Here is a 72,089-nt window from a genome sequence, read left to right as displayed (position 1 = left end):
ACTGTTGTGCTTGGGCAGAAAATGCCCAAGTTATTAACGCTGTTGGAAAGGTAGATACGGGGATCACGCAGTGACAGTAAAATACCTGTCAAGGAGACGTACACATTTTAATTGGCATTCTAGAAATGCTGCTGGAGGAGGTTCAACATTCCAAAGGTCAAATGTGGAGGAGAAGGTGGCACAGTTCTGTCTGGGAGAGCTGTGTGTTAAATTGCATAATAAGTGTACGTGAAGAGCTTGGGAAGTGACTTTCACACATTTTAAATCTGTCACTCATGTACGCTTTGAAAAGCATACAGTTTATTAAATGTAAATTTGAATTTATTTTTTATTCGTTCATGGGATGTGGGCGTCGGCGCCAAGGCCAGCATTTATTGCCCATCCCTAATTGCTCTTGAGAAGGTGGTGGTGAGTTGCCTTCTTGAACCGCTGCAGTCTGTGTGGTGAAGGTACTCCCACAGTGCTGTTAGGGAGGGAGTTCCAGGATTTTGACCCAGTGACGATAAAGGAAAGGCGATATACTTCCAAGTCAGGATGGTGTGTGACTTGGAGGGGAACTTGGAGGTGGTGGTGCTCCCATGCGCCTGCTGCCCTTGTCCTTCTAGGTGGTAGAGGTCGTGTGTTTGGGAGGTGCTGCCGAAGAAGCCTTGGCGAGTTGCTGCAGTGCATCTTGTAGATGGTACACACTGCAGCCACGGTATGCCAGTGGTGGAGGGAGTGGATGTTTAAGGTGGTGGATGGGGTGCCAATCAAGTGGGCTGCTTTGTCCTGGATGGTGTCGAGCTTCTTGAGTGTTGTTGGAGCTGCACTCATCCAGGCAAGTGGAGAGTATTCCATCACTCTCCTGACTTGTGTCTTGTAGATGGTGGAAAGGCTTTGGGGAGTCAGGAGGTGAGACACTCGCCGCAGAATAACTAGCCTCTGACCTGCTCTTTTTGCCACAGTATTTATGTGGCTGGTCCAGTTAAGTTTCTGGTCAATGGTCACCCCCAGGACGTTGATGGTGGTAGTTTCGTTGATGGTAATGCCATTGAATGTCAAGGGGCGGTGGTTAGACTCTCGTTTGTTAGAGATAGTCATTGCCTGGCACTTCTGTGGCGTGAACGTTACCTGCCACTTATCAACCCAAGCCTCAACGTCGTCCAGGTCTTGTTGCATGCGGGCATGGACTGCTTCATTATCTGAGGAGTTGTGAATGGCACTGAACACTGTGCAGTCATCAGCAAACATCCCCATTTCTGACCTTATGTTGGAGGGAAGGTCATTGTTGAAGCAGCTGAAGATGGTTGGGCCTAGAACACTGCCCTGAGGAACTCCTGCAGCGATGTCCTGGGGCTGTGATGAATGACCTCCAACCACCACAACCATCTTCCTTTGTGCTAGGTATGACTCCAGCTAGTGGAGAGTTTCCCCCCCCGACTCCCATTGACTTCAGTTTTACTAGGGCTCGGTCAAATGCTGCCTTGATGTCAAGGGCAGTCACTCTCACCTCACCTCTAGAATTCAGCTCCTTTGTCCATGTTTGGACCAAGGCTATAATGAGGTCTGGAGCCGAGTGGTCTTGGCGGAACCCAAACTGGGCATCAGTGAGCAGATTATTGGTGAGTAAGTGCCACTTGATAGCACTGTCGATGACAACTTCCATCACTTTGTTGATGATTGAGAGTAGACTGATGGGGCGGTAATTTTCCGGATTGGATTTGTCCTGCTTTTTGTGGACAGGACATAACTTGGGCAGTTTTCCACATTGTCGGATAGATGCCAGTGTTGTAGCTGTACTGGAACAGCTTGGCTAGAGGATTGGCTAGTTCTGGAGCACAAGTCTTCAGCACAACAACCGGGATGTTGTCGGGGCCCACAGCCTTTGCCGTATCCAGTGCGTATCATGGAGCCTCCTCCTCCCGTTAGTTGTTTAATGGACAACATCACTCACGACTGGATGTGGCAGGACTGCAGAACTTTGATCTGATCACTTAGCCCTGTCTATAGCATGCTGCTTACGCTTTTTAGCATACATGTAGTCCTGTGTGGCAGCTTCCCCAGGTTGGCACCTCATTAAATTAAATTATTGAATTAAAATAGTCCATCGGATCTCGAACACATTGGCCATGATTTCGCCGACTGAGGCGGGTCCGGGGTCGGTGTCGCGGTCCCAGCTCGCTGCCTACTGCAGCCCGCTCTCTCCAAGTGATTTTACATTAATAGGGCTTGTTAAGCCCCCCCCTGCGAGGTTCCCGGCCAATTAATAGGAAGCAGGCCGGTTTCCTTAAAGGGGACATGTCCAAATTAATTTTGACAGTTTTCCTTTTTGTACTTTCTTATCTAATTTCATATAGATCGTTATAAACACCATTCTAGATAAGAATACCAGCCTATGGTATGCAGTACTTTAAGAAACTTTGGAGATGACTACACAACTTTGTATTTTGTTACTGGTCTCCATTTGTTTGAAAGCTCCAATTTTATTTTCAACTTGGTGCATTGATTGCTCTACTTGAAGCAAAAAGGGTCAACAATATAATATTTATTGGACACTGTCGCTTAAAGGGCTAATAATGCTATGGAAATAACAAGAAGTTTTCAATGTATTGCATTCTGGTTTCTATTTACTGAGCTAAAAGTACCTCAGGCATTGCCATTCAATTATGGCCAGTCAGAATCTATGCATTCTGTCTGTCAGGTACTGCATCCTCCTCTTAGGTTCATCATTACTTTTTTATTGGCATTTAGCTATTGAATGAGCTATTTGAGTACGGCTTAATTTTGTGCGCACCTTATAGTGTTCGAGGGCTATTAAGATGAATTTCAATTTGGTTCCTAAACCATCATTGCTCAACATAGGAATCAGTCATTGAAAATGTTATGCTAATATTTGTTTCATGATTCTCCCATCTAATTATGCCACTAATTGGCTTTTAATCACACTGTCATTAGGCATCAGTATTTGTATGCAGCACCAATCAGAAATTTTCAATGGCTGGTGAATACGCCATGTGCAGATTTATCGCTAAGAAAATGCTTACGGCCAAAACTAAAGCTGCATTCTCACTAATGCCAATGTCAGAATCTAGATCTATCTTTTATTTACGAACAACCAAAAAATACCTATTTACTAAAGCTATCTGATGACTTTATAGAAGCAATGGATAAACAGTTAACAATGCATCAAAATGATTTATTCCTAATTAATAGTCAATTGTGTCATTATGGCACTATTATTGTCGGTCAATGTGCCTTTCTGTATTAACATGGTTGTTGGTTCACCAATCAGATTGCTTTCTTTTTGGCGCCAGCTCACATAATTCGGATTTAGGCAGCTATGGTATGGACTATGCAAGTACAGTTGAATGATTTCCTGTTCCTGTGCGCATTCTGCACACATGTGATGGCACAATCAGAAGAATGTGTCAAAGGTGTTTGAACATTTGCATTGTCCTCCTTTTCGCTTAGTCCCGACAGCTGGGTGGGATAGAGATAGATTTCATTAATCAAACGACTCACAATACTGCAGCCATGGGTAAGTGTTTCCATTGTGGCCTCAAAATTGTCATATTTAGAAGTGCACGGAGTACCTAGTAAGCAACATGAAGTATCCCAGGAAGTGTAAATACTCTGATCTAGTCCTGTACTTTGAAAATATAAAGGGGTAGATTATTGTGTTCAGCATCTGGGTGGTAATCTGAGTAGTAATTGCCCACCCCTTATAGAACCCTCCTGAAATCAATGGAATGCATTAGGTGGGCTCAATAAAGGGCGGCCAATCTGCTCTGCCAGCTTACCACACAGGCGGTAAACATGAAAATCTACCCCAAAGTATCTCACCTAGGAGTTTAATTTTCCAAGAAAGTTACTGAGCAAACCCCTACATACAATCTAAAGGTTGAAACTTGGGGCTCATTTCTTATTCTTGGAAGTCAGTGACTGCAGCAATGAGCAATGATTCAATTCTAGCTATAGTTTCTGCACTTCCTAACTGGACAATCAATTATTTAAGGTCAAGATTTGCTTTTTGAGCGCCTCAGTTTGATATTTCTGCCATTTAAAACACAGTAGGGAAGCCTTAACTTTGCAGCATTACATCATACCCTTCAATTAGATCCTAAATGTGACTACCTATAGGAACATAGGAACAGGAGTAAGCCATTTAGCCCCTCGAGCCTGTTCCACCATTCAATAAGATCATGGCTGGTCTGTGACCTAACTCCATATACCCGCCTTTGTCCCATATCCTTTATTACCTTTAGTTAACAAAAATCTATCAATCTCGGATTTAAAATTAACAATTGACCTAGCATCAATTGCCATTTGTGGAAAAGAGTTCCAAATTTCTACCACCCTTTATTTGTAGAAGTGTTTCCTAACTTCACTCCTGAAAGGTCTGGCTCTAATTTTTAGACTATGCCCCCTAGTCCTAGACTCCCCAACCAGCGGAAATAGTTTCTCTCTATTTACCTTATCTGTTCCCCTTAATATCTTGAAAACTTCGATCAAATCATCCCTTAACCGTCTAAATTCCAGGAAATACAATCCTAGTTTGTGTAATCTGTCCTCATAATTTAGCCCCTGGAGTCCAGGTATCATTTTGGTAAACCTACGCTGCACCCTCCAAGGCCAAAATATCCTTCCTAAGGTGTGGTGCCCAGAACTGCTCACAGTACTCCAAGTGTGGGCTAACCAGGGCTTTGTATAGCTGCAGCATAACTTCTAGCCCCTTGTATTCTAGTTCTCTAGATATAAAGGCCAGCATTCCATTAGCTTTTTTTATTATTTTCTGTACCTGTTCATGACATGTTAATGATCTATGTACCTGGACCCCCAAGACTCTTTGGACCTCCACTGTTTTTAGCTTATCACCATTTAGAAAGTACCCTGTTTTATCCTTTTTAGGTCCAAAGGGGATGACCTCACGTTTGCGTACATTAAAATCCATTTGACACAGTTTTGCCCATTCACTTAATCTATCAATATCTCTGTAATTTTATGCTTTCATCTACACTGTCTACAATGCCGCCTAGTTTTGTGTCATCGACAAATCTGGATATGTGGCTTTCTATCCCATCATCTAAGTTGTTAATAAATACTGTGAATAGTTGAGGCCCCAACACAGATCCCTGCAGGACACCACTAGTCACATCCTGCCAATTAGAATACCTGCCCATTATCCCTACTCTCTGTCTCCTGCCGCTCAGCCAATTTCCTAACCAGGTCAATAATTTGCCTTCAGTTCCATGGGCTTCAACCTTAGTTAACAGTCTCCTATGAGTGACTTTATCAAATGCCTTCTAACACCCATAGACATTCCCCTGTCCACTACTTTAGTCACCTCTTCAAAAATTTCAGTCGGGTTCGTCAGGCATGATCCATCTTTCACAAATCCATGCTAGATCTCTCTGATCAGCTGAAAATATTCAAGGTGTTCAGTCATCCTATCCTTAATCATAGACTCTAATGATTTCCCGACAACAGATGTTAGGCTAACTGGTCTATAATTCCCTGGTTTCCACTTCTCACCATTCTCAAAAAGTGGAGTGATATGTACAATTTTCCAGTCTAAAGGAACGGTTCCTGAATCGAGAGAACTTTGGAAGCTTACAGTTAAGGCATCTGCAATTTGCTAATCTACTTCCTTTAAAACCCTGGGATGGAAACCATCTGGTCCTGGGTTTTTGTCACTTTTTAGTGCCATTATTTTCTTCATTACTGTTATTTTGCTTACGTTAATTTTGTTGAGTCCCTGTCCCTGATTCAATATTAGTTTCCTTGAGATTTCCAGCATGCTATCGTCTTTCTCTACTGTAAATACTGATGCAACGTAATTATTCAGCACGTCTGCCATTTCCTTATTATCATTGACAATATGATGCAGTCAATGAATATAGATCACTTTAAAGCATTGCTCACTAGAAGACAAGTGGTTATTTATTAGGACACCTTTAGCTGTTTATGTTCAAAATTGTAACCCAAACTAGAACTGAAAATACTTAACAGGACCTTCGGCATCTGAAAAGACAAGAGATTAATGTTAATGAGACTGTTCATCAGAACATGCTGCAATAAACTGAAATGGGAAGTTAAAGGGAATAATTCCAGTATGGTGGACTGTGATTCGCTGCAGACCAAGAGTTTAACCTGTTCCTTCTAAGGTTTCACAGCATTGAGTCAGAAATGGTAATACAATAGATAAGTGCAGTGTAAATGCATGTGGGCAGGACCAACACTTTACACGGAACATAACTGAAATCCGTTGAGAGAGAAAAGGATCTTGGTGTTATAATTTATAATTCTCTAAAGGTTCATGACCAAGGTTGTGAAGCCATAGCCAAAGCAAATAAGCTATTAGGTTGTAATAACAGGACTAGTTGATTTACAACAAAGCACCCCATTGTGTCCTTGTGCAAGACCTTGGTTAGACCATATTTAGAATACTGCATCCCCTTAATTGTCTTTTCTGAGGCCGATGTCTTGTGGATTATATTATTTGCGTTCTGAAGTGAAGTAAGTGATATCTTACTAATATACAGTACAGTCACAGTTTTACCATAGATTATTAACCTTAAAGTATATTATTCCCATTCACTGCACAAAATTGTAGGTCTTGCTCGTAGGAAACAAAGCGTTCACCAGTGGAAGCTAAACTTTGCCATGAATATGAATAAAAATAATTGGGAGAGGGCCTGAATCATAACAATTTGGTCCAACTAGCTTATCTACCACAGAAACCATTATGTTGGTTCCCCTCATTCCCACTTACACAATTTAACTGCATTCTGAACAATTCCAGAGTTTTTCCCAGAATACATTTCTAGGCATTGATCACACTTTGCATGAAGAAGTGCTTCATGACATGGATGCTGAACCTTTCTTTTACCGGTTTATGCATATTCCCGTATCCAGAAGTCATCTAGCCTACTTTTCTAATCTGACATTAGGGATCAGCCTTGCAACAGTTCACCACACTACCTCTGGGGCATAAATTTTCACATTGGGGGTTATTTTGGTAAAAGGTGAAAACAGACGCTAAATGGGTGCAGCGCTAATAAGACATGCCTGTTTGAAAGTCTGGCATTGGCCCGCAATTTTGGGGCTAATTGATGATTACCATAATTTAAATGTGCCTGGAGGCATTAAAACAGACACCTGCAGGTTTAGCACTCAAGCGCTGTTTCTAAGCAATTTTTGTGGAGCTGTATATGTAGCCTCCAGGCACCCACTTTCACTGAAGGTGTGGAGTGCGCTGGCTGACATACAACGGAACATTTCAGGTTGGCTCAGCGATCAAGTGAGAAGGCACACAGGTTCTTGCACGTGGCCTGGAGGTCCTGGTGGAGGAGCTCCAGAGGAGGAGGGATGCCCTGTACCCGTAGGGGAGGGGGGGAAGGAGCCCACCTCGCCCTCCTTTCCCTCTCTCCTGTAGCAGCTGGTGCTGCTCTGCCTGGCCTCATGTTCTCCTCCCATTCCTCCTGCAGATCAAGGGGGACCCCTAGCAAGATGCCCATGACCAAGCACTCCCTTCTCCTGGTGACTCCTAGAAGGTGTCTAATAAGGTAGAGTAGCTCAGCACTCACTCACTTTAGGTGAAGTATTCAGAGAATTTCCAGAATAAATGTTGCTAGTGTTGGTGAAGTCTTGACAAAGTGCCCCAGAATGTCACCTGATGTGTCTCAAAAGTCCTCTTCACAGCTCCAGCAGTAATTGAACAGTGAAAGCTGAGCGTAGCTTTAAGTTACACGTGAAATCCTCAGCAACGACTTGTTAACTCCTGTTCAGCTGGTTGCTGTTAGGAGAAGTCGTTAATTGAAGCACCAAAATGCCATGCAGCCTCTTTAATGAGCTCTAGCAGGGAATTTAATTACAAATCAGACTCTTCATGATCTTCCAGGTGGCCGTTCCTAGCCCGCGCTTCAACTCATTTACCAATATAGCGTCATGCGCTAAACGCGGGCTAAACCAGCCTTGCAACTCAAGACCCCATCTTGGCCACCTAGGTGGCTCTTTAGCACCTAAAGTATCCGGGGAAAATCGCCCCCTTTGTGTCTTGGTGACCAGACTTCATCCAGTGTTCAAGGGCTGGCCTAATCAGAATACCATAAAACTTCAACATAATACCATCGGATTTTTACTATTCAGTTTTGGCATTTTTCCTCATTGAATCTGAGGAGTGTTGCAGCAAAAGAACAAAGCATTTGGTCCATCAAGCTGATGTTTTCTCCACATGAGCCATCTCGTCCAATCACACTCACCAACTTGCTCCCAGGCTCTTTAATGTTCCTCAAAGTATCAAACCTCGCTCAACATTCTGTTGGGCAGAATATTGGGACAGTTTTCGCTCGTGACTAAAAAATGGCATGAATCCATAATTTAGGGTAGATCCAAACAATTTAAGTAAAATACTATTTGACTATTACAATACAGCAGGTTTGGACTAAGGTTAAGCACATTTGCATTGGGAAAGTGAGCATCGTGGTCACTGATCATCATGAAATGGACGATACAACATTTTACATTGCACCAATGGGCATTTTTTAAAATTCGTTCCTGTGATGTGGGCGTCATTGGCAAGGCCAGCATTTATTGCCCATCCCTAAGATTAGGATGTGGAGGAAAGAGTGATACAGTAAGGGAGGCTGATTAGAGTTAGCGCAGCATAAGCTCGAGGAACAGCACCTCATCTTTTGATTAGGCACTCTACAGCCCTCTGGGCTCCACATAAAGTTCAACAATTTCAGATCATAACCTCGGCCCTTATCATATATTTTTTTTAATCCACACTTTTGTTTGGCCTTTTTTCTTCCCTCCCACATGGCAGCTGTCCTTCATTCTTTCAGGGCCATTCACACTTCATCCAGAGCCATCCTTTGTTCCTTGAATATCTCTTAATGTCTCTCAATGTCTCTTAATGTCTCTTAATCCCTCCTGCTTTCTAGCCTGTCGCTGACCTTCCCTTTTGTTCTTTCACCCCCTCCCCCTTTTCCCAGCCCCTACTTGCTTTAAAATCTATCCCCTTTCCTGTTTTTTTCCAGTTCTGACAAAAGGTCTTCGACCTGAAATGTTAAATCTGTTTCTCTCTCCATGGATGTTGCCTGGCGTGTTGAGTTTTTCCAGCGTTTTCTGTTGTTATTTCTGATTAGAGTTAGACCTGCTATGTACCTGTTCTATAAACCCCAATTCAATTATCTGTGAATCAGACACTTCAGGTTCACCAGGTAGCTAAGGACTGAGCTGTATCAATGTTCATCCCCAAAAGGACCTCATTAACTTCAGCAGCTTTGCATGTGGCTGTATAATTGACAGCGACAATCAATTTTGGGTGCAATAGAGTCATTTCAGGCTGACCACCAGACAGAGGGTCATTTAGGCACAGCACAGTTGACTGCTGCACTGGTCCAGAAGGCTGGTCATTGATGGATTTAGCCAATATATCTAGAAAGCTGCCAGGCTGCAATAGTTTTCCCTAGATGTGATAGATAGTATCCACTTGACTCCATCCTGAATTCTGCAATAATTAGTCTGTTATTTCATTCTTGATATCACAATTGAACTAGGTCAAACAAGAGTCTCTATCACAACAACAACAATTTGTATTTATTTAGTGCCTTTAACGTAGTAAAATGTCTCAAGGCGCTTCACAGGAGTGTTATTAGAACATAAGAACATAAGGAGTTGGCCATTCGGCACTTCGATCCTGCTCCGCCATTCAATAAGATTATGGCTGATCTTCTACCTCAACTCAATTTTCCTGCACTATCCCCATATCCCTTGATTCCCTTAATATCCACAAATCTATCAATCTCTGCCGTGAATATACTCAACGACTGAACATCCACAGCCCTCTGGGGTAGAAAATTTCAAAGGTTCACCAGCCTCTGAGTGAAGAAATTTCTCCTCATCTCAGTCCTAAATGGCCGACCCCTTATTCTGAGACTGTGACCCCTGGTTCTAGACTCTCCAGCCAGGGGAAACATCATCCCTGCATCTATCCTGTCAAGCTCTGTAAGAATTTTGTATGTTTCAATGAGATCACCTCTCATTCTTCTAAACTCTAGAGAATATAGGCCTAGCTACTCAATCTCTCCTCATAGGACAATCCCCCCATCCCAAGAATCAGTCTGGTGAACCTTTATTGCACTCCCTCTATGGCAAGTATATTCTTCCTTAGGTAAAGAGACCAAAACTGTACACAATACTCCAGCTGTGGTCTCACCAAGACCCTATATAATTGCAGTAAGACATTGTGGTAAACCACTGTTATTATTGTTCACCGTTGTTGTTGTTGTTGCACACTGTTGTATCTATGCATGCTTCAGCTGGCTCCGCCCCTGGCTCCACCCACATGCCCAGGTATAAAGGTGACTGCTCTGCAGCCCCCTGCCTTCTTGGAAACCAGTCAACCACGAGAGGCATGCTCTGTTCTTTGTTAATAAAAGCCTTTTAGTTACTCTCCTAACTCTCCGTCTTTTACGAGTAATTAATAGCGCATCAATTTTATTAACAAAAACAAAATGTCGGCACCAAACGCTGAGCAGCAGGCGCTGCAGCAAATGACAGCACCAAACGCTGAGCAGCAGGCGCTGCTGCATGCCCTCAGACCAACATGCCTGGACCTAGACCCTCAAGAGGCGGGTTCATCCACCAAGTTCGCACAATGGCTGCGTTGCTTCGAAGCTTACCTGGAAGCCTCAGCCGTGACACTAGATGGAAACAAACTAAAAATCCTGGCCTCCAAGGTGGGTCACCAAGTCTACACGCTCATCCAGGACGCGACTACCTACGCGGCGGCTATCGATCTGCTAAAAGGACAATACACACGCCCGGTAAATACGGTTTATGCCAGACACCTCCTGAGATCCCGCAAACAGCAGTCCGGGGAATCGGTGGAGGCATTCCTACGGGCACTACAGATGCTCAGCCGAGCCTGCGATTGTAAAGAGGTATCGGCCGCGACACACACGGAGGGACTTATCCGAGATGCTTTCGTTGCGGGCCTCAAGTCCGACTACTCCCGGCAGAGACCGCTGGAGAAGGGCGAAATCGACCTGAAGAAGGCAGTGTCCCTCGCGCTCTCGCTAGACGCGGCCCACCGGAATATGGACGCATTCTCCCCAAACCGCTCCGCACCATGGACGCCGCAACCTTGGGTCATGGGACCGGCACCAACTGCTGCAGCGATGTCCAAGGACCCGAAATGTTACTTTTGTGGCCAGGCAAAACACCCCAGAGCACGCTGCCCGGCGAAAAACGCTACCTGCTCTGGCTGCGAGAAGAAAGGACACTACGTCAGTGCCTGCAAAGGTAAAACCGCTAACGCCAGCAGCGCCGCGTGTGAACCGTGGGGGCAGCCATCTTGTTCGCCATCTTGGACACCTCCAGCCGCGTGGGGATCGGGATCATGGGCGCAGCCATTTTGTCCGCCATCTTGGACGCCTCCAACTCCAATCGCGGGTGGCCTGGACTCAACCACCGCCTCGTCTGACGACCACAGCGACTCGCTCGACCATACGCTGGCCTCCGTGACGCTGGACCAATCTCTCCCTCACCAACTGTCCAGGTCCATGATGGACATTACGGTAAACGGCCGCGCCACTACCTGCCTTTTCGACAGCGGGAGCACGGAGAGCTTTATCCACCCCGACACGGTGCGCAGTTACTCTCTCCCGGTCCTGCCAACGCGCCATCGGATCTCTATGGCTTCCAAATCCCATTCAGCAGACGTCGGTGGCTACTGTGTAGTGACCCTTTCAGTAAGGGGCACAGAATACAAAAATTTTAAACTTCTTGTCCTGCCCCATCTCTGCGCTGCCGTTCTACTGGGGTTGGATTTTCAGTGCCACCTTAAAAGTGTCACATTAGCGTACGGCGGACCCCTCCCCCCACTCACAGTCTGCAGCCAGCAGCTTTTAAATCACCCGCCGCGCACCATTTGCAGCCTCTCCACGCTTAAAGTGTCCCCCCCCGCCCTTGTTCGCTAACCTCACCCGCGACTGTAAGCCCATCGCTACCAAAAGCAGGCGGTACAGTGCCGGGGATAGGAGCTTCATTAAATCCGAAGTAGCAAGACTCCTGAAGGAAGGGATTATTGAGGGTAGCACTAGCCCATGGCGAGCACAAGTGGTGGTAGTGAAGACTGGCGAAAAACAGCGCCTAGTTATTGACTACAGCCAGACGATCAATCGCTACACCCAGTTAGATGCATACCCACTCCCCCGCATATCTGACATGGTCAATCAGATAGCACAATACCGGGTGTTCTCGACGATTGATCTGAAGTCGGCATACCACCAGCTCCCCATCAGGGCTGATGACCGCCAGTACACAGTTTTTGAGGCTGACGGTCGCCTCTACCACTTCCTCCAAGTCCCCTTCGGCGTCACCAACGGGGTTTCGGTCTTCCAAAGGGAGATGGACCGAATGGTTGACCAGAACGCGACGGTTTGGAAGGCCGTCCTCTTAAACTTAAAATCTAAGGGCCTTCCGACCTCTCGCTGGCAGGAGGTCCTCCCTGCGGCGCTCCACTCCATTTGGTCACTGCTTTGTACGGCCACCAATGCCACCCCCCATGAAAAAATGTTCACGTTCCCCAGGAAGTCCACATCGGGGACCTCGCTACCGACATGGCTGACGTCTCCAGGACCCGTCCTACTGCGGAAGCACGTGAGGTCCCATAAAACGGACCCCCTGGTCGAGAGGGTGAGCCTCCTCCACGCCAACCCCCAGTATGCTTATGTGTCGGACCCGGACGGGCGGGAGGACACAGTCTCCATACGAGACCTCGCACCTTCGGGTGCCCCTGAAACACTACCATTGCCATCCACCACTACCCACAACCCAACCCCTGTAGACGGCATGCCGCAGCCCCAGGACCACCCAACCACTCAATGAGACGCCAGATTCAACGTTGGATGCTGCACCATCACCGCCGCCACCACGACGATCAGGACGGCATACAAGGCCACCTGATAGACTTACTTACACGAACTTTTAGTACACTTCACCCCGCCGGACTCAATTTTAAACAAGGGGTGAATGTGGTAAACCACTGTGATTGTTGTTCACCATTGTTGTTGTTGTTGCACACTGTTGTATCTATGCATGCCTCAGCTGGCTCCGCCCCTGGCTCCACCCACATGCCCAGGTATAAAGGTGACTGCTCTGCAGCCCCCTGCCTTCTTGGAAACCAGTCAACCACGAGAGGCATGCTCTGTTCTTTGTTAATAAAAGCCTTTTAGTTACTCTCCTAACTCTCCGTCTTTTACGAGTAATTAATAGCGCATCAGACATCTTTACTCTTATACTCAAATCCTTTTGTAATAAAGACCAATATACCATTTGCTTTTTCTAATTGCTTGCTGTACCTGCATATTAACTTTCAGCGATTCATGTACAAGAACACCCAGGTCCCTCTGAACACCAACATTTCCCAATCTCTCACCATTTAAAAAATACACTGCATTTCTATTTTTCCTACCAAAGTGGATAACTTCACATTTCTCCACATTATAGTCCATTTGCCATGTTCTTGCCCACTCACTTAGCTTGTCTATATCCCCTTGAAGCCTCTTTGCATCCTCCTCACAACTTACATTCCCACCCAGCTTTGTATCATCAGCAAACTTGGATATATTACTTTTAGTCCCCTCATCCAAATCATTGATATAGATTGTAAATAGCTGAGACCCAAGCATTAATCCTTGTGGTACCCCACTAGTTACAGCCTGCCAACCCGAAAATGACCCATTTATTCCTACTCTCTGTTTTAACACAAAATTTGACACTGAGCCACATAAGGAGATATTAGGACAGATGACCAAAAACTTGGTCAAAAAGGTAGATTTTAAGTGAGAGGGTGCACAGGTTCTTGGACATGGCACTGGAGGTCCTGGTGGAGGAGGTCCAGAGGAGGAGGGATGTCCTGTACCCGCAGGGGGGGGGGGAAGGAGCCCACCTCGCCCTCCTGTCCCTCTCTCCTGCAGCAGCTGGTGCTGCTCTGCCTGGCCTCATGTCCTTCTCCCATTCTTCCTGCAGACCAAGGGGGACCCCTAGCAAGATGCCCATGACCAAGCACTCCCTTCTCCTGGTGACTCCTAGAAGGTGTCTAATAAGGTAGAGTAGCTCAGCACTCACTCACTTTAGGTGAAGTACTCAGAGAATTTCCAGAATAAATGTTGATAGTGTTGGGGAAGTCTTGCCAAAGTGCCCCAGAATGTCACCCGATGTGTCTCAAAAGTCCTCTTCACAGCTCCAGCAGTAATTGAACAGTGAAAGCTGAGCGTAGCTTTAAGTTACACTTGAAATCCTCAGCAACGACTTGTTAACTCCTGTTCAGCTGGTTGCTGTTGGGAGAGGTCGTTAATTGAAGCGCCAAAATGCCATGCAGCCTCTTTAATGAGCACTAGCAGGGAATTTAATTGCCAATCAGACTCTTCACGATCCTCCAGGTAGTCGCTCCTAGCCCACGCTTCAACTCATTTACCAAGATAGCGTCATGCGCTAAACGCGGGCTAAACCAGCCTTGCAACTCAAGACCCCATCTTGGCCACCTTGGAGGCTCTTTAGCACCTAAAGTATCCGGGGAAAATTGCCCCCTTTGTGTCTTGGTGACCAGAATTCACACAGTGTTCAAGGGCTGGCCTAATCAGAATACCATAAAACTTCAACATAATACCATCGGATTTTTACTATTCTGTTTTGGCAATTTTCCTCATTGAATCTGAGGAGTGTTGCAGCAAAAGAACAAAGCATTTGGTCCATCAAGCTGGTGTTTTCTCCACATGAGCCATCTCGTCCAATCACACTCACCAACTTGCTCCCAGGCTCTTTAATGTTCCTCAAAGTATCAAACCTCGCTCAACATTCTGTTGGGCAGAATATTGGGACAGTTTTCGCTCGTGACTAAAAAATGGCATGAATCCATAATTTAGGGTAGACCCAAACAATTTAAGTAAAATACTATTTGACTATTACAATACAGCAGGTTCGGACTAAGGTTAAGCACATTTGCATTAGGAAAGTGAGCATCGTGGTCACTGATCAGCATGAAATGGACGATACAACATTTTACATTGCACCAATGGGCATTTTTAAAAAATTTGTTCCTGTGATGTGGGCGTCATTGGCAAGGCGTTGGTGTTATTGCCCATCCCTAAGATTAGGATGTGGAGGAAAGAATGATACAGTAAGGGAGGCTGATTAGAGTTAGACCTGCTATGTACCTGTTCTATAAACCCCAATTCAATTATCTGTGAATCAGACACTTCAGGTTCACCAGGTAGCTAAGGACTGAGCTGTATCAATGTTCATCCCCAAAAGGACCTCATTAACTTCAGCAGCTTTGCCTGTGGCTGTATAATTGACAGCGACAATCAATTTTGGGTGCAATAGAGTCATTTCAGGCTGATCACCAGACAGAGGGTCATTTAGGCACAGCACAGTTGACTGCTGCACTGGTCCAGAAGGCTGGTCATTGATGGATTTAGCCAATATATCTGGAAAGCTGCCAGGCTGCAATAGCTTTCCCTAGATGTGATAGATAGTATCCACTTGACTCCATCCTGAATTCTGCAATAATTAGTCTGTTATTTCATTCTTGATTTCACAATTGAACTAGGTCAAACAAGAGTCTCTCTCACAACAACAACAATTTGTATTTATTTAGCACCTTTAACATAGTAAAACGTCCCAAGGCGCTTCACAGGACTGTTATTAGAACATAAGAACATAAGAGGTTGGCCATTCGGCACTTCGATCCTGCTCCGCCATTCAATAAGATCATGGCTAATCTTCTACCTCAACTCCACTTTCCTGCACTATCCCCATATCCCTTGATTCCCTTAATATCCACAAATCTATCGATCTCTGCCGTGAATATACTCAACGACTGAGCATCCACAGCCCTCTGGGGTAGAGAATTTCAAAGGTTCACCAGCCTCTGAGTGAAGAAATTTCTCCTCATCTCAGTCCTAAATGGCCGACCCCTTATTCTGAGACTGTGACCCCTGGTTCTAGACTCTCTAGCCAGGGGGAACATCCTCCCTGCATCTATCCTGTCAAGTTCTGTAAGAATTTTGTATGTTTCAATGAGATCACCTCTCATTCTTCTAAACTCTAGAGAATATAGGCCTAGTCTACTCAATCTCTCCTCATAGGACAACTCCCCCCATCCCAAGAATCAGTCTGGTGAACCTTTGTTGCACTCCCTCTATGGCAAGTGTATCCTTCCTTAGGTAAAGAGACCAAAACTGTACCTAATACTCCAGCTGTGGTCTCGCCAAGACCCTATATAATTGCAGTAAGACATCTTTACTCTTATACTCAAATCCTTTTGTAATAAAGACCAATATACCATTTGCTTTTTCTAATTGCTTGCTGTACCTGCATATTAACTTTCAGCGATTCGTGTACAAGAACACCCAGGTCCCTCTGAACACCAACATTTCCCAATCTCTCACCATTTAAAAAATACTCTGCATTTCTATTTTTCCTACCAAAGTGGATAACTTCACATTTCTCCACATTATATTCCATTTGCCATGTTCTTGCCCACTCACTTAGCTTGTCCATATCCCCTTGAAGTCTCTTTGCATCCTCCTCACAACTTACATTCCCACCCAGCTTTGTATCATCAGCAAACTTGGATATATTACTTTTAGTCCCCTCATCCAAATCATTGATATAGATTGTAAATAGCTGAGGCCCAAGCACTAATCCTTGTGGTACCCCACTAGTTACAGCCTGCCAACCCGAAAATGACCCGATTATTCCTACTCTCTGTTTTAACACAAAATTTGACACCGAGCCACATAAGGAGATATTAGGACAGATGACCAAACACTTGGTCAAAAAGGTAGATTTTAAGTGAGAGGGTGCACAGGTTCTTGGACATGGCACTGGAGGTCCTGGTGGAGGAGGTCCAGAGGAGGAGGGATGTCCTGTACCCACAGGGCGGGGGGGGGAAGGAGCCCACCTCGCCCTCCTGTCCCTCTCTCCTGCAGCAGCTGGTGCTGCTCTGCCTGGCCTCATGTCCTCCTCCCATTCTTCCTGCAGACCAAGGGGGACCCCTAGCAAGGTGCCCATGACCAAGCACTCCCTTCTCCTGGTGACTCCTAGAAGGTGTCTAATAAGGTAGAGTAGCTCAGCACTCACTCACTTTAGGTGAAGTACTCAGAGAATTTCCAGAATAAATGTTGATAGTGTTGGGGAAGTCTTGCCAAAGTGCCCCAGAATGTCACCCGATGTGTCTCAAAAGTCCTCTTCACAGCTCCAGCAGTAATTGAACAGTGAAAGCTGAGCGTAGCTTTAAGTTACACTTGAAATCCTCAGCAACGACTTGTTAACTCCTGTTCAGCTGGTTGCTGTTGGGAGAGGTCGTTAATTGAAGCACCAAAATGCCATGCAGCCTCTTTAATGAGCTCTAGCAGGGAATTTAATTGCCAATCAGACTCTTCACGATCCTCCAGGTGGTCGCTCCTAGCCCACGCTTCAACTCATTTACCAAGATAGCGTCATGCGCTAAACGCGGGCTAAACCAGCCTTGCAACTCAAGACCCCATCTTGGCCACCTTGGAGGCTCTTTAGCCCCTAAAGTATCCAGGGAAAATCGCCCCCTTTGTGTCTTGGTGACCAGAATTCACACAGTGTTCAAGGGCTGGCCTAATCAGAATACCATAAAACTTCAACATAATACCATCGGATTTTTACTCTTCTGTTTTGGCAATTTTCCTCATTGAATCTGAGGAGTGTTGCAGCAAAAGAACAAAGCATTTGGTCCATCAAGCTGGTGTTTTCTCCACATGAGCCATCTCGTCCAATCACACTCACCAACTTGCTCCCAGGCTCTTTAATGTTCCTCAAAGTATCAAACCTCGCTCAACATTCTGTTGGGCAGAATATTGGGACAGTTTTCGCTCGTGACTAAAAAATGGCATGAATCCATAATTTAGGGTAGACCCAAACAATTTAAGTAAAATACTATTTGACTATTACAATACAGCAGGTTTGGACTAAGGTTAAGCACATTTGCATTAGGAAAGTGAGCATCGTGGTCACTGATCAGCATGAAATGGACGATACAACATTTTACATTGCACCAATGGGCTTTTTAAAAAATTTGTTCCTGTGATGTGGGCGTCATTGGCAAGGCGTTGGTGTTATTGCCCATCCCTAAGATTAGGATGTGGAGGAAAGAATGATACAGTAAGGGAGGCTGATTAGAGTTAGACCTGCTATGTACCTGTTCTATAAACCCCAATTCAATTATCTGTGAATCAGACACTTCAGGTTCACCAGGTAGCTAAGGACTGAGCTGTATCAATGTTCATCCCCAAAAGGACCTCATTAACTTCAGCAGCTTTGCATGTGGCTGTATAATTGACAGCGACAATCAATTTTGGGTGCAATAGAGTCATTTCAGGCTGATCACCAGACAGAGGGTCATTTAGGCACAGCACAGTTGACTGCTGCACTGGTCCAGAAGGCTGGTCATTGATGGATTTAGCCAATATGTCTAGAAAGCTGCCAGGCTGCAATAGCTTTCCCTAGATGTGATAGATAGTATCCACTTGACTCCATCCTGAATTCTGCAATAATTAGTCTGTTATTTCATTCTTGATATCACAATTGAACTAGGTCAAACAAGAGTCTCTCTCACAACAACAACAATTACAACAACAATTTGTATTTATTTAGCACCTTTAACATAGTAAAACGCCCCAAGGCGCTTCACAGGACTGTTATTAGAAGATAAGAACATAAGGAGTTGGCCATTCGGCACTTCGATCCTGCTCCACCATTCAATAAGATCATGGCTAATCTTCTACCTCAACTCCACTTTCCTGCACTATCCCCATATCCCTTGATTCCCTTAATATCCACAAATCTATCGATCTCTGCTGTGAATATACTCAACAACTGAGCATCCACAGCCCTCTGGGGTAGAGAATTTCAAAGGTTCACCAGCCTCTGAGTGAAGAAATTTCTCCTCATCTCAGTCCTAAATGGCTGACCCCTTATTCTGAGACTGTGACCCCTGGTTCTAGACTCTCCAGCCAGGGGAAACATCCTCCCTGCATCTACCCTGTCAAGCTCTGTAAGAATTTTGTATGTTTCAATGAGATCACCTCTCATTCTTCTAAACTATAGAGAATATAGACCTAGTCTACTCAATCTCTCCTCCTAGGACAACTCCCCCCATCCCAGGAACCAGTCTGGTGAACCTTCGTTGCACTCCCTCTATGGCAAGTATATCCTTCGTTAGGTAAAGAGACCAAAACTGTACACAATACTCCAGATGTGGTCTCACCAAGGCCCTATATAATTGCAGTAAGCCATCTTGGCCTAGAAATTCACTTTGGGGTGGCCAGCTCGCTCGCGCCCAAAAGCTAGCGCCGGGCGGGGAGGCATTAGCGCTCGCCAGATATTCGTCTTCTGCGCCCCAATTCGGAAGCGGGCGCTATACCAGGGTGTGCCCGCCTCCACTTGGGGCGCTGCAACTGAATATCGGCGCGCTAGTTGCCGCAGCGCCACCCGCAGCGGAGCGGCAGGCTGCAGTACTGCAGGCCTTCCTCCCTCTCTTAAGGGGGAGGTGTCTGCAACAGCCGGAGCCCCGATCACGAGTGCCGGCAAAAGAGCCCGGCACAACGGAGAAGTGCCGGGCTCGTGGAAAGCAGCCGGCAATGCCGCGGGGGTGGGGGTGGAGGAGGCCGGGGAAGGAGGTGCGGGCAGGCGGCCGCCGCAAAAGCGGCCGGCCGCACCTTCCGCTTTAAAGCGCCCCACTAAGGCTGCAGGACCGCCCCGTTTTCTGGTCGCTGTTTGCGGCCGCTTCAGAGGAGGCGGCCGCAACTAAATATGGGGATCGGCGCTGTTAAGTCTGTGTGTTATATTGTGAATTACTACACAGACCACAAGAGTAAACTTTAACAGGTCTTTACTGGTTGAAGGTCAGGGCGGAACTGCCCAATAAATCATTGCACAGCACTTATATACCGGTGTGGTCACCACCGGTATTACAGTATACAGCAGCCAAGATAAAGTAGTGCAACCCTTAAAATAGTTCTCTTAAAGGTGGAACGGTTACATACACTACAATCCTCCCTTTTTAGGTTAACAGTATGTCTTCCCATTAAACATAACATCATAACATATATACACAACTTAATGTAAAAAGAGTTCACAGATTCAGTCTCTCTGGAGGCTTCCTGACTCGGTCCAGATAACGCCTCGGTGGTGTAGTAGTTTTCGGTGGTGTAGTAGGTTCTTTTGGCAAGGTCGATTCGGCTTGAATGTCAGTGTCGGGTTCATCTGGTTCCAGTATCACCGGATCGGAGGTAGATACTATGGGTACCTCTGCTTCATCATTAGGCGAATAGAGTTGTGGTGTAGGTTGTCCCTTTTCGGATGACACTATGATCTGGTCAGCATGGCGCCTTATTATGCTTTCACCAATGTCCACGGTATACATCAGCGGTCCTAGTCGTTTGCAAATAGTTCTAGGCTGCCATTTCTCGGTACGGTAGTCCCGGGCCAAAACTTGTTGACCTATCTGGAAGGTTCTAGTTGGCCTTTCATTCATGCCTTGAAATTGCCGGTTCTCTACGTCCCTTCTGATGTTTGGCTTGATCAAATCCAGCCGGCATCTTAGTCTTCTATTGAAAAACATCATGGCGGGAGTTTGGTTTGTGACCGCATGTGTTGCATTCCTGTACGCCAACAAGAATTTATCTACCTTATGTTGTAGATTTATGTCTTCATTACCCATGGCCTTTATGGCCTTCTTGAAGGTCTGGACAAACCTTTCAGCTAATCCATTGGTGGCGGGATGGTATGGGGCGGACGTGTAGTGCTTAACCCCATTGTTTTTTAAGAACTTCCTGAATTCTTCGGACACAAATTGCGATCCATTATCAGAACAGATCTGTTCCGGCAGCCCATTCCTGGCAAATATGGTCCTTAATACTGTGATGGTTTTTTCCGTGGTGGTGGAGGACATTTTTATTACCTCCGGCCACTTGGAGTGTGCATCCACCGCGATTAAGAACATTGAGTCCATAAATGGACCAGCAAAGTCGATATGTACCCTTTGCCATGGAGATGAGGGCCATTCCCATGGATGCAGAGGAGCTTGTGGTGGGGCGTTTTGGACCTTCTGGCATCCTAAACAGCTCTTGGTCATTTCTTCGATGTCTCCATCGATACCTGGCCACCACACGAACGCTCTGGCTAGGTTCTTCATTTTCACTCCACCCAGATGCCCCTCATGAAGCTCCTTTAGCACTTTTTGCTGGAGTTTGGGTGGAATCACCACTCTGGATCCACACATCAAAGTTCCTCAGCACACTGACAGCTGTTCTCTTCTTTGCAAAAATGCTGGCAACAGTGGTTCGCCATGTGCTGGCCATCCCTTCACCGTTAAATCGTAGACTCGTGAGAGAGTCGGGTCATTTCTTGTTTCCTTTTCGATCGTAGAATTTGTTACTGGTAGACATTCCACTATGGTTGAGTGGAACATCTCCACTGGGTCCACTGTAGGCGCCTCTTCTACCGTTGGCAACGGTAGGCGTGGTAAACCGTCAGCATTCCCATGCTGTTTTGATCCTTTGTATTCTATGTCATATTGGTGTGCCCCTAGGAAAAGGGACCACCTCTGTAGCCTTTGCGCTGTCATAATGGAAACGCCCTTTTTAGGGTTGAATATGGATACCAACGGCTGGTGGTCTGTCAGCAGTGTAAACTTCTGGCCCTGCAGGTAATGATGAAACTTCTTTACTCCCCACACCAGGCTGAGAGCCTCCCTATCTATCTGAGCATAGTTGTGCTCAGCGGAGGTCAATGACCTGGATGCAAATGCGACTGGCCTTTCCGAGCCATTTGGCAACTTGTGTGAGAGTACTGCTCCAATACCATAAGGAGAAGCATCACAAGCTAAACGAATAGGTAGCGTTGGGTTGAAGTGAGCCAACACTTCCTCTGAGGTGATCAATGTCTTGCTTTTGCGAAAGGCCTTCTTACAGTCCTCGCTCCACTTCCATGGTACTTCTTTCTGCAAAAGAGCATTCAGCGGGTGCAGCACCATGGATAGATTTGGCAGAAACTTATGGTAATAGTTAATCAACCCTAGGAACGATCTCAACTGGGATACATTTTCCGGAGCGGGAGCCTTCACAACAGCTTCGATCTTGTCAGGTGACTTGTGCAGCCCCTCCTGGTCAATGACATGACCACAGTACGAGATCCGTTTCTGAAAGAACTCACATTTCTGGCGATTAACTCGAAGGCCATATTCCTTCAACCTGGTGAGCACCAGTTTCAAATTTGCAAGGTGTTCCTCATCGTCATCTCCCGTAATTAGGATATCGTCCAAGTAACATTGAGTGCTTGGAATTCCCTGTAATACCTGCTCCATGGCCCTCTGCCAAATTGCCGGAGCCGAAGCCACTCCAAAACCAGTCTATTATATCGATACAAGCCTCTGTGCGTGCTGATTGTGAGATACTGGCGCGACTCTTCCTCAACTTCCATCTGTAAGTACGCTTGCGCCAGGTCTATCTTGGTGAAGCGTTTCCCGCCAGACAATGAAGCAAAGATATCCTCAATCCGCGGAAGCGGATATTGCACCGTGTGAAGCACCGGATTAACTGTGATCTTGAAGTCTCCACAGATGCGGACCTTCCCCGGTTCCCCTGGCTTGTTACTCGATGAACGCTTCATGACGGGAACAATTGGCGTGGCCCACTCACTCCAGTCCACCTTAGACAGTACTCCTGAATGTTCCAGCCCTTCCAGCTCAGCTTCCACAGCAGGTCGTATCGCATACGGTACCGGTCTGGCTTTGAAAAATTTTGGGTTTGCATGTTCTGCAATCTTGATTTTTGCCTTAATCCCTCTCAGTGTTCCCAGTCCCTGTTGGAACACCTCTTTAGCCTCATCCAATATTCTAGACAATCGTTCAGGTTTGACATCTTCTTTTCCGGACTCTACCGTTATTGCGTTTAGGGAGTGCCAGTCCATATTTATTTTCCTGATCCACTCCCGTCCCAGAAGTGGTGGACCTCCCTCAGGTAGTACATATAAGTCCATTCCTTGGTGTTCTTTGCCCTTGTGTATCACCTTGACTTTTATCTTTCCGATGGGGTATACTTTTTGCCCCGTGTACGTCTGCAATACTATCTCCGTATCCCGTAGGGGAATATGTTTGAATAACTTTTTGTAATCTTGCTTATTCATGACCGTCAACGCCGATCCGGTGTCCAATTCCATCTTCACTTGGACTCCTGCTATCTGCAGTGTGACCCAGATAGTTTGTCGGTCAGCTTCCTTACTCACGTTGTGAATTCTCAGGCTACCCAGTTCCTTGCTGTTGGAGTCTGAATCCGAATTCTGTTCATCCGAACTCTTCTCAGCCACCTTATGTACCTTTCTGCACTTTTCCTGTGGTGACTTTTTGTTGCTGGTCTTCTTTCCTGACCGGCATACTTTAGCTAGGTGACCAAGCTTGCCACATTTTCTACATTCCTGGTTTTTAAACCAGCATTAGTTCTTGTCGTGTGTTGTCTTCCCACAACGATAACATTTCATTGTACCCGAAGCCATTTGACCTATGCTGAGTACCGCTGCCTTCAGCTGCATTTCTGCGGTGCCTCTCGCTGCGGCTTCGTGCGATGCTGCAATAGTGACAGCCTTATCACGTGTAAGATCATTCTCTTCAAGCAACCGCTTTTGTGTTCCTTCTTTTGACAATCCACACACGAATTTGTCTCTCAGTGCCTCTGTCAGGCTTTCCCCAAACTGACAGTATTTCGCTAGCTTGCGCAGTTCAATTAAATACTCCGCGTTGCTTTCCTCTTTCAGTTGCGTTCTCGCATAAAATTTAAATCGTTCCGCTAACATCAGCGGTGTGGGGTTCAAATGATTCTTCAGGACAGCAACAATATTAGCGAAAGTCTGATCCGCCGGTTTAGCTGGTAATAGAAGATGCTTCAATAGTCCGTATGTCTTCGCACCCATTGAGTTTAGTAAGGTTAGTGCTTTATCTTCATCTGATATTGTATTTGCCTTACAATATATCTCTATGCGTTCTACATACGTGGCCCAATCTTCCACATCGGGATCGAAATCGTTGATGTTACCACGCTTAGGCATCCTCGCGATCTTCTTGAGAAACAAAAGAATTATTTTTTATTTTTTTTTACAAAATGGCAGTCTCCTGCGCTCGTCTTCTTCCCCCGCCTACGAAAATGGCGGCTTCCCGCGCTCGTCTTCTTCCCCCACCTACGAAAATGGCAGCTTCCCGCGTTTACCTTTCTCCCCCGCTGGCTGTAATGGCGATTGCCGTATTGTTGCGTTCGCCCTCCCCAGCGGTTTGCAATCATGCCTCCCAGCCCCTCTTGCAGTCCGGTCCTTTCCCCTCCGGCTGCGGCTGAGTTCTCCGCGGTTTTTTAATTTTTTTTATTTTCTCCCGCGCCTTACGATCGTCCCGGTCGCTGCGCCTCGTGGCCTCGGTAGCTGCCCGGCCTTTTTCACCGGTCGCGGTCGAGCTCTCTCTCAACGCTGTTGCGTCTCCCAGCCCGCTTGCAGCCCGGTCTCTCACACCGGCTGCGTTTGCAGTCACCGCGGCTTCCGTGCCTTACGCTGCCCCAGTCTCAGCGCGTCTGGCCCCGACTTCTGTCCGGCTCTTGTCCCCGGCCGTGGTCGAGTTCTCCGCCCTTATATCCTCCGTTTTTTTTATTTGCTCCCCTACTCACAGTCAACGTGGCCGACTTGCTGCTCGTTGCTGATCGGCTCACCCACCACCGTGATAGAAGGGACGATCACTGCCTGTTGCTGATGGAAGGCTTCGTGTCAGAATTCTTCCTTCTTCCTTTGCTCTGCAGACCCGAGTCTTTTCTCAGCAGAATGATGAGGGCGAATGCCTCCTCTCGATGCCCGTTAAACTGCCTTGGATGTATCTCTGCCGCAGGGTAAGATCGTATCGTCGCCACTGTTAAGTCTGTGTGTTATATTGTAAATTACTACACAGACCACAAGAGTAAACTTTAACAGGTCTTTACTGGTTGAAGGTCAGGGCGGAACTGCCCAATAAATCATTGCACAGCACTTATATACCGGTGTGGTCACCACCGGTATTACAGTATACAGCAGCCAAGATAAAGTAGTGCAACCCTTAAAATAGTTCTCTTAAAGGTGGAACGGTTACATACACTACAGGCGCGGTTTCGGGGTGTTACCGGGGCACCGCGCACACCGATGACGTCACCAGTGCCGGCGCAGCGCTAACGGCTACCGCCGCCATTAACGCTGCACTCAATTTCCGCGCTACCAACCCCGCCGGCGCAGAAGACCTCTTTAGGCGCTAAGTGGGCGCAAGACCCACTGAATTTCTAGGCCCTTTACTCTTATACTCAAATCCTTTTGTAATAAAGACCAACATACCATTTGCTTTTTCTAATTGCTTGCTGTACCTGCATATTAACTTTCAGCGATTCGTGTACAAGGACATCCAGGTCCCTCTGACACCAACATTTCCCAATCTCTCACCATTTAAAAAATACTCTGCATTTCTATTTTTCCTACCAAAGTGGATAACTTCACATTTCTCCACATTATATTCCATTTGCCATGTTTTTGCCCACTCACTTAGCTTGTCTATATCCCCTTGAAGCCTCTTTGCATCCTCCTCACAACTTACATTCCTACCTAGCTTTGTATCATCAGCAAACTTGGATATATTACATTTAGTCCCCTCATCCAAATCATTGATATAGATTGTAAATAGCTGAGGCCCAAGCACTAATCCTTGTGGTACCCCACTAGTTACAGCCTGCCAACCCGAAAATGACCCGTTTATTCCCACTCTCTGTTTTAACACAAAATTTGACACCGAGCCACATAAGGAGATATTAGGACAGATGACCAAAAGCTTGGTCAAAAAGATAGGTTTTAAGGAGCGTCTTAAAGGAGGAAAGAGAGGAAGAGATGCTGAGAATTTAGGGAGGGAATTCCAGAGCTTAGGGCCTTGGCATCTGAAGGCATGGCCACCAATGGTGGAGCGATTCAAGAGGCCAGAATTGGAAGAATGCAGATATCTCGGAAGGTTGTGGTGTTGAAGGAGATTACAGAGATAGGGATAGGTAAGGCCATGGATGGATTTGAAAACATGGATGAGAATTTTAAAATCGAGGCGTTTCTTAACCAGGAGCCAATGTAGGTCAGCGAGCACAGGCATGATGGGTGAACGGGACTTGGTGCAAGTTAGGACACGGGCAACAGAGTTTTGGATGACCTCAAGTTTACATAGGGTAGAACGTGGGAGGCTGGCCAGGAGTGCGTTGGAGTAGTCATGTCTAGAGGTAACAAAAGCATGGATGAGGGTTTCAGCAGCCAATGAGCTGAGGCAGGGGTGGAGTCGGGCGATGTTACGGAGGTGGAAATAGACGGTCTTAGTGATGACGTGGATATGTGGTCAGACGCTCTTCTTGGGGTCAAATATGACACCAAGGTTGCAAACAGTCTGGTTCAGCCTCAGACAGTTGCCGGAGAGGGGGATGGAGTCAATCGCTCAGGAATGGAGTTTGTGGCAGGGACTGAAGACAATGGCTTCGGTCTTCACAATATTTAGTTGGAGGAAATTTTTGCTCATCCAGTACTGGATGTCAGACAAGCAGTCTTGACAATTTAGAGACAGTGGACTTCCCTCCTAATACATAATCCTAATATAGAAAACTCTTGAAAGGTGACAAGAGCTTTAATTGGCACAACCCCCAAAAAACTGACAACTCAAAGAATAACCAACAACTCAAAAACAGCCCTGAAGAAAGCCTCTTAAGTACATAGTACACTCAATACCACATCAGGCAGTGGATTTACCCATTTAAACCCCAACATTTCTTCAAGCAAATTTTAATAAATTCACTGCTATTCATTAATGTTGATTAAACCACTTAACTACAAGGAGACAATAGCTGATTTGGGATTAGAGATTTAAAGATTGGTATTCATTTTTGTTACACTATTTTGGAAAGAAATTAAGTACTTGTATTTATAAAGCACCTTGCCTGTCCTCAAGCTGGCCCAATGGATTATTTTTTGAAATGTAATCACTTATTATGTAGGCAAAGGTACAGTTAATCCTGCAAGGTCCCACAAACAGCAAATGAGATGTGGCCAGTTATTCTACTTGGTGCTGGTTGAGGGTGAATATTGGCCAGGACACAGAGAACTCCCAGATACGTCCACCTGAACAGGTAACGGGGCTTCGGTTTAACATCACATCTGAAAGGCAGACTTCAGATCAGCAAGTATTTATTTTTGCCGTGACTCTGCAATATCTTCAGCTTTAGGAACGAAATTTGAACTGGTCCCTCAATAGAAATTACAGCCCAGATGGAGGCCATTGTCACACTTGGGCTGATGCTAGTTCTTCAATTGAAGCTGTCTACTCTAATTATTTTCCATATTTCACTTTAAAGTTTTAAACTAATGGCACTTTTCCTCCTTTTCCTTGTGAATTGGTTAAATTAAAATAGACTTTCACAAATTAAGATAGTAATGAATTAATACAGGGTAAGGAGAGGGCACAGGGTATGATAGATTTGTACAGTAATTCCAAGTTCTACAATCGATTGAAAAGATACAGCAGTTAATGTTTTCAAAAACCCAAGAACCACAATCCAGCCTTTAGCGGACAGCATTTGATTGTAAACAGAACATTGACACAGAAGTATGCATTATGACTTATTTTAATTCTATCAGCATAGAGTTCATGATTAGCCTGTACACAGAATGGTCAAGCGGACAATGTCAAAGCTATACATTCCATAGTCCTTTTGCTTTCTTTAAAATGTGTATTCATTTTTATCTCGTTAGACAGCAATCATCTCCATCATCCTTAAAGTAATTCGACAATTGATGGAACGTTTTGTAAGACAACACTACATTGAGGAAATTATACCATCAAAAATCACATTTTCAATATTTGAACCCATTGATCAAAATAATAAATGCTCTAACAATCCATTTAAACAACTGGGTTTATTTATTGATGGAGATTAAAACAAGTCGCACTTCCTTTTTGCGTATTGCTAATGGAACAGACGAGTTCAATTTCTTACCAGTGCGCCGCTGAGTGCTAGTCATGAGCCAGCATGGGACCCACGTTTGCGTTTGGGCATAAATACACAAGTCCACATATTCGCACAAAGTCTGTGTTTGTGCACAAACTCTGCGCAATCGCAAAGCACATTACAGGGCGTACTGGGGTGACATCCAAAAACAGGCCAAAGGCAGCAGCAAGTGCTAATTTTTTTGTCAGTAAATGTTGCCGCATGGACAGCAGTTGGGAACCACAAACCGTGTACGGCTTGTATACAAGCACAACACTGTTTCAGAAAAACATTTTTAGTCTCTTTCAATTCACCACAAACAGTAAAAATGTTCTTTTGAAAAGTTTGCAGCAAGATGATCGAGTACAGTAAATCGCCAAGGTACGGTTCTGTTGAATAGTGTTAGTTCAGTCACACACTCCACTGTCTCTCAGCTGCATTGCTGCAAGAGTGTAGGGCAGATGCCCCTTGTGGAGGACTCAGACGTGGAGTTGTGAGTGGGGTGTTTTCATACCTCTCGCTGGAAACCAATCAATTGATTGGTGGTGGCCAAGAAGTAGGCCACTGTCCCTGTCCTAAAAGATGTATGGCTCATAAGGAACCTGCAAGGGGAGAATAGGGAGGAGAAAAATAATAGAAAGCATGGTCCCTGGTCCCCCAACAATTCAAATTTAAAATTCTCATCCTTATATTTAAAATCCCTCCATGGTCTCGTCCCTCCCTATCTCTGGAACCTCCTCCAGCCCTAAAACCCTCCCGAACTCCCTGTTTCTTTGGCAGGTGTGTCTTTAGCTTCCAAGGTCCCACATTCTGGAATTCCCTTTCTCAATCCCTCTGTCTGTTCACCTCCCAGTCTTCCTTGGAGACCCTCCTTAAAAACCACCTCTTTGATTAAGTTTTTCGTCACCCCCCTCCAAATATCCCATTTGGTTTGATGTACAATTTTTTCTCCTTATGCCTCTGTGAAGTGCGTTGGGCTGTTTGTCTATGTTAAACATGCTATAGAAATATAAATTGTTACACAGTAATGAAAAATGTAACATTGTTAGTGAGTGGAATGGCAATTGGTTAAACCAGCGTTTCCCTTTGAATAAGTGTCCATTATTAACAAGCCACAGATGGCAACACTGATCATTGTGTTAGATTTATTACATTTACAAATGCTTTCAGTTTCTGACTGAGTATCATAATATATTAAACACAGACAAGAGTGGCAGCAAATTTACTGCCCAGAGTGGGGAAGGGCTGGTAATATTCTTTGGCAGTATGGCCCATTGATTTGTTTCCTTTGTTTCTGGCTCCAGCTCCAAGTAGTGGGTGGTGTTACCCGTGATTCTTGGGCGAAACTGCTCAAAAAAGTGTGCAGAAGTAGCTTGGTTTCCAGAAGAAACATTGGTTTAAAAAAACAGGCATTTGCTCTTGTAGACTGCACACTCTATAACATACTTGAAGACGCTGTTTAACTTTAGGTTCATCATTGCTAACATTTCATGAGTAATGGGAAGGAGAGGCATGAGATTGCATGATTTGCATTGTTTTACAGTTGCCTTCAAAATTTAAGGAAACTGCCACAGAATATAATATAGTCTCAAGCAATTTCACGAATGGAATGTTTTTCTCGTTCAGCCTTCATTGAGTGTAATATACTACCAGCTGTAGACAGATACCTAGAAATATGAACTGTCACATTTAATTAAGTCACAGATGCCAATTCCCACGTGATTCCAAACTAGTGAAGTCTATGTTCGCACCATATTTCAACTGTACCTTAATCAGTACAAATAATTAATGTTGCCAAACTGTAAATGATATACAGTACCAGATTACTGAAACTCCCAAAATTGCTCTCTTTCTGTTTTAAATTAATTTTTTTCAGGTAAATGTACTTGAAATAACCCACTATCAGTACATCTAACATAAGGGAAGTAAGATCTGAAAAATATAAAACAATTTTCCACTAAATATCTTGTGGTTCTCTTTAATAGTTAATAGTGAAACCAGGTTCATGTTGTTGCATGTTAGCTGAAATATGGACTGCCATGACCTTGCAATCCTTGTCCTTTTGATACAATATATAGCCTTTTTTCTCAGCCATTTAGTTAAGTACATGAGATGGATGCCAACATATCAATTCGATTGAAACATCTGTCATCTAAAATGCTGTGTGGACCCCAGCAGGATCACTAAGTGCACAGTGTTTGTCACAGTGCTACTTCAGTATATTTGCTGCTTCACAATCAATTTATAAGACAGTTCATCTGAGGGCAAATTCTGATTTAAATGCACAATCCCCATCTGGATTAATAGTTCATCTTCTGTTTAACAGTTATATGAGACAAAAGGATTTACTGGAGATATTTGGAGTATGCCGATGGCTTTGTGTGGGAAAGGTTTTTTTCTTTCGCAAAGGAAAGCTATTATTCTTGTAGAAAAGGCAGCCTGACCCTCGATGAACTGAAGGACAATGTGACTAAAGATGAATATTGTAAAATAACACTAGCAATACATGGCAGTGTTGGCAATATGGACTAGCAGAATTAAATGAGATTAATAGGATTGAATTGAATGAGATTAATAGGAGGCAACTGTTGGCCTACAACAGCCTGTACTTAGTTATGAAGTATTTATGGCTTTGAGCAGGACCACTGTCTGACCTCGTTCAGGCAAAACACTAGTGTGTAGTTTCAGTTTTCTTTATTACAAGCAACTCAAATATAATAGGCCGTATTTTCCAATCAGAGTTATCCCGTGTGCGGAGGCCTCCGATCTGGGGAAATCTACGAACTTACCCGAGGGCTCCCGAGGTGCGTATAGTTCCAATCCTGGGCCTCTCCAAACTCCAAGTGCGCAAGGCCCACGTATCCCAGAGGCGCATGCAGTTCGCAAGTGTCCCTAGGATCACGTGGGCCATGGGGAGCCAATCAAAGAAGGGAATCTCCCTTCATACACTTGACAGATAGACCTGTCAAATATATGAATGGAGATCACCCCAAAAACATTTTGGAAAGCAGACAGTAGAACATTGAATATGCATTAAGCCAGATCGTAGACAGATCAAAACCAGTTAGGCCTATACTTGAGGCCATCAAGTTGTCTGCATAAATAATCGGAAACAGCTTAAGGAAGCCATCGAGGCTGGACAGGCCGATTAAAATGCATTAATAACAATACAGCTCGGACATCAGGCCATTAGGTGCGATAAACGGCCATCTAAAAACAGTTCGTTTAGATTGCTACAATCATTTAAACCAGCCCGCCAAAATTGGAACAATGAACTAATCTGATTTGGCGCGCAGATAAGGGGCTATCATAAGGAGTATAACCAGGTAGCAATCTCTTTTTTGCTCTCTTGCTCTTGCCCTTGTCCCTGCTCTCGTGGCTCCGGCCTCTTGGGCTGCCGCTCGTACTCGTGCCCTGGCCTCGTGGCGGGTTCTCCCCTCGCTCACCGTAGCAGAATTTCAGTAACTAAGGACACCATACCAATTGCAGGGGAGGGGAACGAGACCCTAGTCCATAGCCATCCAGGACGCCCAGGCCGCAAAAAGGGGCGAGACGAAAGTGAGTAGGCAGTTCAGGACTTGTATAGTAACCGAACGAGACGAGACGAAAGGAGACGAAGAAGACGGTAACAACTCGATAAGAGCAGAGCAGGGCAGCGAAAAATGTATTGATGAGGCCAAGCGTCTAGTTATAAGCTGGCGCTTGGTGAGACGAACATTCCTGGTGAGCACTGTGAAAACGCAGGTGTCCACGCCATGACGAATATACTGGCGTTCTTATGCTTGGGTAGGAAAATCTAGGCAGTTAAAACTGCCAACTGCCCTATAGGCACAACATTGCCGCCAACGACCGCCCGAGGGAGAAGAAGAGGAGAACCCATCGCAACGAGACGACGACGGCAGCGGAGGGGAAGAAGGTGTGTCGCAGCAGCAGCTCCAGCACCACACCCCTGAAGACCACGTGGCGACGAGGTACCTAAGAGGTCAGAGAACCAAACCTCAAAACCTGCACTCGTTAACAGTTGGCTTTGCTTTGGATTGGTGAGCATGAATTCTGGCCCCTCGTAGCTTAATCTAGTTAGGTATAGGGGGTGGGATAAGGATAAGGGGATTGTTAATATAGTTTGTTTTCCCTCGATGTGCCGTGTGTTCCCCATTCCCTGTATAAGTATAGTTATTTTGTATTTGCCTGTATTTCATACTAGTGACTTCTCATAAGACTGTTTTATTTTCTGTTTCAATAAAATCTTGGTTTTCTTACATTCAAACCACCTGTCTACTCGAGTTTTCTGTATCACCGCTGATGTAAGAAAAAGGAGGCTTACCATCAAGTAACTTTAAAGTAAGCTTTAAGTAACTTATAAACACACTATATACAAGAGAGGTCTTTACCATGCCTCTGGTAGAAGCCTCTTACAATACTGAACAGACCAGTATTTATACCAGTCCAACAGGAAGTGACACATGACAGGAAGTGAGGTATGTACACAGTTCATAGTTCACAGTTCACAGGAAGTGATGACATAACTCCCCGGAAGTTATTATTTTTATCACATTCTTCCCTCCTGCAGGTTTAGGAGGCTGTGGCCTACCTTTTGGTCCGCAGCCGCCGAACAAGGAAGAGTCGCACCCGTTTGGATTCCCGTCGTAGAGGGTCGCTGGTCCGCTTACATGCGGTTGGCCATTGGCCAGAGTCCGTGTGGCCTGGATTGCCCTGTGAAGGGTCGGGGAGATCATGGCTTCGAGTACGAGCCCCAATAGGTTCAAAGTCAGACTGCCTCTGTTCAGAGGGAGGTGCAGAGCTGGTCTGTGGCGGACCAGTACTTTCATGCGTGGTACTGGGAGGGTCGCAACCTTGAGCACGGGGTTCTACCGGCACCAAGCTAGTTGGTGTCCGATCAGGATCCTGGAGAGGGGTACCCGATAGGTCCCAAGAGTTTCCTGGTGAAATGCCATCACCCGATGTCCCACTAGGTCCTGGTGGGCAGGGAGCCAGATCCCGTAATGATACGGTAGATTCTCGGCCGTCGGAATATCGTATGTTTGCATAGGTGGGGTTGGCATCGGTTAGTTCGACCTCGTCTACAAGAGGGTCATTTTTAGACGTCCGAACGTATCTTCGGAGTAATACAGGTCCAGGAGTAGTTAGCCATGACGGGAGTGATGTCCCATGAGATGAGCGACGCTGGAATCCAAAGAACCGCTCATGAGGTGTAGTATTTGTGGCTGTAGAAAGCAGGGACCGTATAGAGTGCAATGCATCCGGAAGCACTGTTTCCCATTGCTGGTCTGGTAGGCCCCGAGATCTTAAAGCGAGACGTACGGAATTCCAGATGATACCGTTATACCTCTCTACCTGCCCATTTCCGATGGGATGGTATGGTGTTGTTTTGCTTGTAGCAATTCCCCGTTCTGAGAGGTAGTCCTTGAGTTCCCTCGACATAAAGGATGGACCCCGATCTGAGTGAATATAAGCCGGCATGCCACAGAGAGAAAATACCTGCTCAAGGCAGCAGATTACTGTGGACGCCAGCATATTGGAGCAGGGGAAGGCAAACGGAAAACGTGAATATTCGTCGATCATGGTGAGCAAATATGTGTTCCGAGTTGAAGAGGGCACTGGGCCCTTAAAATCGATGCTAAGTCGTTGCATCGGTTGGGTTGCATGTATGAGTATACCATCTGAGGGGCGGAAGAACTGAGGTTTTAATTCCGCACAAAGTCGGCATTCTGAGCATATTTTCTTTACATCTCCAGTGGAAAAAGGGAGATTCCGTGATCGTACGAAATGTAGCATGCGCGTAACGCCAGGATGGCACAAACCATTGTGGACATCCATGAGGGTGGAGGATGACATAGTGGAGCAGAATGCCCGTGTGAGGGTGTCCGGGGCCACATTCTCCTTGCCAGGCCGATAGAGAATGGTATAACCAAAAGAGGCCAGTTCCATCCTCCAAAGTTGTATTTTATTATTCTTAATTTTGGTTCGTTTTCGATTATCGAGCATGAAGGCGACTGATCGTTGGTCCGTGATCAATGTAAAGTGCTGGCGAGCTAGAAAATGGTTCCACTTCCGTACTGCCTCTATGATGGCTGTGGCTTCTTTCTCAACCGGAGGATAATGTAGCTCGGCACCTTGTAAGGTCCTGGACATAAATGCTACAGGACGACCTTCCTGATTCAGAGTAGCCGAGATCGCCACCTCCGAGGCATCACATTCAACCACGAAAGGGAGATTCTCATCAATGGAGTGAAGAGCCGCTTTCTCCAACTGTTTTTTGAGAAGGTTAAAGGCTGCAACAGCCACTGTTCCCAGTGGAAATGATCTAGCATGCAGCAAGGGTTGGATTTTGTCCGAAAAATGAGGAATCCATTTAGCGTAGTATGCAAACAGACCGAGAGCCCGACGTAAAGAAGCCGGATTCTTAGGTGACGGGAGCTCTTGGAGCGGGCGAAGTCTTTCTGGGTCTGGCTTAATGATACCATTGCCTACGCAGTAGCCAAGGATGTTGATGGTCGGTCGCGACTCAACAGATTTGGATTCATTCAGGGTCAAATTACGGCGATGGAGGGCATCCCGAAATTTTTGGAGGTTGGAGTCGTGTTCCTGTTGATCGTGACCTGCAATGGTAATGTTATCAAGATAGGGAAAAGTGTCCCTTAGGTTTTCCTGCTTAACCAGGCCATCCATTGCCCGTTGAAAGACAGCCACTCCATTAGTAACCCCGAATGGGAGGCGACGAAATTGGTACAGCCGTCCATTAGCCTCAAAGGCTGTGTACTGCTTATCTGAGACCTTCAAGGGTAACTGATGATAGGCACTTTTTAAATCGTAAGTTGAGAACACTTTGTATTCGGCCAGTTTATTAACCATATCATCAATGCGTGGCAATGGGTAGGCGTCCAAGTCGGTATATTGATTGATGGTTTGCGAATAATCGATGCATAGTCGCTGTTTGTGAGGTTTTAGAGGGTTCTTGACAATGACGACTTGAGCCCGCCAGGGCGACGAACATGGTTCAATGATATCCTCTGCTAGAAGTCGAGAGATTTCAGCCGCAATAAAAGATTGGTCTTCCTGATTAAAGCGCCGCGATTTCGTTATTATCGGTTGGCATTGAGGCGGAATACTGGCAAATAATGAGGGTTCATCAAGTGAAGCTGCTGATAATGCACAAAATGGTAATTTAGACGGTATATTAGAAATAGTAAGTCCGGGTTTGGATCCACCAAACTCAATGGTGAGTTTCTTATGCTGTTTTTGGAAGTCCAGTCCTAAGAGGAGATCACTACATAAGTCCTTGAGCACCGAAAGTCGGGTGGAGGGATACATACGACCATGAAGTGTCATATCAACAACACAAAAGCCGGAGATTCTGGTATTAAGTGATGACTGGGCCATCGCAATTGCCTGGTCCGATGGGAAGACATGTAGTTTCAATTTCACAACAATCTGTTCCTTAATGAAACTATCAGTACTTCCTGAGTCAATTAAGGCATCTAAGGTATGCCCATTAATTGAAATTTTTGTGGCAGCCTGAGACAGGTTCTGTGGGCAAGCAGCTGTAATTGGTGTCGTTGCACAGAGAGTGGCTAAAACTCTCGGTGTGCTTCTTCGGGAGAGAGCTCGAGAGGAAGCTTGATAGGTCCTAGCTGGAGCATCTTGATGGGCCGTAATTGGGGCAGTTCGGTAGGCCTTAGCTGGATTGGCCCTCGTAGAGGCCCTTGATAGGCAAACTTTAGCAAAGTGTCCTTTTTTCCCGCAATAACTGCAGATTGCATTGCGAGCAGGGCAGGTTTTCCTAGGGTGAAAAGCATCTCCACAAAAGAAGCATTCCTTCCTAGATTGCCAAGAGGCTGCTAAAGTGGGGTCGTCCTCCTCTTCTTCATCAGAATTATCAGAATTAGATTCCCCCATGATAGGGTTCACCTGAGACCGCTTGAATTGTCTGGTTGCAGCTACAGCAGCAGATCGAGATCTGGGCAGCTGATAGAGGTCTGCATTTCTCTTTGCCAAATCCAGTGAACAAGCTAGGTCAAAAGCTTTTTGTAGCTCAAGTGTTTTACTTTCTAGTAGACGCTGGCGTATAAATGGAGAGGCAATCCCGCAGATGAAAGCATCACGAATCATTTCTTGGCGGTACAGCTCAGCTGAGGCTGCCTGAAAGTTACAATCTACGCTGAGCCTGCGAAGTTCTTGCAGGAATTCGTCAATTGATTCCCCTGGCCCTTGTCGGGCTGTGGCCAGTAGATGTCTAGCATAGACCTCATTTGGGGTCTTGGCATACAGTTTCTTAAGTGCCCGAATCACCTCATCGTAATTATCCCATTCATCAACATATTCGAACACTTTTGGGGTCACATAATTGATAAGTATCTTCAATCTAGCAGGAGCATCCACTTCACATTCATCCAGAAAATTCTCAAAAGTACGGTACCAATGCTTCCATACCCTGCCAGCTGCTGGTGCATTCGGGTCCAAGTCCAGACGAATAGGTCTAAGGATTTTCTCCATGATGGGTGGTTCCCTGGATCCTTAATTCCGAGTTTGTCCGAAGGTCTAGTATTTGTGAGTGTAAATACTAAGTTACTTAAATTGATGTAAGAAAAAGGAGGCTTACCATCAAGTAACTTTAAAGTAAGCTTTAAGTAACTTATAAACACACTATATACAAGAGAGGTTTTTACCATGCCTCTGGTAGAAGCCTCTTACAATACTGAACAGACCAGTATTTATACCAGTCCAACAGGAAGTGACACATGACAGGAAGTGAGGTATGTACACAGTTCATAGTTCACAGTTCACAGGAAGTGATGACATAACTCCCCGGAAGTTATTATTTTTATCACAACCGCCTGTACCTAAGTCCGGTGTCTAGAACCCAGGGGCGTGGGAGCAATTCGAACCGCTCACCAACAGTCAGGGGCATAACTGACTGGGCACACATGCACAACCGCCGCCACCCTACACGATGCCACCTTCCATACCAGTGCTTCCGACATGTCTTCCTTTTTCCTCAACCGGGGATTCCTCTCTACTGTGGTTGACATGGCCCTTGACCGTGTCCATTCTATCTCCTACACTTCTGCCCTCACCCCTGCCCCTCCCTCCCGGAACCATGATAGAGTTCCCCTTGTCCTCACCTTTCACCCCACCAGCCTCCACATTCAATGGATCATCCTCCGCCATTTCCGCCACCTCCAGCGTGATCCCACCAACAAATGCATCTTCCCCTCACCTCCCCTTTCAGCATTCCGTAGGGACCACTCCCTCCGCGACACCCTAGTCCACTCCTCTATCACCCCCAGCACCCCTTTCCCTTCGCCCAGCACCTTCCCGTGCAAGCGCAGGAGATGCAACACATGCCCTTATACCTCCCCCCCTTCCCACTGTCCAGGGCCCCAAACACCCCTTCCAGGTGAAACAGCAATTTACTTGTACTTCTTGCAATTTAGTATACTGTATTCGGTGCTCACGATGTGGTCTCCTTTACACTGGGGAGACCAAACGCAGATTGGGTGACCGCTTTGCGGAACACCTCCGTTCAGTCCGTAAGGGGGACCCTGAGCTTCCGGTCGCCTGTCACTTTAATTCATCGCTCCATTCCCACTCAGACCTCACTGTCCTCAGCCTCTTGCATTGTTCCATGGAAGCTCAGCGTAAGCTTGAGGAACAGTACCTCATCTTTCAATTAGGCACTTTACAGCCTTCTGGACTCTATGTTGAGTTCAACAATTTCAGACCAGAACCTCGGCCCCTGTCACATATATTTTTTATCCACACTTTTTGTTTGTGCTTTTTTTCTTCCCTCCCACATGGCAGCTGTCCTTCATTCTGCCAGCACAATTCACACTCCATCTAGAGCCATCCTGTGTTTCTTAATCTGTCCCCTTACCATCTCCTCTTGCCTTGAATATCTCTTAATGCCTCTTTTCTTCTCCTGCCTTCCATCCTATCACAGACCTTCCCTTTTGTTCTTTCATCCCCTCCCCCATTTCCCAGCCATTAAACTTGCTTTAAAATCTGTTCCTTTTCCTGCTTTTTTCAGTTCTGATGAAAGGTCTTCGACCTGAAACGTTAACTCTGTTTCTCTCTCCACGGATGCTGCCTGGCCTGCTGAACTTTTCCAGCGTTTTCTGTTGTTATTTCAGATGTCCAGCATCTGCAGTATTTTGCTATTGTATTATCTTATTTAAAGTATTTTGAAATGATAAATGAGTGAAAAAACATTTTTTTTTACTTTTTTCAACTCTTATCCTGGTAAAAGCAGGCCTTACACCTGCTTTTACCAGGCGTAAGAATTCTAAAGGTTTTCTGTGGGCGGAGGGTCTCCAGAAAGCGGAACTCTCCAACCGCAGAGGCCCTTCTCCAGGGCAGGCGTCCGGTCTGTCAAGACCATTCTTGACTGATCGGAAATGCCGGTTTTCAGCGCATGCGCTGTGCATGCCTGAAACCGGCATTTCCGATGTCCCTACAGGTGCATACACAGAGCATACACACCCATAGGGATCGGAATATCCGGCCCAATGTAAATGGTTAGAAGGAGATGCTGATAGGGTTAGATGAAGAGGGTTGGGAGGAGGCTCATGTGAAGCGTAAACACGAGAACGGACCAGTTGGACCGAATGGCCTGTTTCTGTGCTGTACATTCTATGTAAATGATTTATCATCACACAAGCAAACCGTTTAAACCATTTCTTTTACTATGCTATAAAACAAACTTGATATACATGGAAGATATTTTAGAATGCATATGATGACAAGACGGACAGAACCAATATTGGATCACTGACTCTTTCAAATACCAGTCTTCTCTATGTCTAGGATATTCATGGTGTTCCAAACAAATCATGCAGCCATTGTGTGAGACATAATCTCTCATTCAATTTGATAGCATAGTGAGGGATCAAGGGATAAAGACTGTAATAAGAGACCATTTTCAGTAGCTTTGCAGTGTCACAAGGCAATTGCAAGGGACAGATGTATTGCAAATGTTTCGAACAGCACAATCGTAGTGTCCGTGTGAAATGGTTTTGCTTCGCACCAATGCTAAGAAGTTGTAGTGTCAGCCCGGAGATTGGGCCGAACCAGATTCTAGGGCAAAGTGCAATGAGATTCCCTCCTATTGCGAAATCACTTTGCACCAATTGCACCAGTTGTGTGAAAGCAGCCTCAGAATCTATCAAATAGTGAACATGACTGGAGAAAATAATGAAAAGGCTACTAAATACAACTGTTTGCCGATGTAGCTAGCTATTTTCAGATATCGAATCAATGGATGCCTAATTAAAAAGTGTTAATATTCTCTCTTATGGGCAACATTCTGTGGAAAGTTATAAAGTTGGCCACAGTGACATAATTTTCCAAGACTGCATTGCAGAAAGGAGCAACAATAGCTTCCTGCACTTAGTTAAATATTTAAAAATGCCATGATACCAGTTAGATTTCTCCACAACACAGCACTGCATGGCTTAGAACATTTTGGCAAATAAATTCTGTTGGCTAATAAATTGTTGAATTCTTATATCTTCGAATAAGGCAATAGTTTTTTTTGTTAAACAAGAGGATGAACAATAATTGAAAGATATATACTGTACTGCTATCATGTTCTGAGAAAAGCTTGGCTTCTCCCAATGGGAGGCATTGAGAATTGTTGTACAAGACTTGCTGAGTACCACAATCCATCACACACTCATCCTACAAGCAGGAACAAACTAATTCAAAATAAGAATGTGGGTCAGAATTGTTTCTCTCTCTGACTTTTGAGGATGAGGTATTTAAGATAGTTAATTTTTGCTAGCCTATGTGATATCAATCATCTTCTGTCTCATCTCTTTCGTATCATAATACACACAGTAATAACTCTTGTCTCACTTTCTCTTTCTGTTGAAGATACTGTCCCACTGTGAGCAGCAAGTCCAAACCCAAATGAGGGCAGCAGTAAAGGATCGTTTTCTGAACCACTTAGACTGTGCACTCTTACTGTGCATCTGAACCCCTCATTTGTGTTGCACTGCTGGGACACACTCCAAGGCATCTTCTGTTCAATCTGTTGATGACACCCACGATGAGCAGCCTAGCAACGGCATCAATTACTGATGGTTACCATGCTGTTTTCACGGGTGTTACTGTCAGAATTTCACAAAGTGCATAAGTGAAAGATAAAACAAGGTTGGGTCCTTGTTGAGACTACATCCTCTTCAATATTATTGCTTCCTTCCACAAAACCACTGCCTCCTTTTTCCAGTCCCACAGCAGGAAAAAACCAAAACAACAATATTGGGGCAAGAATTGCTCTGGTCATTATGTGTAGTGACATTGGCCTGGAATTTGCGGTGGTAATGACGGCGAAACTGTCAACGTTCGCCGTCATTACTGTGTAAAACTGACAGCAACTTCTGGCGTCCTCACATGCGCAGTTAAATGCAGAAATCCGGAAGTTGCCGTCAGTGATAGGTGCGCTGTTGCAGTGTTTGTAGATGGAATCAATTAGAACTCATTGATTTGACGTGAACTTCAACTTTTTATGCACTATTCTCACTGTAAAAACCATTGTTGAATGAGGTGTAACTGAGTTTTTAATGGCGTACTAAGTCAGAATTACTGCTGAACAACCTCTCTAGCCCTGAAAAATTAATTTTATATTGTGGAGTGTCATTCCTTCCATTCCATGATAAAAACTTCATAGATTTTTTAAATAATGAAAATTAAGTTTTATTTTATTTTTTAAAGTTTGTTGATGATACTTCTGCTTCTACCTTAATCACATGTGTATGTCCCAATCTTTATTTCGCTTTCTGTAAAATGATTAAAAGGTGAATTATAATCCATGCTTTTTACTTCCTGGTTTGCTGTCTGTAAGAACCCTTCAATGTGATTGGCTGCTCAGCCTGGATAACTGCAATATGATAAGAGTGGACACAAGACCATCTGATAATCAAGCAGATTTCTGGATAAATTGGAGGTGAAATTTTGTGCTCATCAATGTGAAGAGTGTCAGTGCCCCATTGTGCCTGTGTCGGCTCTTTGAAAGAGCTCTCCAATTCGCTATCCAGCTAGCCCTGCAAATGTTTCCTTTTCAGGTATAAAATTTCCTTTTGAAAGATACTATTGAATCTTCTTCCACCACCCTTTTAGGCAGTGCATTCCAGATCGTAACAACTCGCTGTGTAAAAAAATTCTCTTCATTTCCCCCCTGGATTTTTTGCCAATTTTCTTAAATCTGTGTCCTCGGATTTCCAACCCTCCTGCCACTGGAAACAGTTTCTCAATATCTAATCTATCAAAACCCCTCATAATTTTAAACACCTCTATTAAATCTCCGCTTAACCCTTTCTGCTCTAAGAAGAACAATCCCACCTTCTCCAACCTCTCCATATAACTGAAGTTCCTCCCAGGTACCAATCTCCTAAATCTCTTCTGCACCCTCTCCAAGGCATTGACATCCTTCCTAAAGTGTGGTGCCCAGAATTGAACACAAAACTCTAGCTGAGGTGTAATCAGTGACTAATAATACATATTTTACTTCAAAAAATAGTTAAATACAGCACTGCAACAAAATTAATATAGTCAATTCAGAAAGTCAGAAAAGGTGAAAAAATTACCTTTTGTGGCGGCTTTATCAGTGTGCTTTCACCTCAAGATTTGCTCCTAAGAGAGGTACTTGCTGACATTATGTGGCAGCTATCCCAGATTCATTGCAGGAAGAGTGGATGCCAATACCAGTAGTTGTATTTCTGTAGTCTGTCATTTGATTTCTTTTCCAAATTAGTTTTATGATCATTGAAGTTTAACCCTGTTTTTTTCTTTAAGCAACGTTAGTAAGGAAAACTCAACTTTTAAAAGAAAGTGTTAAATTGCAAGTTTGCTCGTTAATCTGGTGTTCTATTTTTTCGCAAAATAGCAACATAATGTATTTTTCACCAGAAAGGAAGCTCAATTCTTTCTTCCTCTCTCAGTGCATTTTGTGGACATAAGAACATAAGAAATAGGAGCAGGAGTAGGCCATTCAGCCCTTCGAGCCTGCTCCGCCATTCAATGAGATCATGGCTGATCTTCTGCCTCAATTCCATTCACTGGCTTTATCGCCATATCCCTTGATGCCCTTACTAGTCAGAAATCTATCAACTTCTGTTTTGAATATACCCAATGACTGAGCCTCCACAGCCCTCTGGTGTAGAGAATTCCAAAGATTCACCACCCTCTGTGTGAAGAAATTTCTTCTCATCTCAGTCCTAAATGGCTTACCCTTTATCCTGAGGCTGTGGCAGCCAAGGGAAACATTCTCCCAGCATCCATCCTATCAAGCCCTGTAATAATTGTGTATGCTTGAATGAGATCCCCTCTCATTATTCTGAATTCAAGAGAATACAGGCCTAGTTTACTCAATCTCTTCTCATACGACAGTCCCGCCATCCCAGGAATCAATCTCATGAACCTTCGTTGCACTCCCTCTATGGCAAGTATATCCTTCCTTAGGTAAGGAGGCCAAAATTGTACACAGTACTCCAGGTGTGGTCTCACCAAGGCCCTATATAATTGGAGTAAGACTTCTTTACTCCTGTACTCAAATCCTCTTGTAATGAAGGCCAGAATACCATTTGCCTTCCTAATGGCTTGCTGCACCTGCACATTCACTTTCAGTGACTCATGTACATGGACTGACTGGTTTGGTTTTTAGCAGTATATTAAGACCACCTTTGCAAAAAAAATTCTAGTGCTTTAAATGAAGCAAAATCTTTAATAAAGCAAAATGCTTTAATTTTAATTGTGTAACTGATTTTTAATTTTTTTTAAAAATCTGATAAATATCCCTTTTTACAGTAGATCAATGTTAGACTTGGAATCATATTGACCTTAAGTAGTTGGTTGAATTTTTTTCCCCTTTCTAAATTTGCTAGACACCTTTTCCAGGGACCCAGATTGAATCACCTCTTTGAACTGACAGTTTAACTCCATTAATCCATACAATGAGTGTCACTAATTCTTCAACGCCCTGCTAAATGGAACACCTCATGTTGATGCAGTGTTTCAAGCTCTTGGTTGGGTATTGAGGAGAAGGAGAGATGGAAAATCATTAGAAGCACATCTCCGTCCCACAAAGTGATGTTTTGCCTGGCCACTGTATTGGAGCATTAATGCCAACATTACATCTCCAGTGTAGTCACAGCATTTTACTTGACAGAATTAACCAGTGAGGGGAAGCGTTTCTTTTTTGTAAGTTTGGCACCATAATTGTGCTTTAAAAAAAATTATGTTTGGATTTTTTTAATATTTGCAACATTGGAACAATTTAAGACTGTTTAAATAGCTCAGAGTTATGACAAAATTCTTACGGGGCTTGACAGGGTAGATGCAGGGAGGATGTTTCCCCTGGCTGGGGAGTCTAGAACCAGGGGTAACAGTCTCAGAATAATGGGTCGGCCATTTAGGACTGAGATGAGGAGAAACTTCTTCACTCAGAGGGTGGTGAATCTTTGAAATTCTCTACCCCAGAGGGCTGTGGAGGCTCAGTCGTTGAATATATTCAAGACAGAGATCGATAGATTTGTGGATATTAAGGGAATCAAGGGATATGGGGATAGTGCAGGGAAGTGGAGATGAGGTAAAAGATCAGCCATGATCTTATTGAATGGCGGAGCAGGCTCGATGGGCCAAGTGGCCTACTCCTGCTCCTATGTCTTATGTTCTTATAAAGGTTTACTATAACTTCCTTGCTTTTGTACTGTATGCCTCTATTATAAAGCCCAGGATCCCGTATGCTTTTTTAACAGCCTGATCAACTTGTCCTGCCACCTTCAAAAATTTGTGTGTGTGAACCCCCAGGTCTAAGAACATAAGAACATAAGAAATAGGAGCAGGAATAGCCCATTCGGCCCTTCGAGCCTGCTCCGCCATTTAATGAGATCATAGCTGATCTTCTGCCTCAACTCCATTCACTGGCCCTATCGCCATATCCTTTGATGCCCTTACTAGTCAGAAACCTATCGACTTCTGTTTTGAATATACCCAATGAATGAGCCTCCAGAGAACTCCAAAGATTCACCACCCTCAGTTTGAAGAAATGTCTTCTTATCTCAGTCCTGAATGGCCTATCCTTTATCCTGAGGCTGTGGTCCCTGGTTCTAGACTCCTCGGCCAAGGAAAACATTCTCCCAGCAACCACCCTATCAAGCCCTGTAATAATTTTGTATGCTTGAATGAGATCCCCTCTCATTCTTCTGAATTCAAGAGAATACAGGCCTAGTTTACTCAATCTCTTCTCATACGACAGTCCCGCCATCCCAGGAATCAATCTCATGAACCTTCGTTGCACTCCCTCTATGGCAAGTATATCCTTCCTTAAGTAAGGAGACCAAAATTGTACACAGTCTCTCTGTTCTTGCACCCTCCTTGAAATTGTACCATTTAGTTTATATTGCTTCTCCTCATTTTCCCTTCCAAAATGCACCACTTCACACTTCTCTGCATTAAATTTCATCTGCTGTGTCTCTGCCCATTTCACCAGTCTGTCTATGTCCTCCTGAAGTTTGCTACTATCCCCCTCACTGTTTACTATATTTCCTTTGTGTCATCTGCAAACTTTGAAATTAGGTCCTGTATACCCAAGTCCACATCATTAATATATATCGAAAAGAGTAGTCTTTGTGGTAATGGCCGGAATTTTTACCGTGGAGTCGGGTCGGCTGTATGCGGGCCGTGTGGCGGGTCGGGAACGCGATGTTCTGCTCAGCATGTTCTTCAGGGCGACTTTAACTTAATGGCCCCAGTTAGAGCAGTCCTGCGTGTTTTCCGGCCCAATTAAATGGAGCGGGCCTGATGAAGTCATCAATGACACGTTTCCAGCGCCGATATTTAAAGCAGCCTTGCACTCAACTCATTTGAAGGTTACTAGAGGAGTGTGGAATGTGAAATAGAAAGGTCTGAGTACTGTTCCACACTATAAATAATGGATACTCAAAGGTAGAGGGCTGCACCATGATTTTCTGATGCATCCTTGCATATTCTGGTGGAGGCAGTGTGAGCACACAGGGAGGTCCTGTTCCCTGCAGATAGGCGCAAGTGACCTTCCAAAGACACCAAAAGGGCCTGGTTGGAGATAGCAGAGGAGGTCAGCAGCAAGGATGTGGTCAGGAAGACCTGGATCCAGTGCAGAAAATGATTCAATGATCTCATGAGGTCAGGAAAGGTGAATGCAATGCCACTCTCACTTTCATCCTGGTGTGCCTGTCACCACATCCCCATCACATTGCTTTCCCAAGCCTACTCCTGCACAACATTCCTCACACCAACATACCCATCCCTCTCTCTCTATGTACATACTCACATCCCCACCTGACTAACCACCCCGACACTCACCCTCATCCTAATGCAATCATAGCAAGTAACACCACAGAAGGAGGCCATTTGGCAATGTCACGTCACTCCGTCATAGTCACCCTCTACAGATGTAACCCATCTACTCCTTACACTCATTCCATCACTGTCACTGAAAGTTCTCTTCTTTCTCTCCTTGCAGGAGAAAAGAGCCCAGAACATGTGGGAGAGGCAGAGAACCAGAGGTGGCCCTTCAGTCATCACCCAAATGACACCAGCAGAGGAGGCCCTGGAGATATCTCGAGTTACAGAGTTGCTGCTGGTGGGAGACGGAGAGAGGGGGACATCCCAGCAACCTAGTGAGAGAATTACATCTCATGCAGCCACATGGCATACAGCAGTCACTCACATGGTGACTGATGTCAGCAGCCAGTACATAATGGTAACGTTACCCATTCTTATTATAACACAGCTAATTCATCTCTTTACTCTCCCATAGGTGCATCAAGTCATCCCCACCCCCCACCAACTGTCCAGACAGAGGAGGAAGACAACTCCTCAGAGGAAGCTCCAGTCTCTGAGGGTGCACCGTCAACAGACCCAAGCGCACCCAACGACACCGCAGATACACACACCTCGGTGGATCCTGTGCGAGATAGAGTAGTGTTGTCACCTGGTGTCTCACACTTCACAAGTGAGCAAGAGCAGATGGTGTTGACAGGGACAGCAGTGGAGACTCCTTGCTGGAGGGCACAGGATGCTCCCAGCTCTACTGAACTGCGTGCAGACGCTTAGCCTCGGGGGCCATCGAGAAAGAGGGTGATCTTGGAGTGGCAGCAACAATTGCAGAGGCTCTGGTAGCTTTTGTAGCCACAATGTCTGCAAATCTGCAGAGAATGGAGGAGTCCACCTCCAACATGAGCACCACCATGTCGCAGGCAATGGCGATGATGTGCTGTTCCACGGAAAGGATGGTCCCTGTTTGGAGCAGCAAATGCACCACTCATATGAGTACATGCTAGCTGTGGCCAACGGCAGGCAGCGAGAGGCGGGACCTGTGGGAGACTCGGCGGCGGCGGCAATAAAAGCGGCAGCGAGGCCAGGAGAGGCCTCAGAGCAGCGGCGGCAGGCAGCGAGAGGCGGGACCTGTGGGAGACTCGGCGGCGGCGGCAATAAAAGCGGCAGCGAGGCCAGGAGAGGCCTCAGAGCAGCGGCGGCAGGCAGCGAGAGGCGGGACCTGTGGGAGACTTGGCGGCGGCGGCGGCAATAAAAACGGCAGCGAGGCCAGGAGAGGCCTCAGAGCAGCGGCGGCAGGCAGCGAGAGGCGGGACCTGTGGGAGACTCGGCGGCGGCGGCAATAAAAGCGGCAGCGAGGCCAGGAGAGGCCTCAGAGCAGCGGCGGCAGGCAGCGAGAGGCGGGACCTGTGGGAGACTCGGCGGCGGCGGCGGCAATAAAAGCGGCAGCGAGGCCAGGAGAGGCCTCAGAGCAGCGGCGGCAGGCAGCGAGAGGCGGGACCTGTGGGAGACTCGGCGGCGGCGGCAATAAAAGCGGCAGCGAGGCCAGGAGAGGCCTCAGAGCAGCGGCGGCAGGCAGCGAGAGGCGGGACCTGTGGGAGACTCGGCGGCGGCGGCAATAAAAGCGGCAGCGAGGCCAGGAGAGGCCTCAGAGCAGCGGCGGCAGGCAGCGAGAGGCGGGACCTGTGGGAGACTCGGCGGCGGCGGCAATAAAAGCGGCAGCGAGGCCAGGAGAGGCCTCAGAGCAGCGGCGGCAGGCAGCGAGAGGCGGGACCTGTGGGAGACTCGGCGGCGGCGGCAATAAAAGCGGCAGCGAGGCCAGGAGAGGCCTCAGAGCAGCGGCGGCAGGCAGCGAGAGGCGGGACCTGTGGGAGACTCGGCGGCGGCAATAAAAGCGGCAGCGAGGCCAGGAGAGGCCTCAGAGCAGCGGCGGCAGGCAGCGAGAGGCGGGACCTGTGGGAGACTCGGCGGCGGCAATAAAAGCGGCAGCGAGGCCAGGAGAGGCATACCAAACTCCAGTCTGCGAGCTCGGTAGTTGCAGGGAGGTAAAAAGTAATCGGGGTGTGACGTCACCAGGGAGCAGGTAACTGATTGGTTGGTGAGTATTTCTCTCTTTTCATTACAAGCTTGAATTCTGTGGTGTTAAATTTCTAGGGGTTCTGTTGTGGTGAGGACAGTTGGTAAATAAAGCGCCCTAGAGTATACCTGTAACTGGGGTATTGAATAAATTTTTAGATTAATTAAAGGAGTAAGTCATGGCAGGAGAGCTCAGACCCGTGTTCTGCTCCTCCTGCTCTATGTGGGAAATCAGGGACGCTGCCAGTGTCCCTGGCGACCATGTGTGCGGGAAATGCATCCAGCTGCAGCTACTTGTAGACCGCATTGTGGCGCTCGAGCTGCGGGTGGATGAATTTTGGAGCATACGCGATGCTGAGAGGCTCGTGGATAGCACGTTTAGCGAGTTGTTCACGCCTCAGGGTAGGGCAGCACAGGGGGTGACCATCAGGTGGAGCAACAAAGGCAGGCAGGTAGTGCAGGGAACCCCTGCGGACATCCCCCTTTCAAACAAGTATACCGCTTTGGATACTGTTGAGAGGGATGACTCACCAGGGGAAGGCAGCAGCAGCCAACTTCCTGGCACTGGCGGTGCTCCTGCTGCCCAGGAAGGGGGGAAAAAGAGTGGGAGAGCAATAGTGGTAGGGGATTCTATAGTAAGGGGAACAGATAGGCGTTTCTGTGGCCGTAGACGTGAATCCAGGATGGTTTGTTGCCTCCCTGGTGCCAGGGTCAAGGATGTCACTGAGCGGCTGCAGGGCATTCTGGAGGGGGAGGGTGAACAGCCAGTGGTCGTGGTCCACATTGGTACCAACGACATAGGTAAAAAGAGGGATGAGGTCCTGCAGCAAGAATTTAGGGAGCTAGGTGAAGGATTAAAGAGCAGGACCTCAAGGGTTGTAATCTCTGGATTACTCCCGGTGCCACGTGCTAGTAAGTATAGGAATAGGAAGATAGAACAGATGAATGCGTGGCTAAAGGGATGGTGCAGGGGGGAGGGCTTTAGTTTCCTGGATCACTGGGTCTGCTTCTGGGAAAGGTGGGACTTGTACAAGTCGGACGGTTTACACCTGAACCAGAGGGGAACCAATATCCTTGCGGGGAGGTTTGCTAGCACTGCTGGGGGGGGTTTAAACTAACTTGGCAGGGGGATGGGGTACAGAGTGGAGCTATAGTAGGGGGTGATTTACAGCCAAATACAGAGGGAAAAACAAGTCAGCTGGGAAGGCAAAGCAAATATGTGAAGGCAAAAGAGAATATGGCAGGGCTGGAAGGCATTTATTTTAATGCAAGGAGTCTTGCAAATAAGGTGGATGAACTGAAGTTGTTGTTGAACACATGGGAGTACGATATTGTTGCTATCACGGAGACATGGTTGAGGGAGGGTCAGGACTGGCAGCTCAATATTCCGGGGTATAGAATCTTCAGGCGAGACAGAGGGGGGTGTAAAAGGGGAGGGGGTGTTGCAATATTAATTAAGGAGTCAATTACTGCTGTAAGGAGGGATGATATATTAGCGGGTTCCTCTAATGAGGCCATATGGGTAGAACTTAAAAACAAAAAGGGGGCAAGCACTTTGCTGGGAGTGTACTATAGGCCCCCAAACAGTCAGGGGGAGATAGAGGAACAGATATGCAGGCAAATCTCAGAAAAGTGCGAAAATAATAGGGTAATAATAGTGGGGGATTTCAACTTCCCCAATATTAATTGGGATAGTCAGAGTGTGAAAGGCTTAGAGGGTGCAGAATTCTTAAAGTGCATCCAGGAGAGCTTTATGAGCCAACATGTAGAAAGTCCTACAAGAGAGGGGGCGGTACTGGACCTAATTCTGGGGAATGTAGCCGGGCAAGTGGTGGAAGTGTCAGTAGGAGAGCATTTTGGCGACAGTGACCACAATTCGGTGAGATTTAAGGTGGTCATGGAAAAAGACAAAGACGGCCCGGAAATAAGGGTTCTAAATTGGGGGAAGGCCGATTTTAATATGATAAGGCAGGATCTGGCCAAATTGGACTGGGAGCAGCTACTTATAGGAAAATCCGCATCAAAACAGTGGGAGACTTTCAGAAGGGAAATAGAGAGAGTACAACGCCAACATGTTCCTGTAAAGGTCAAGGGTGGGACCAACAAGCAAAGGGAACCTTGGATGACAAGGGATATACAAAAATGCATTAGAAATAAAAGGGGGGCTTTTGGCAGTTACAAAAGACTAAAGACGGAAGAAGCCCTAGAGGAGTATAAAAAATGCAGGGGCATACTTAAAAAAGAAATTAGGAGGGCGAGGAGGGGCCATGAAATAACACTGGCGAGCAAAATAAAGGAAAATCCTAAGATGTTTTATAAGTATATTAAGGGCAAGAGGATAACCAGGGAAAGGGTAGGGCCCATTAGGGACCAAAGTGGCAATCTGTGTGTAGAGCCAGATGATGTAGGCGGGGTTTTAAATGAATTTTTTGCATCTGTGTTCACTATGGAGAAAGACGATGCAGACATAGAAATCGGGCAAGGGGGCTGTGACATACTTGAACATATTAGCATCGAGAGGGAGGAGGTGCTAGCGGTTTTAGCAGGCCAAAAAGTGGATAAATCCCCAGGCCCGGACGAGATGTATCCCAGGCTGCTGTGGGAGGCAAAGGAGGAGATTGCAGAGGCTCTGACACAAATTTTCAGAACCTCTCTGGCCACAGGGGATGTACCAGAGGACTGGAGAACAGCTAACGTAGTACCATTATTCAAGAAGGGTAGCAGGGATAAACCAGGGAATTACAGGCCAGTGAGCCTAACATCTGTGGTAGGGAAATTATTGGAAAAAATTCTGAGGGACAAAATTAGTCTCCACTTGGAGAGGCAAGGATTAATCGGGGATAGTCAGCATGGCTTTGTCAAGGGTAAATCATGTCTGACAAATCTGATTGAATTTTTCGAGGGGGTGACTTGGGGGGTGGATGAGGGAAATGCTGTGGATGTGGTTTACATGGATTTCAGTAAAGCTTTTGACAAAGTCCCGCATAGGAGACTGGTCAAGAAGGTAAGAGCCCATGGGATCCAGGGTGCCTTGGCACGTTGGATCCTAAACTGGCTGAGTGGCAGGAGGCAGAGGATGATGGTCGAAGGTTGCTTTTGTGACTGGAAGCCTGTGTCCAGTGGGGTACCTCAGGGATCGGTGCTGGGTCCCTTGTTGTTTGTGATCTACATAAATGATTTGGATGAGAATGTAAAAGGTATGATCAGTAAGTTCGCAGATGACACGAAAATTGGTGGGGTGGTAAATTGTGAGGAGGAAAGCCTCAGGCTACAGGACGATATAAACGGGTTGGTCAGATGGGCGGAAAAGTGGCAAATGGAATTTAACCCTGAAAAGTGCGAGGTGATGCATTTTGGACGGACAAATAAGGCAAGGGAATACACAATGAGTGGTAGGACCCTAGGAAGTACAGAGGGTCAGAGGGACCTTGGTGTACATGTACATAGATCCCTGAAGGCAGCGGAACAGGTAGATAAGGTGGTTAAAAAGGCATATGGGATACTTGCCTTCATTAGCCGAGGCATAGAATATAAGAGCAGGGAGGTTATGATGGAGCTGTACAAAACGCTGGTGAGGCCACAGCTGGAGTACTGTGTGCAGTTCTGGTCGCCTCACTATAGGAAGGATGTGATTGCTTTGGAGAGGGTGCAGAGAAGATTCACCAGGATGTTACCTGGGATGGAGCGCCTCAGCTATGAAGAGAGGCTGGACAGGCTGGGGTTGTTTTCCTTGGAGCAAAGAAGGCTGAGGGGGGACCTGATTGAGGTGTACAAAATGATGAGGGGCATAGATAGGGTAGACAAAGAGGAACTTTTCCCCTCAGTAGGGGGGTCAATAACAAGGGGGCATAGATTCAGGGTAAGGGGCAGGAGATTTAGAGGGGATTTGAGGAGGAACTTTTTCACCCAGAGGGTGTTTGGAATGTGGAACTCAATGCCTGAAAGGGTGGTAGAGGCAGGAACCCTCACAACATTCAAGAAGCATTTGGATGAGCACTTGAAATGCCATTGCATACAAGGCTATGGACCAAATGCTGGAAAATGGGATTAGACTGGACAGGGATGGATGGGCGGCGCAGACACGATGGGCCGAAGGGCCTCTTTCTGTGCTGTAAAACTCTATGACTCTATGACTCACAGACCTCCTCTCTAGGAGGGATATAAACAGAGACTTGGGCGTTCATAGCCCCACTGCTGTGCAGCAAGGTACTCTCTAACACCTTGCTAGCAGGGAAGTGCGGGTGACCCATGAGAGGGATGATGGTGAGAGGGGACATGGAACTAGGGGCTCTTCTCAAAGCGCTCCCACTTCTACCCCATTGCCTCCCCCTCAGTCAGTGGGATCCTGATGGCCGAGTCCGCCCCTGCGCATTTGCAGGAGGAGCAGACTTTGGCGGGGCCATCAAGGCTCCAAAACCCATTGGACGTCCGCCAAAGGTGTCTAACCAGTCACAGCAGGGAAGTGAGCAGCCTGCCTCTACCTTTGCTGAAGCCACAGGGGTTGCACCTCATAGAAGCGCTCAGAAAAGAAAAAAGACACAAAAGTAGATGCACAAGGTGTATGCACATGTGTGTATGAAAAAATGTTACTGCTAAGTTTCAGTTCTTTTGATGACACAGGTAAATGTATTTCTGTGCACCACTTTCCTGTCTTGTCCATTTTTGCCTGCTGCCTTGGAAGTGGCTTTGTCACTTGGAGTGAATGGTGTGGAGATGCCGGTGTTGGACTGGGGTGGACAAATGTAAGAAGTCACACAACACCAGGTTATAGTCCAACAGTTTTATTTGAAATCACAAGCTTTCGGAGCGCTGCTCCTTCATCAGGTGAAGTGGAGAGATGCATAAAGACACAGCTTATATCGTCAGAGAATAATGCCAGATGCTTACAGGTAATCTTTCTAACTGCCATTTATCACACCTCGGCAGAGAGATAATCACAGCAATCAAAGGTGTGAATGGTGTCCCAACAGGTTAGTCAGGAAAACATTACATCAAAGAACAATGAGGTGGGGTCACAAGGGGTCAAATTTTGCAGATGCTGGGGTCTGTATGAAAAACAAAAAACAGACAAAAAAACATGTTTTTTGCTGGAAATCACAGCAGGTCCGGCCGCATCTGTGTAGAGAGAACAAGCCAATGACGACTCAAGTCTGGATGACCCTACATCAGGTGGGGTTACATGTAGCATGACATGAACCCAAGATCCTGGTTGAGGCCGTCCTCATGAGTGCGGAACTTGGCTATCAGTTTCTGCTCTACGATTTTGCATTGTCGTGTGTCTCGAAGGCCGCCTTGGAGAATGCTTACCCGAAGATCGGAGGCTGAATGTCCTTGACTGCTGAAGTGTTCCCCGACTGGGAAGGAACACTTCTGCCTGGCGATTGTTGCGCGGTGCCCGTTCATCCATTGTCGCAGTGTCTGCATGATCTCGCCGATGTGGAGTGAATGGTGAGACATTACTTAACCTCGAGCACTGGGGGTTTGGGTGAGAGGAATGGCTTGGTTATTGTAGGGATGCTTTATGGTGTTGTTGGGGTGGGGGGAACTTAGTACAGCATGTGGCAGCCATATGGGTGCATTGGAGCAAGTTAAGTAAATCTGGCCATGATGAGACCATCCCGAGCAGCAATGTGTGCTGCTGCTGCTGCCATCTCCACCTCAGGTTCCCTCTCCTCCTCATCCTCATCTTCCACCTGCTCCTCCTCCTCCTCTGAAGAGGCTGTGCGCTCTGTGCATTGCTCCTCCTGCAGCTCCAATCCTTGCTGCTGCGCTGTGTTGTGCAGCACGCAGCAAATGATGATGATTCTGGAGACACTGGCTGGTGCGTACTGAAGGGCTCCTCCAGATCTGTCAAGGTATCTGAAGTGTATCTTCATCATGCCTATTGCTTGCTCTAGGATACATCTTCTGGACATATGACTCTCATTATAATGCTCTTCGGCCTCAGTACTTGGCATCCTCAAGGGTGTCATGAGCCATGTCTTCAGTGGATAGCCCTTGTCTCCAAGCAGCCAGCCAGTAAGTCTGTTTGGAGGTGCAAAGAGCTGAGGGAGGGTGGACTGCCGCAGCAAGAAACAGTCATGGCAGCTGCCAGGGAATCTGTGCACACATACATGATCATCTTTAATGCTTGCAGACGAGCTGCACAATGAGGGAGTGGAAGCCCTTGCGGTTAACAAACATTCCTGGGTGATGAGGGGATGCTTTCATGGCCACATTTGTACAGTCGATGGCACCCTGCAAGTGTGGGAAGTCAGCCAGAGCTGCAAAGCCGAGCGCCCGCTCAGTAACACTGGCCTCATCAGTGGCAAAGTTGAAACATAGAAACATAGAAGATAGGAGCAGGAGTAGGCCATTCGACCCCTCGAGCCTGCTCTGCCATTCAATGAGATCATGGCTGATCATCCAAACTCAGTACCCTGCCCTGCTTTCTCCCCATATCCCTTGATCCCTTTAGCCTTAAGAAATATATCTAACCCCTTCTTGAATATATTTAATGAATTGGCCTCAACTGCCTTATGTGGTAGAGAATTCCACAGGTTCACCACTCTCTGGGTGAAGAAATTCCTCCTCATCTCAGTCCTAAATGGCTTACCCCTTATCCTTAGACTGTGACCCCTGGTTCTGGACTCCCGGCCATCGGGAACATCCTTCCTGCATCAAGTCTGTCTAGTCCTGTTAGAATTTTATAAGTTTCAATGAGATCCCCTCTCATTCTTCTAAACTCCAGCGAGTATAAGCCCAATTGACCCAATCTCTCCTCATACGTCATTCCTGCCATCCCAGGTATCAGTCTGGTGAATCTTCGCTGAACTCCCTCCATGTCAAGAACATCCTTCCTCAGATAAGGCGACCAAAACTGCACACAATACTCAAGATGTGGTCTCACCAAGGCCCTGTACAACTGCAGCAAGACATCCTTGTTCCTGTAGTCAAACCCTCTCGCTACGAAGGCCAACATACCATTTGCCTTCTTGACCACCTGCTGCACCTGCATGCTTACCTTTTCAGCGACTGGTGCACAAGGACACCCAGGTCTTGTTGCACTTCCCCTTCTCCCAATCTATTGCCTTTCAGATAATAATCTGCCTTCCTGTTTTTGCCACCAAAGTGGATAACCTTGAATTTACCCACTTTATACTGCATCTTCCATGCATCTGCCCAATCACCCAACCTGTCCAAATCATACTGGAGTTTCTTGGCATCCTCCTCACAGCACACACGCCCACCCAGCTTTGTGTCATCTGCAAACTTGGAGATATTACATCTAGTTCCCTCGTCTAGATCATTAATATATATTGTGAATAACTGGGGTCCAAGGACCGATCCCTGCGGTACCCTACTAGTCACTGCCCGCCACTTGGAAAAAGACCCGTTTATTCCAACTCTTTGCTTCCTGTCTGCCAACCAGTTCTCTATCCAAGTCAGTACCTTGCCCCCAATCCCATGTGCCTTAACTTTACACGCTAATCTCTTATGCGGGACCTTATCAAAAGCCTTCTGAAAGTCCAAATACACCACATCCACTGGTTTTCCCTTATCTATTTTACCAGTTACATCCTCAAAAAATTCCAGTAGATTAGTCAAGCACGATTTACCTTTTGTAAATCCATGTTGACTTTGTCCGATCCTGTCACTGTTTTCCAAGTGCTCTGCTATTACAGCTTTTATAATGGACCCTAGCATTTTCCCCACTACCGATGTCAGGCTTACCAGTCTATAATTCCCCGTTTTCTCCCTACCACCTTTTTTGAATAGTGGGGTAACATTAGCTACCCTCCAATCATGGGAACTGTTCCAGAATCTATAGCATTTTGGAAGATGACCAGCAATGCATCTACTATTTCTAGGGACACTTCCTTAAGTACCCTAGGATGTAGATTATCAGGCCCTGGGGATTTGTCGGCCTTCAATCCTGTCAATTTCCCTAACACCATTTCCCTACAAATACTGATTTCATTCAGTTCCTCCCTTTCATTAGACCCTATGTTCCCCGACATCTCTGGGAGGTTATTTGTGTCCTCCTTTGTGAAGACAGAATCAAAGTATATATTTAATTGGTCTGCCATTTCTTTGTTGCCCATTATAATTCCCCTGATTCTGACTGCAAGGGACCTACGCTTGACTTCACTGATGCGCCATCAATTACTCAAAAGACTGAGGTTGAGCGAGTAACAATCAGGCTTTTATTAACTAAAGAATGAAGGTCTTGTCTCGAGTGGTCGACCCGTCCAGAATACTAAGGGACTGGGAGGTAGTCACTTATATACCTGGAATAGTGGGAGGAGTCAGCCGAGGCATGTCCAGACCTGTACCTAGTGGAATACACATACCTCTACAGACAGGTATAACAGTGGTTTACCACATTCACCCCTTGTTTAAAAATGAGTCCGGCGGGGTGAAGTGTATTTAAAAGTTCGTGTATTGGAGTCTCTCCGGAGGTCTTGTCTGCCGCTGTGATCAACGTGGCGACGGCAGGGGTGGTGGAGCTTCCGGCGTCGCGTCCCGTGTAGGCTGGGGCCCTGGAGTGTAGTGCTCGTGGGTGACGGTCCAAGGCGAGCCGGCTGCTGGGGTTGGATATCGGGTCGTGGGGGGGGGTGGTAATGGGTAGTGGGTTACAGTGCTCCCCGAGGGTGCGAGGTCTCGTATGGAGACTGTGTCCTCCCGCCCGTCTGGGTACGCAATGTAAGCGTACTGGGGGTTGGCGTGGAGGAGATCGACCCTCTCGACCAGGGGGTCCATTTTATTGGCCCTCACGTGTCTTCTCAGTAGTACCGGCCCTGGGGACGTCAGCCATGGCGGTAACGATGTCCCCGATGTGGACTTCCTTGGGAAGACAAACATTTTCTCGTGAGGGGTGGCATTGGTGGCAGTGCAGAGCAGTGACCGAATCGAGTGGAGCGCATCGGGGAGCACCTCCTGCCAGCGGGAGGTCGGAAGGCCCCTAGACTTTAAGGCTAGTAGGGCGGCCTTCCAAACTGTCGCATTCTCTCTTTCCACCTGTCCGTTCCCCCGGGGGTTGTAACTGGTGGTCCTGCTTGTGGCTATACCCCTAGCGAGCAGGTACTGGCGGAGTTCATCACTCATAAACGATGAGCCCCAGTCGCTATGGATATAGCTGGGGAAACCGAACAGGGTGAACAGGCTGTTCAGAGATTTAATGACCGTGGCACTGGTCATGTCCGAGCAGGGGATAGCGAACGGGAAACGGGAGTACTCGTCAATGATGTTGAGGAAGTACACATTGCGGTCGGAGGAGGGGAGAGGCCCTTTAAAATCGACGCTCAGGCGTTCGAAAGGGCGAGTGGCTTTTATCAGGTGGGCTCTGTCTGGTCTATAAAAGTGCGGTTTGCACTCAGCGCAGACTTGGCAGTTCTTGGTCATGGTCCTGACCTCCTCGATGGAGTAAGGCAGGTTGCGGGCCTTGATGAAGTGGAAGAACCTGGTGACCCCCGGGTGGCAGAGGTCATTGTGGAGGGCCCTCAGCCTATCGATCTGCGCGCTGGCGCAGGTGCCACACGATAGGGCATCTGGGGGTTCATTGAGCTTCCCAGGCCGGTACAAGATCTCGTAGTTGTAGGTGGAAAGTTCGATTCACCACCTCAAGATCTTGTCATTTTTGATTTTGCCCCTCTGCTTGTTGTTGAACATAAAAGCAACTGAACGCTGGTCAGTGAGCAGGGTAAATCGTTTTCCGGCCAGGTAGTGCCTCCAATGACGCACAGCCTCCACAATAGCCTGGGCCTCCTTCTCGACCGCTGAGTGTCTGGTCTCCGGGCCCTGGAGGGTTCGTGAGAAGAATGCCACAGGTCTCCCCGCCTGATTAAGGGTGGCGGCCAGAGCAAAGTCGGACGCATCGCTTTCCACCTGGAAGGGGATGGATTCGTCCACTGCGTGCATGGTGGCTTTGGCAATGTCCTCCTTGATGCGGTGGAAGGCCGAGCGGGCCTCTGCCATCAGGGGAAAAGAGGTGGATTTGATCAGCGGACGGGCTTTGTCTGCATAGTAGGGGACCCACTGAGCGTAGTAGGAAAAAAACCCTAGGCACCTCTTCAGGGCTTTTAGGCAGTGGGGCAGTGGGAGTTCCATAAGGGGACGCATCCGGTCTGGGTCGGGACCGATGACCCCGTGTTCCACAACACAGCCAAGGATGGCGAGGCAGTCTGTGCGGAATATGCACTTCTCCTTGTTATATGTCAGGTTCAGGAGTTGGGCGGTGCGGAGGAATTTCTCGAGGTTTGCGTCATGGTCCTGCAAGTCCTGGCCGCAGATGGTCACATTGTCTAGGTAAGGGAAAGTGGCCTGCAGCGCGTTTTGATCGACCATCCGGTCCATCTCCCTTTGGAAGACGGAGACCCCATTGGTAACGCCGAAGGGAACCCTAAGGAAGTGATAGAGGCGGCCGTTTGCCTCAAAAGCAGTATACTGGCGGTCTTCAGGGCGGATGGGGAGCTGGTGGTACGCTGATTTCAGGTCAATGGTCGAAAAGACGCGGTACTGCGCGATCTGGTTGACCATGTCAGCTATGCGGGGGAGTGGGTAGGCGTCCAGCAGGGTGTAGCGGTTTATTGTTTGGCTGTAGCCGATGACCAGGCTTTGTTTCTCGCCGGTCTTAACGACCACAACCTGGGCTCGCCAGGGGCTGGAGCTGCCCTCAATAATCCCCTCCTTCAGGAGTCGCTCCACTTCGGTTTTGATGAAAACCCTGTCCCCGGCACTGTATCGCCTGCTCTTTGTGGCGATGGGCTTACAGTCGGGGGTGAGGTTAGCAAACAGTGGGGGGGGGTGACTCGGAGTGTGGAGAGGTTGCATCTGGTGCGCGGCGGGCAATTTGGAGGCTGCTGGCTGCGGACTGTGAGTGGGGGGAGGGGGCCACCGTACGCCATCGTAACGCTTTTGAGGTGGCACTGGAAATCCAACCCCAGTAGGACGGCAGCGCAGAGGTCGGGCAGGACCAGGAGTTTAAAATTATTGAATACAGTCCCGTCTACTACTAGTGTCACCACGCAGTAGCCGCCAATGTCCGCTGACTGGGACTCGGAGGCCATAGAAATCCGCTGGTGCGCAGGCAGGACTGGGAGAGAGCAACGCCGCACCGTGTCGGGGTGGATGAAGCTCTCTGTGCTCCCGGAGTCAAAAAGGCAGTTTATTGCATAGCCGTTTACCTTAACGTCCATTTTGGACCGAGCTCGTTGGTGCGGTCTCGTTTGGTCCAGCATAACAGAGGCCAGCGTAGGGGTCGGTGTGTCGCTGCGGGTATCAGATGGGGGGGGGTTGGCGGTCTGCTGCGTCCCGGCTGGTGTCCAAGATGGCGGCGTCCATGATTCCCATGTGGCTGGAGTCGTCCAAGATGGCTGCTGCTGCGGTGGTTCGCACATGGCTGGGGAGGCCCAAGATGGCGGCCCGCACGGCCCACACGCGGCGCTGTTGGGGGCCCAAGATGGCGGCTCGCCCGGCCCACACGCGGCGCTGCTGGCGTTCGGGGTGGCTTTGGCCTTGCAGACGCTGGCGCAGTGTCCCTTTTTCCCGCAGCCCGAGCAGGTCGCATTCTTCGCCGGGCAGTGCGCTCTGGGGTGTTTGGCCTGGCCACAGAAGTAGCATTTCTGGCCTTGGGATACTGCTGTCTGGCTTTGGGACACTGCTGCGGTAGTTGGGCCGTTGTTGGGCTGTGGCTGGGGTGGCACGGTGCTATGGGGCTGTCCTACCGTGTCCCAGGTTGTCGTTCCCCACGGCGTCCACGGTGCAGAGGAGTAGGCATCCATGCCCCGGTAGGCTGCGTCCAGCGTTAGTGCGATTTCGGAGGCTTTGTTGAGGTTGAGTTCGCTCTGCTCCAGCAGACGCTGTCGGGTGTAGTTGGACCTGTGGCCCGCTACGAAGGCATCCCGGATCAGTTCCTCCGTGTACTTAGCGGGCGTTACCACCTTACACCCACAGGCCCGGCCAAGCACGGACAGTGCTTGGAGGTATTCCTCAGTCGATTCCCCAGGCTGTTGCTTGCGACTCCCCAGGAGGTGCCTGGCGTACACTTCGTTCACGGGGCGCGCGTACTGGGTCTTGAGGAGCTGGAGGGCTTCTGTGTACGAGGTCGCGTCCTGGATGACTGAGTACACTCGGTGGTTCACCTTGGAGATCAGGACAGACAGTTTGTCCGCATCCGTTGTGACCGCAGTGGAGGCAGTCAGGAATGTCTCGAAGCACATGAGCCAGTGAGCAAACTTGGTGGAAGCGTCCGCTTCCCGACTGTCCAGGTCCAGGCATGCTGGTGTGAGGATCTTCTCCATTATAAAAATTTAGTTAATAAAATTGATGCGCCATCAATTACTCAAAAGACTGAGGTTGAGCGAGTAACAATCAGGCTTTTATTAACTAAAGAATGAAGGTCTTGTCTCGAGTGGTCGACCCGTCCAGAATACTAAGGGACTGGGAGGTAGTCACTTATATACCTGGAATAGTGGGAGGAGTCAGCTGAGGCATGTCCAGACCTGTACCTAGTGGAATACACATACCTCTACAGACAGGTATAACAGTGGTTTACCACATTACTTCACCAATCTTTTTCTCTTCACATATCTATAGAAGCTTTTACAGTCAGTTTTTATGTTTCCTGCAAGCTTACTCTCATACTCTATTTTCCCCCTCTTAATTAATCCCTTTGTCCTCCTTTGTTGAATCCTAAACTGCTCCCAATCCTCAGGTTTGCTGCTTTTTCTGGTCAATTTATATGTCCTCTCCTTGGATCTTATGCTATCCCTAATTTCCCTTGTTAGCCACGGTTGATTCACCTTTTTTGTTTTATTTTTATGCCAAACAAGGATGAACAAATTCTGTAGTTCATCCATGCGATCTTTAAATGTTTGCCATTGCCTATCCACAGCCAACCCTTTGAGTAACATTCCCCAGTCAATCCTACCCAACTCGCGCCTCATACCATCGTAGTTTCCTTTACTTGATGATTTGTGAAACATGGCATCGGTCATATGTGTGATGCATCTGTGGGCGGGCCACTGCGAGATCCTGGAAATGTCTGCTGCAAATCCCTGGAAGGAGCTTGAGGCGAAGAAGTTGAGGAAGCTGGTGACTTTGACAGCCACTGGTAAGGCGTGTCCACCATATCCTCTGGGCAGCAGGTCTTGTTCCAGCCTCCTGAAGCACTGTTGCTCAGTTATGTTGAGGAAGCTAATACTCTGCCTGTATACCCTGTGTTAGGGGTATCGCCTCTGGTGTGCTGCAGCCCTGTGGTGCCCCCCTGTCTCTTGTGGAGCATCAGGTCGTTGAGGAGAATGCTGCTGCTGGTGTGGCTGTTGCTGCGGGTGGTGGGGCTCATCTTGGTCTGATTTTGAGGACCAAGGTGAAACAGTATAAGCTGCACCCATGCTGATGTAGCAGATGGCAGGTAAAGTGAAGATCAGAGGGCTAATCCCTCAATGTGGCGGTGGGACGACGGCGAGTTCCCGACGTGCTCGCAATTTCTGTCATTTTTACTGCCGATCTACCCCAAAAACCCGCAAGCGCGGCAACGGGAAATTTCTGGCCAATGTTACTCCCACAATGTTGTTAGGTAGGTAATTCCAGGATTTTGAGCCAGCAACAATGAAAGAAAGGTGATTGATAGACATCTAAGTGAGGTGACAAGAGACTGGGAGGGGAGCTTGTAGGTAATGATGCTCCCATGTATTGCTGCTTTGCTCAATTAATCTCCCAATTTGGTACTGAATTATGGATAATTTAGTGATAAAAACACTAGAAACAGGAAATAACTTTAACTGAAAAGGTGCTCATTTCATAACCAGCGAAGAGATGAGATTACGTCATTACGTCATGGTTTTCTAATGTCCCCAGTTTGATCAGTTCTGCACCACCTCTTCCTGTTCAAGTAAGTGCAGCATCAGCCAAATGACCAAATCAGTACAATAAGAAAGCACGGAAAAGAAAAACAAGTTAAACTTCTAATTCAGATCGCAAAAACATGTACTAACCCAGATTCTGAAGATTGGATTTGGATCTTTGCAATGCATTCAGGTGCAATGAGTAATAAGCTAGATAATAAAAAGTGAGGCTTAAATAGCAGTTGGTATTCAATTAGATATCTTCTCCAACCAAGGTTTGAAAATATGATGACATCAGCTAGATAAAAGCATCTTTAATACCAGCTTGGTGGTGTTGACAGCCTGACTCTACCCTACAGAAGCCTTCTAAGTGGGAAACAAGGATGGAGGAACCTTGGCCTAGAAATTTGGGCATGCCCGAATGGTGAGACCTGAGGCCACCCTGATATTATGCTACAGACCTAATTTATATCGAGCCGGCGAGCTGCCAAGAGCAACAGGCAGCTCACAGGCAAAGCGTCATTGAAGCTCCTGTTTCTCCTGGCTCCACATTCAGGTAAGTATTTTTTTTAAAAACTTACCATGTTGTTTGTGGCCTAACAGGCCTTTTAGGACAGCCGGTTAGGCCGCTTGCAGACCTAGTTGTCCTGAGTGCATCGGCGCTGGCGTCGGCTGCCTCAGGAAAAACCACTCTTGCAATGGGGGCCTCAAAAGGTGTTGGGCCCCTGATTTACCTATGCAAAGGGCCCAATGGCTGTTTCAGGAATGGGCACTGCACGCCAATTTTTTGACCTTTACCAATATGGCGGGTGGCGCACTTCTCATTTGTAATGTGCGTGTGCTTCCTGCCCGCCATATTGGAGGCTTAGGAGGCTGATTAGCACCCAAAGACAAGCGCTGCAAGGCTGATTTTCTTGCCCTTATATTTTGGGTATTAAAGGTCATGTCAGGTGAGAGCATGATATCATATTTTTCGCTCACCTTGGTCTGCTCAAGGGTAATGATTAAAATGTGCCTTTTCTACTTGTTAAAGGGTCTTGGGGAGCAGCAGAGCTCAAACAGAAACCTGTAAGCTCCATGATTATTTTATTTGGTGCCTCTGCTCTGATGATGACCTTAATTGCCATTGCTGAAAGTGAGGGAATATGGCTCAGCACTTTTAATTTTTAAAAAAGTTCTTACAAGTAAGTCGGCCTCCACTGCCATTGGAATAACAAAGGTTGAATATAAGAACATAAGAAGTAAGAGCAGGAGTAGGCCATACGGCCCTTTGAGCCTGCTCCGCCATTCAATAAGATCATGGCTGATCATTGACCTCAACTCCACTTTCCCGCCCAATCTCCATATCCCTTGATTCCCTTAGAGTCCAAAAATTATCGATCTCAGCCTTCAATACACTCAACCATTCAACATCCACAGACCTCTGGGGTAGAGAATTCCAAAGATTCACAACCCTCTGAGTGAAGAAATTTCTCCTCATCTCAGTCCTAAATTGTTGTGTCTGTGTATAATAAGACACAGACTGCAGGAGAACGGTACAACAGGTGTTTACTCAACGTGGCTCACACTGGAACTGCTCTGTACAGATTACTACTCAGTACTATATACAGGTGTGGTCACTGCCAGTACTGCAGTATACATGAGCTGTAAAAGATAGTTCCCCCCTTAAAGGTATATACATTACAATTCCTCCCCTTTTAGATTAACAGTACCATAACACTCATTTAACAATTAAATATCAAACTAATTACAATTAACACTTTTAACATGCAACATTAGCTGAAAATAGTCTATTTATGTATTCAGTCTTTGGGGAGGCTTCCTGATCCTTTCTGGATAGCGCCTTTCCCGAGTGTCTTGCCCTTGGTGCGGAGGCGATTCTGGCCCCCTGTCGTCGGTTGGTTCATCAGCTTCCGATGCTACTGTTTCTGGGGTAGATGCGACCTGTACGTCGGATTCATCACCAGGTACGTATGGGCGAGGCATGGGTTTGATTTGTTCCTGTGACTCTAAGATCTGGTCAGCATGGCGTCTCACGATGCTCTCCCCAACGTCCACTGTGTACATTACTGGGCCCTGCCGTGTTCATATCGTTCCTGGCTGCCATTTTTCTCTTCGGTAGTCGCGGGCCAAGACTGGTTGCCCTACATTGAAGCTCCTTGTTGGCTTCTCATGGATGTGCTGGAATTGCTTACTCTCAACATCTCTTCGTACGTTTGGTCTGAGCAAATCCAGGCGAGATCTTAACCTTCGGTTAAAGAACATCATGGCTGGGGCCTGGTTGGTGACTGCATGTGTCGCATTCCGGTAGGCGAACAGGAAATTGTCCACCTTGTGCTACAGCGGAATGTTGTCATTGTACATAGCCTTTATTGTCTTCTTAAAGGTTTGTACGAACCTCTCAGCCAATCCATTTGTGGCTGGATGATACGGGGCGGATGTGTAATGCCTTACCCCATTCTTTTTCAAGAACCTCCGGAACTCTTCGGACACAAACTGTGGTCCGTTGTCGGAGCAAATCTGTCCTGGCAAGCCATTCCTGGCAAAAATGGTCCGTAGGACTGCAATAGTTTTCTCCATGGTGGTGGAGGACATTTTGATGACCTCAGGCCATTTCGAGTGCGCATCCACGGCTATTAAAAACACTGAGTCCATGAATGGACCAGCAAAATCAATATCCCGTTGCCATGGAGATGAGGGCCACTCCCATGGGTGTAGAGGGGCCTGTGGTGGTGCATTTTGGACTTTCTGGCATCCTGAGCAGCTCTTGGTCAGGTCCTCAATTTGTTTATTGATTCCCGGCCACCACACATAAGCCCTGGCTAGGCTTTTCATTTTTACCCCTCCCAGATGACCCTCATGAAGCTCATTCAGCACTCTATCCCTTAACTTGGGTGGAATTACCACTCGGGACCCACACATCAAGGTCCCCCGGCACACTGACAGCTGTTCTCTCCTTGTCGAGAATGCTGGCAACAGTGAGTCGCCATGTGCTGGCCATCCCTTCACCGTCAAATCATATACCCGAGACAGTGTCGGGTCATTTCGGGTTTCCTTTTCGATACAAGCGTTAGTTACCGGTAGGTATTCAACTATAGTCGAATGGAATATTTTGACAGGATCCACTGCTGGTGCTTCCTCCGTAGTAGGCAGTGGCAGGCATGATAGCCCATCAGCATTTCCATGCTGTTTCGTGCCCTTATATTCAATCTCATAGTGGTGCGCCCCTAGAAAAAGTGACCATCTTTGTAGTCGTTGCGCAGTCATCACCGGAACGCCCTTCTTCGGATTAAAAATGGAGACAAGAGGCTGGTGATCAGTCAGCAAGGTGAATTACTGCCCGTGCAGATAGTGATTGAACTTTTTCACTCCCCACACTAGGCTGAGGGCCTCCCTGTCAATCTGGGCGTAGTTACGCTCGGCTGAGGTTAGTGATCGTGATGCGAAGGCTATTGTCCTCTCTGAGCCGTCCGAGAATTTGTGCGACAGCACCGCTCCAATGCCGTAGGGTGACGCATCACATGCCAACCGAATTGGTAATGCCGGGTTGTATTGGGCCAATACCTCTTTCGATGTGATTAGTGTTTTGCTCTTCTGGAAAGCTCGTCTACATTCGTCATTCCACTTCCATGGCACTCCAGTTTGCAGTAGGGTGTTCAGTGGGTGTAGTATTGTAGACAAATTTGGCAAGAACTTATGGTAGTAGTTTACCAGCCTGAGGAACGACCTCAGTTGTGACACATTTTCCGGTGCTGGAGCCTTGACTACTGCCTCAATCTTCTCTGGGGACTTATGTAACCCCTCTTTATCGATAACGCGGCCACAATACGAGATCTGTTTTCTAAAAAACTCGCATTTGGGGCGGTTAGCTCGGAGCCCATATTCCTGCAATCTAGTGAGCACCTGCTCCAGGTTGGCAAGGTGATCACTGTCATTTTCGCCCGTGACCAGGATGTCGTCCAAATAACACTGGGTCCCTGGGATCCCTTGCAGGACTTGTTCCATTGCCCTCTGCCAAATAGCCGGAGCTGATGCTACCCCGAACACCAGCCGGTTGTATTGGTAGAGACCTTTATGGGTGTTGATTGTGAGGTATTTTTTTGATGCTTCTTCTACCTCCATTTGCAGATACGCCTGGGCCAGATCAATCTTAGTGAAGCGTTTCCCTCCAGCTAGCGAGGCGAAAATATCTTCAATCCGCGGAAGTGGATATTGTACGGTGTGAAGGACTGGGTTCACTGTTACCTTAAAGTCCCCACAGATGCGAACCTTCCTTGGTTCCCCAGGCGTGCTGCTCAATGACTTTTTCATCACAGGGACGATGGGTGTAGCCCACTTGCTCCAGTCTACCTTGGACAGTACACCTGAACGTTCCAGACTCTCCAGCTCTGCTTCGACGGCTGGGCGGATCGCATAAGATAGCAGTCTGGCCTTAAAAAATTTTGGGCTTGCGTTTTCTTCAATTTTAATCGTCGCTGTCATGCCTTTTAGTGTTCCGAGTCCTTGCTGGAACACTTCTTTCGCGTCAGTTAGGATCTTTGACAGTCATCCAGGTGTGACGTCGTCATCCTTTTTGTCAGCCACAGTCAGTGCCTGTATGGAATGCCAATCCAGTTGTATTTTCCGGATCCATTCACGTCCCAGTAATGGTGGTCCTCCATCTTACAATACATACAGGTCTAGTTTTGGTGTTTCCTTACCGTTATATATAACAGTCACCCTTATTTTTCCTTTGGGGTAGACTTTTTGCCCTGTGTACGTCTTCAAAATAATTTTTGTGTCTCTCAAGGATACCCGCTCGTGTGAGAATAGCCGCTCGTAGTCCTGTCGGTTTATGACTGTTAGGGCTGATCCTGTGTCCAATTCCATCTTTACCTGGACTCCTGCTATCTTGAGAGTGACCTAAATGGTTCGGTGATCCTCCGTTGTGATCACATTATGTAGTTTCAGACAACTCAGTTCCCTGCTTTCGGAGTCGTTATCACTCTTTTGTTCATCTGAACTATTCTCCGTCATCTTATGTACCTTCTTGTACTTTTCTTTGGTAGGTTTCTTATTGCTGGTTTTCTTTCCCGACCTGCAGACTCGTGCTATTAGTCCTAATTTTCCACACTGTCTGCACACTTTGTCTTTGAACCAACAATCATTCTGGTCATGTGTTGTTCTGCCGCAGCGATAGCACTTCTCTGTTCTATATGACATTTTGTTTGTGCCATATTCTTGCGGTCTCTGTTGTATCTCTGCAGCGCCCCGTGCTGCTGCTTCATATGATACCGCAATGCTGAAAGCCTTTTCCAGCGTAAGGTCCTTTTCAGATAAAAGCCGTTTCTGGGTTCCTTCACTTTGAAGCCCACACACAAACTTGTCCCTTAAGGTATCTGCCAGTCCCGCTCCAAACTGGCAGTGTTTCGATAGTTTGCGCAGTTCTGTTAAATAATCAGCATTGCTTTCATCCTTATGCTGGTTCCGTTTGTGAAACTTGAATCTTTCTGCTATCAGCAGCGGTGTGGGGTTTAAATATTCCTGTAATATTGTTACTATGTCTTCAAAACTCTTTTCCATTGGCTTCGTTGGGGTTACTAGATTTCGTAATAAACCATATGTCTTTGCACCCATTAAATTTAACAATACCGACGCTTTCTTGTCATCTGACACCTCATTTGCCTTGCAGTATACCTCTATTCGTTCGACATATGTAGTCCAATCTTCGACTTCATTGTCAAATGTGGTGATACTGCCACTCTTCGGCATTTTGGGTGTGGTTTAAAATGGCGTCTCCCAATGGCTTAAAATGGCGTCTCCCGCGCTTTCCTTCATCCCCCACTGCTGCCAACGCCGCTCCCGGCGGTTCTCGTGGCAATGGCGGCGCCCTGTAGGTTTCGCGCGCTTCTCCTGCGCTGCTGCCAACGCCGCTCTCGGCGGTCCTCGTGGCAATGGCGGCGCCTCGCGGGTTTCTGTGCGTCTCTCTCTCCCTCTCTTCGACGCTGCTCGGCCCCTGAACACCGGCTGCGCCCTGTGCGCTCTGCCCTCTCTCTCTCTCCCCCGTCGACACTGCTCGGCCCTTTGCTGTGCCGCTCGGTCGGGCTCTAGCCTGCCGCTGTCCGGGAAGGGTCTGCGCACTACCTGTTGCCAGCCCGTTTCGCTGGACCACCTCGACTGGAAAGCCAAGCCTGGCTCTCGACAGCCTCCCCCACAATTCTCGAGTCTCTGCTGGATGACTGGGCGGTTGCCCGTGGTCGACGCCCGAGTCTCTGGCCTTGACCTCCAATCCACTGATCTCCAGGAACGAATCCCCGGGAGGTGATGCAGAGTTGCAGGTAGGTTCGAACTTGCCTTGTCGCCAATGTTGTGTCCGTGTATAATAAGACACAGACTGCAGGAGAAACGGTACAACAGGTGTTTACTCAACGTGGCTCACACTGGAACTGATCTGTACAGATTACTACTCAGTACTATATACAGGTGTGGTCACTGCCGGTACTGCAGTATACATGAGCTGTAAAAGATAGTTCCCCCCTTAAAGGTATATACATTACATAAATGGCCGACCCCTTATCCTGAGAATATGCCTCCTCGTTCCAGACTCTCCAGCCAAGGGAAACAACCTCTCAACATCTACCCTGTCAATCCCCCTCAGAATCTTATATGTTTCAATGAGATCACCTCTCATTCTTCTAAACTCCAGAGAGTATAGGCCCAATCTACTCAATCTCTCTTCATAGGAGAACCATCTCATCCCAGAAATCAATCTAGTGAACCTTCGTTGCACCCCCTCTAAGGTAAGTATATCCTTTCTTGGGTACGGAGATCAAAACTGTGCACAGTACTCCAGGTGTGGTCTCACCAAGGCCCTGTACAATTGCAGTTAGACTTCCTTACTCTTGTACTCCAACCCCCTTGCAATAAAGGCCAACATGCCATTTGCCTTCCTTATTGCTTGTTGAGTTGTTGATAGTTACACATGCAGCCAATGGAAGTGGAGGCAGGGAGAGGAGGGGAGCATTGCGGATTTGCTGTCAGTTGCACTCTTCTTCTCTAAAAGCATCTAGTCTAGAATGGGATCAGTGGGTTTGCAGAGATAGCTGGACTCTCCGACCTTCCTAACCAAAGAGAAAAGAATGAACACCATGTGAAGTCGGTAGAGAAGGAAGGATAGACAAGTAGAAAAATAAAGGAAAACAGGAAATAATCCCGTTTAGTCGAATTTGCAGCTGAATCATTGAAAGTGGTTAGCCAGAATTAGCTGCTTCTCATAATTCAGACTTTAGCTGGTCCACGCTGTGATGGAGATTTGTCAAAAGCCATTTCTAGTGAGTATGGACAACTTGGCATTGTGGTGAGAATTCAATGACACCAGGGACATGGCCTGAATCTAGATAGCAATGTAAACCATGGGAGATCACAACCAGTTCTGTTCATCCTGTTTCAAATTTAATACTGTGTGACAACCATAGTGTAAATGGATTGAAAGTCTTCATCCTTGTGTCTCAGCAGAGGCATTGATTTTATTAGGGATTTGGAGGAAGACCAGAACTGCTGCTTATCAATGTTGTCACTCTGATAAAAGTGAATCAACGATGCTTTTTGTGAGATAATGACACATTTTGACATGAATCATATACAGTCGTTGGAAAATGAGCAAAAATGGTTTAACTCAGTAAAAAGACAGTGTCCTCTTTAAATACACAGTAATGCTTAGTGCAGATCGTTGAACAGCAGTTATTGGCCTGTTTTTCTGATCTGGTGTTTGTCAGAGTAGCTGCCACAGTAGCTAAGTAACCTGGAGCGAACCACCAGTGTAGCTGCTCGGAAGTGCTGGTACTATTTAGGGGAGTTGAGGAGAGCTTTTTTCACCCAGAGGGTGGTAGGGGTCTGGAACTCATTGCCTGAAAGGGTGGTAGAGGCAGAAACCCTCATCGCATTTAAATAGTGCCTGCAAGGGGGCTACAGACCAAGAGCTGGAAAGTGGGATTAGGCTGGATAGCTCTTTTTCAACTGACGCAGACACGATGGGCTGAATGGCCTCCTTCTGTGCCGTAAATTTCTATGATTCTATCAGGCAGATTGCCGGATGAGGCTCTCCCGGTGAGGAGAGCAGGGAGCACTAGTTTGGAAATCGTGGGCCCACAGTGCCTGATTTTCCATCTATTCGTTTCAATAGGACTGCTGGCCCATGATTTCCTGACCAGGGCTCCCTGTGAGCGCTACTCCTCACGGGGAGCACTCAATCTGGCCTTTTATTATATAAATTGTCAGTTCAAAATCAGAACTTTTAAATATTTAATTTGTTCACTCTGATCTATGTAATGCAAGATGGCGGTGATGTGCAGGTCAACTCAGTTGCTTTACAGTGCAAATGAGTTCAGGAAATCTTTGCTTTGTGCTGTTATCACCACACTGGGGACTGCAATGAAAAAAGAAACATTATTGGTAATGAACGTTACTGCACCAAATGAAATAGAGATTTGGATAGGGGCTGGAAAATAATGGCTTCAGTGTAAATGCTAACAACAAACCAGCGACAGTAATGTTTGGATTGATGTCATTTTCTGTTTGAATTCATTAGTGAGATTAGAGAAGGAGAATTGCCCTGGATCAAGAAGGTCAAAGGTGAAGAAACCATAAAACTGCTCTCTCTCATTCTATCAGGGCTGCTATTGCTTAATTAAAGCTAATTTCTGCTGAGTGTAAATGGTTCATTAATTTAGTCACCTAAATAATTCATAGCAGCAACCAAACCGGCTAGTTATTTGATAAATGAGTTGTTTGGCGACCACATTGCAATATCATCCTCAACAGGACAGGCAGTGCAATTTATGACCAATCTGCTTGTGATGATCTAAAATCGCACACCTGATACAACAACGTCTTCATCCATTTTTAAAGCAATGGATTTTTCATGAGCTACAGTTAGCTCTCTGCTCATTGCATATATAGCTGTAGCAGGAATATGTTAGTGGCGCATTATTGTTCCCTGTGAAATTGATAGGGTGATCTCTTTAAACAGAAGGTGAATAACAGCATTATTTTTCTCTATTTTCCATGGTAATTTATTCAGGAAAAATAATTGCATTTAAATGCACACAGCTTTTTGCCAAAACCTTAGCGTTGACAACAGTATGCAATTAAATTCGCATAAATAGGCAGAGGAATATATAACGTTTCTTGGACACTGCATTTAAACACAAATATATATTGACAGTGGCAGACCAGCCGTATTAAATTTTCAGATTACATTTTGCAGCATTTCTATATAAAATACCCGGTTAATCTTCACTTTAATCATAGAATGGGAACCTAAGTGCGGGCCCAGAACAGAGAGAAAAAACAAAGCTGGAAGTGCAAGTTAGAAAAGTAGTCAGCAAAACTAGTAGGGAGCAGAAACAAAGGCCAACAGTAAAGAGGGTCAAAGTGCAGAAAAATATTAAACAGGCAAAGTTGAAGGCACTTTATTTAAATGCACGTAACATTTGCAACAAGGTGGATGAATTAATGGCACTAATAGAAATAAATGGGTATGATGTAATTGCCATTACAGAGACATGGTTGCAGGGTAACCAAAGCTGGGAACTGAATGTTCCAGGGTACTCAACATTTCGGAAGGACAGACAAAAAGGAAAAGGAGGTGGCGTATCGCTGTTAATAAGGGATGAGATCGGTACGGTAGAGATAAAAAATCTTGGCTTGGCAGATCGTGATGTAGAACTGGAATCAGTTTGGGTGGAGCTAAGAAACAGCAAAGGGCAGAAAACATTGGTGGGAGTTGTGTATAGGCCACCAAACAGTAGTGGTAATGTAGGGCACAGTATCAATCAAGAGATTAGAAGTGCATGTAACAAGGGCAATACAGTAATCGTGGGGGACTTTAATCTACATATTGACTGGGCAAATCAAATTACCACTAATGGTGTGGAGGACGAATTCTTGGAATGCATGCGAGATGGTTTCCTGGATCAGTATGTGGAGGAACCAACCAGGGAACAGGCTATTCTGGACCTGGTACTGTGTAATGAGAAAAGGCTAATCAATAATCGTGTGGTAAAGGGGCCTTTAGGGACAAGTGACCATAATATGATTGAATTTTATATTAAGTTTGAGAGTGATGTAGTCCAATCTGAAACTAAGGTCTTCAATCTAAACAGAGGAAACTACAAGAGTATGAGGGACAAGTTGGCCATGGTAGAATGGGAGACTACACTAAAAGGTATGAAGATGGACAGACAATGGCTAACATTCAAGGAAATAATGCATAATTTGCAACAAACATATATTCCTCTAGGGCATAAAAACCCAAAAGGAAAACGGATCCAACCATGGCTAACAAAAGAAATTAAAGCTAGTATTAAGTCAAAGGAGGGATCTTTTTAGAAATCAGCAAAGGGGGACCAAGAAATTGATAAAGAAAGGGAAAATGGAATATGAGCACAAACTAGCGAAAAATATAAAAACGGATTGTAAAAGCTTCTATAGGTATGTGAAAAGGAAAAGACTGGCGAAGATAAATGTAGATCCTTTACAGTCAGAGATGGGAGAATTTATAATGGGGAATGAGGAAATGGCAGGGAAATTAATAAATACTTTGTTTCTGTCATAAGAACATAAGAGCATAAGAAATAGGAGCAGAAGTAAGCCATTCGGCCCTTCGAGCTTGCTCCGCCATTCAATGAGATCATAGCTGATCTTCTACCTCAATTCCATTCACCGGCCTTATCACCATGTTCCTTAATGCCCTTACTAGTCAGAAATCTATCGACTTCTGTTTTGAATATAC

Source organism: Somniosus microcephalus, chromosome 1, assembly GCF_052327205.1.
Source record: "Somniosus microcephalus isolate GS21.2 chromosome 1, FLI_Smic_1.0, whole genome shotgun sequence".
Taxonomy (NCBI): domain Eukaryota; kingdom Metazoa; phylum Chordata; class Chondrichthyes; order Squaliformes; family Somniosidae; genus Somniosus; species Somniosus microcephalus.
The sequence above is the reverse complement of the archived record's forward strand: the minus strand, read 5'-3'. Positions refer to the sequence as shown.